The sequence below is a fragment of the Malus domestica genome, chromosome 04 (genome assembly GCF_042453785.1).
Source record: "Malus domestica chromosome 04, GDT2T_hap1".
In the NCBI taxonomy this organism is placed as follows: domain Eukaryota; kingdom Viridiplantae; phylum Streptophyta; class Magnoliopsida; order Rosales; family Rosaceae; genus Malus; species Malus domestica.
Genome location: NC_091664.1, coordinates 19,713,286 through 19,784,706, shown reverse-complemented (window position 1 = coordinate 19,784,706; position 71,421 = coordinate 19,713,286). Strand labels below are relative to the sequence as shown.

The following is a 71,421-nucleotide window of genomic DNA, read 5'->3' as shown; positions in this document are numbered from 1 at the left end:
GCATGAACAGTAACTCAAAAATGGAGGTTCGGGTTTCCCGTGATTTCGAGGGTTTCACTTCCTAAAACTAGTACCAATGAACTCAGAACGTCGAAATGATGAAGATGCATACCTTGGTTGCCTCGATCCGTCGAGTTTTTGGAGGGTTTGGGTGTGTGCCGTACACATTGGGTGTGGGTGTGTGTGAGGTTGAGGGAGAGAGACAGAGAGTGTTACGAGAGGGAGAGAAGACAGGGAGTGCGTGTGTGTGTGATTGTGTGGCCCAACACAATCCTCACCATCCATCCAAATCCCTAACCACACAAATTCAAATTCCAAAAGTTTAATCCCAAAACTTACCAAATTAATTCAAATAATGTCACACACACACGTACCTTAATGCCCGCCAAGGGTAATTACGTCAATTCACGTCCCAGATATAAAAATCCTGGGACGGGCTGTGACATATTGTGTCACGTCATCCTACATTAAAATTTGAATTCTTGTGTCATAAATTAGAGTAGTTTAAAACAAAAATTAAAAAAAAGAGTTATAAAAATCTCCACCCAGCGTTGCCTAGGCCTCACCTAGGTGCTAGGTAGCTAGCGACCGTCCCAATTAATCCCTAAACGTTTGAAAAATTAAGAAATGGCACCTAGATCTATCTAAGGGCCCGCGTAGCCCACCTAAGTCACGAATCTCACTTAAACAGAAAATAAATAACTTTCATTTTGCATTTTGTTTTTCAATAAATTATAATAAACTTGTTAAATACTTGGATAAACACTCATTATATGTTTGTTTTCCATGTTTTCAATATGTTCTAATACTTTATAATTTATATGATATTCTATTTTACAATTTATGTATCCAACAATTATTTATTTTTAAGTGTAAGTAGATATTTATTTCCATGTTAAAAAATTTAATTTAAAAAAAAAAAAAACCCTGCCTAAGCACTTAGCGTCTAGCGCTTTTTACAACTTTATTTCTCAGACTCACTGGACACTTGCACTCAATAAAACAATAATGTATCATCCAAAAAGTAACAACGAGAATCAAACAAAGGATTGTGGAAATCGATCACAACTACAAAACTTCTTAAGTACCACAAAAGTTGGGGAACCGGAGAGAGTTGGCTTAAACTTTTTCATTTGAACAGTTAAATCCTCAAGTGAATGAAAACCCCAAGAACAAGGTCTCCGCTCTAACACTGCTGAAAAAACGTGCAAAACGCAGATGCCTATACATCAATCACACTGCATACTGCATATTAATTGGACCCCGAAAATTCAAAAGAGAGTTTAACAGAGAAAACCCATCTCAAATTCTCAAAATCTCAATCATATAATGCAATCAAATTATTCATGTGTGCGTCTCTCATAGGATTATTGGACGAACCCTGGTGAGATCTCTTCACCCCCACAAACTGCATTCTTGAACTCAACAGCTGCTGGGACTGTTTGCAATGAGCAATTGCCCCCTCGATTGAGCCCTCAAGCTCTGAATTTGCACTCGTACTTCGCTTCAGCAGCTGCAAATCTGAGAACCCACTTGAGCTGAAGGAGAAAGAAGACGAGGAAGACGAAGAAACGGAGGAAGATGTAGGTGAACACAGAGATTGCAGGGCAGTTGTATGTTGAATTGCCCCAGAGAAAGATTTTCTGTGGGTGTTTGAGTTTTCCTCGGCCATTTCTTTCTCAATGCTTTTCATGAGAGTGGTTGATGATATTTGGAATCTGCCACCGTCGACTCTTCCAAATGGGGTTTTCTCAGCCACGTTCATGTACTTGTTGGAGCAAAAGTCTCTGACTTTTGAGCCACTTTCTGCTTCTGCACATGAGTTGTAGTCATCCGCACAGGTGGTTTTTCTGAACAGGGACTTCACATATGCCCTTGAAGCCTTGAGCTTTTGACCCAATGAGGACTGCTTGATCTGCTTCAGCTTTGTGGACCAAGATTTCTTTTGATGATCATTGTGCCCACCAATGAAATTCACACACATGTCAGCCGTCCATTCGGAGATGTACTCATCTGAGTTGAGTTCACTGCTGACCCTGCAGGACTCTGAGGGGGCGATATTGTAGGACTGGTCCAATGGGGTATTGGAGCTTTCCCTTTTGGTGAAGCTTTCGTCAATGGCTTCCTGTGTTTTGTTGTTGGAGGTTTGGAGGATCTTTTGGACCATTTGCAGGCGAGGTGGGAGGTGGAGCGGGAGGAGCTTACCTTTGTAGAAGAGTTCATCAGCTGGGGAATTTGTGGTTTCTTTGTCTTGACAAAGTGAGGACATCTGGAACTCAAACTCTCTGGTTTGTGGTGGAGAGCTGATGGTATAGCACAAGAAGTTGGAGGAAGAGCTCACTTCCATGTCTATGTAGTCTTCATCTGAACTATGATCACCTGGAGCTTGGCCTCTGGCCATCGCATCTGACCCTTCTCTCTCTCTCTCTAGTTTCTCTCTCTAGATTCTGTGTGTGTGAAGATGCTTAGCCTAAAGATGTTGAAAAGTTTGAATAATGCTTAAATAATTGTAATAAATAGCAAATTCTATTTCCTTTTTCTATCTTGAATGCTTTCAATAACAAGAATGCAGAAGGTAGAAACTTAAGTAAAACTAACGAAGAGTTCAAAAAAAATTTAGTTTTAATAAAAAATGATAAATAAATGTGTAGTGAATAATATCAGAGAAATGTAAAAATATGATTTTTCGTTAAAAATGAACGATACCAGAAGTGTTTTGATAAAATTTTCAAAAACTTATTAACCTTTCTTCCTAGCCCGTGGAGCCACACAAACTGACCAATATGTATTATTGTTCGTATATCTAGGGCTACAGAACATCTACCTGTAGGTTATGTGGGCTAGAATTTGTAGTTTCAATAGATTATAATCACAGTTTTATGAGAGTCTCGTGTGCGCGCGCGCGCATGTGTGTGTGCGTGTGTGTGCATATATATAGACACACTCATATGTTATGCTTATCGTTAATATAGAATGAAAACTTTGGTTTTTAAACTAAAAATCTATGAGCATTGATTTCTAAAATTGTCACATCGTGGAGCAATGGTATTTTTGGTAACTCCACTAAAACTTTTGTCCAAAGTTGTCTAAATAAAAGGGTTTAAGGGAAAAAAATTCTAACCGAGTTATCTGAAAAAACTAAATCGATACTTGAAACGTTGTGTCTAGTATTATTGATTTTATGTATTATAATATAGGTGCACGCCAAGTTTATACTTTTCGGTACAATTTTAATAGGTAAAACATGCATGGAAGTTATACCAGCATGGAAGTAATACCAAGTAGTGGTTTTTCTATATAATACAATAAGTTTCAAATGCCTATTTGTTTTGAAATGATAGAGTTCTTTTAGGAGTGCAACTTTGATCACCCCTCTAAAGCTCACATCCCAGATTATTTGCCTTTAGATTAGTTTGGTTTAATTAATTTAAAGTACGAATCTTGATTTAAACTAATCTAATTGTAATTATTGAGAGTGAGCAAAAATGCACTGTTTTTTTTATGTGATTCATGTTTAAGATTGCTATGATAAATGCACTGAAATTTATATAAAAAATACAATCCCGAACATGCCCAAGAGCCCCTTTAGAACCAATTTTGGAAGAAACGCTTTTTTGTCAAACAGTGTCAATAACATATTTTGTTCTTTTTTTTCTTTTCATATCAGTATTGGGTGTATGAAAAGACTTTCAAGGCTTGTTCGAGGGACAAGGATTGTCTGCCCTCCTTGTTCCCGTGTCTTCCTGTTTTATGCGGTCATGGTTAAGTCACGTCAACATTTTATATTGTTTTTTTATAGAGATAATAAAACAAAAATGAATAGTAATATAAAATGTTAACGTGCCTTAACCGTGACCACACAAACAGGAGGACATGGGAGGGCACGGGAACAAGGAGGGCAGACAATCCTTGTCCTTGTTCGAGACTGCTTCTCGAATGGCTAAATGCTTTTTAACAATTAATAACATTTCTAAATACATTTTACAACGAAAATGAAAAGTGATTCTAGATTAAAGAAGTGCTAAACACTCTCAAACAAGCTTGTCATTTCAAAATCAATCTCAAACATGCCCTAGATAGCTTGTTTATAATGAGCTCCAAGACTTCCAATCAAGACATATATAATGCAATGACTGTAGAGCGTGATTGGTGGATGACAATGCTTATACAAACAAAACCCCATGACTGTACGTTTTCTTGGTCTACATCCACTCCACCCTTGAAAATACCCTCAATTTGGATCTTCAAACGTTTTATTAGACTAGTTTCCCACTACCATAAGTGGTACAAGATGAAGATGTTGACAGATCAGAACACAAGAAAGCCTCCTGCTTTTATTGAGATTTCATTTGGGAGTTTCAATGTAAAGAATATCCCCCCATCTTTTGTAACAATGTTAAAGAAACTGAAAGGATAAATAGATTTTTTTGAAATGAGACTCTTTGTAGACTCTCCGTCACGTTATGTTATTTAATATAATTCTCATGTCAATATTGTAAAATATTATGCCAAAACATAAAACGATAAAAAATTCTACTTTTAAGAGAATCTCCTTAATATTTCTCAAATGAAAGTACAAGCTCTAATGCCAAAATCAAATCTCTAACAAATAACTATTAGCATGAGATATTGATATCCGAGAAAGTCAACAAACATTATTTTTTAGGTAGGATTTCACTGGCCCAACAGAGTTAACAAACCTAGTTTTCAAATTTGGGGACCTTCATTTCACTCTCTAAATCTGTACTCTTCAACCCACTCTTCAAACGTTATTTTTACTTTACTATTAAAATCTCTCTCTCTCTCTCTCTCTCTCTCTCTCTCTCTCTCTCCTCCTCTATTGAATTAATAAAATATTTGAATTTTATTTTTAGTGAAATTTAAAATTTGTAAAATCTGTTGAAAAGTAAAAGTAGTTTTAAAATTACCCTTTTAGTAACAGATATGTATTTGAAGAGTCATATTTATATATTCTGTTGAAGATGTTCTAACTCTTAAGTTTGTGCTTTCTTTTTCTCATGTTAGTTGTGCTTCCTTTTTTTGTACATGTTTATGTTCTATGACAATGACCATGTGGAATATGAGATCTAAGGAAAATAATAACTTTTTAAAACATTAATTTGATTTAGTTTACTAACTATTGTTTTTCTTCCTTTTTTTTTTAATTGAGAAACATGCTTTGGTTTGGATTTTCAGGAACAAACTTGTTTCATAAATAATGCATCTCATGTTTATATGCCAATTCATTATGTTATTTTTCTGCAACAACCACTAACACCTCTGCAAAACCTATATTTGAATTTGAAAACAAGTTTTTCATTAATTTTAATCGTTTTATTTTTTTCTGGACAAACCCAGTTTTTCATTAATAATTTATACGTGAATGTCGTTATCTGACCTAGTCAAAATGTTGGAGATTTTAACCTCGTCGTCATCTTTGTAAGTATCAACTAACACGTAATTAAGTGAAAATTTTGATGAACAAAAGCTTCTTCAAACACGTCTTTGCATGGATGCCAGCGTATGTCTTATCTTCTTTATTTGGTCTTGACCTCTCTACTTTTTAGCATTAGTATTAAGGGTACAAGTCAGTAATACAGTTAGCAATATAGTTAGTAAGTTTGTTAATATTTGATTAGAATAGTTATGATTTTTCTTATAAAAGCAGAATGTGTAATATTCATTTAGTCAGTCAATACAAATCTTATTTCTCTCTCTAAACTCTCTCTCTCTCTCTAATATCTATGTGTTCATCCTTGTGTTCATCCTTTCTTTTTGATTTTCCCTTCAATTTCCAAACATTGCAATGTAGTTAACAATTACAATACTTTATGAGTTGATAATAGTAGTTATTTTCAAAACACGATGCTCATCTAGCTGAGAAATTATTTTTTTTTCCTAAATTTTCTTCATCTTTGATCTTATTTACGTCACAAATAACCGTTTATGGTGTATAATCACTGCTAAGACTTAAATTTAGTTTTGTAGCCTTGAATGGTTTAATCGCTTATTAGATAATAATAATAAGTAACATTTTTCATACAACGAAAGTTGTAGGTAAATGGATTTCCGCACATATTCAAAGTTTCTTATTCTTCGGACGTGAGATTGATACTCTCAGCTCCTCCTATTTTAAGTTTTTGAATTTGGGTTAAGTTGGAAACAATAAATCATCTTGAGGAATTTGTGTTGATTAAATCACACATGTATTAGTTTTGTTGTTTTCTCCTGACACACATGCAATAGGAGACTCGAATCTGACCTCCCATAACCTTCCCCTGACGGGGTTCCGCATGCCATGGCCATTGAAAAGTACGCAAAGGTGAAGGCTCCCTGCCAGTAATGGTAGCCACCACGTGCCTACACCAGAGACAGACCATATTATCTCACTAACACTTGATTACTGCTTCTGAGCACGTGATTAATCACATTTGTAGCTAATGTGATTGCAAGGCTTTGCAACTCCATAGTAACTGCTTTAGCCTTCTCCAGCTCCTTGTAATGACAAAACTGGTGGACTTGCTCTTATAATTTCGATGCGTTGTGTTGTATTTTTTCCTTTTCAAGTCGAGGCCAAAGCTCAAGTCTTATCACGTACTTTGGGTGCTGAAGAGTAGGTTTAACTCCAATTCAGCGAGGACTTGCTTACATTCAGAATTTGATGTGGTAGTATTCCAAACTCATGATGCACTGTCATTTCACATAGTAAAGTTTTTAAGGAATGTGATTTTATGTTATTGGCTTCGAGTATCACCGCAGTGACATGTTAGCTTCTTTGAGCCAATGAACCAACCACTTGGTGTAAGTTCCCTTGTAATTTGCAAAAGGTATATGGTACGATTTTCAATTTTTCAAAGAAACTAATGATGCCAGTCACATGATCAGTTATTGTGAAATACATATACGTGCCCGTCAAAACTGTTGTCTTTGAAAAGGTGAAAATCAGTTTCTAAACTACATCCACACTGTTGAAAATCAGCTACTTCTTTTCACTTCCTTTTCAAGTTCATCAAACACCATATCGCAAATCTCATCCGCTGAGATTTCTTTGACAAACTTCCCAAGTTCTGGCTGTAGTTTCGCCAGTTCTTCCTTTGCTTCATGCTTTTTAAGTTCTGGAGTCTCAGTGGTCATTGGACTGGTCTTCCCAAGATCAGGGTCTAGTTTCGGCAACTCTTCCTGCAGGTCTAGTGTATTTGCCCCCTTGATGAAGAAAGAATTGGAAACTTCATCCTGTTTGAGTTCTGGAGTCCCAGTGGTCAATGGGGCAGCCTTACCAAGTTCCGGCCCTAGTTTTGTATCTTCCTTTGGGTCCAATGTCTTCTCCCCCTTAGTCAAGGAAGAATTGGTATCCTGTTTGAGTTCTCGAGTCCCAGTGGTCAATGGGGCAGCCTTACCAAGTTCCGGCCCTAGTTTTGTATCTTCCTTTGGGTCCAATGTCTTCTCCCCCTTAGTCAAGGAAGAATTGGTATCCTGTTTGAGTTCTGGAGTCCCGGTGGTCGATGGGGCAGTCTTACCAAGTTGCGGCCCTAGTTTTGTGTCTTCCTTTATGTACAGAGTCTTCTCCCCCTTAGTCAAGGAAGCATTGGTACCCTGTTTGAGTTCTGGAGTCCCGGTGGTCAATGGGGCAGTCTTACCAAGTTCCGGTCCTAGTTTTGTATCTTCCTTTGGGTCCAGTGTCTTCTCCCCCTTAGTCAAGGAAGAATTGGTATCCTGCTTGAGTTCTGGACTCCCGGTGGTCAATGGGGCAGTTTTACCAAGTTCCGGCCCTAGTTTTGTATCTTCCTTTGGGTCCAGTGCCTTCTCCCTCTTAGTCAAGGAAGAATTGGTATCCTGTTTGAGTTCTGGAGTCCCGGTGGACAATGGGGCAGTCTTACCAAGTTCCTGCCCTAGTTTTGTATCTTCCTTTGGGTCCAGTTTCTTCTCTCCCTTAATCAAAGAAGAATTGGCATCCTGTTTGAGTTCTGGAGTCCCGGTTGTCAAAGGAGAGGTAGCGGTAGGAGATGGACTTGTAATGGCCCTATCACTAGAAGGCGTCTCTGGTCTTCGCGGCGAAGCTTCAGTTTCCAATATTGGTCTGTCAATGGATTCAAATTCGTCGTTTAAATTTTTGATGGCATCAAAGAGTTCTTTGACCTTCTCATCATCTCTCCTGATTCAAGAAAACACCGTGTATCCATCGATATCAGAGGAGTGAGGTTACGAGCATAAAAGTGCACCTAATGGAAGAAGGGAAAATGACAGCACATTCGACTACCTGAAAATGCCTTCGCTTTGAACGTAGAACTGCTTTTTCATGGTATCTACTACACTTAAGGTGGTCAGAAACTGGAAAATGGCCAAAGAAGCATAGATTGAGAAATATTTTCCTTATTAACGAAAAACAAAGAACAATGAATTCCATTCCATACTGCTTAAGAATAATAAAGCACTAATTTAGACAAACAATAATATTAGCAAAAGAAGAGACGGAAGATTTATGCATACCTTGGCTTCCATGTCCACATAATCCTCTACAAGATTTTTCCTCGGGTTGCTTTCTTTTGAACTTCCATCATCTATGCCCGGTATATTTGCTCTGATGTAAATGAATAATCAGAGGCTCGAACTAACGGTGTAAAAACTGCTAAAAGAGACAGAGAATTACCCTTTACTTGAGTTCAAGCACTCCACGAGAGTCCTTATGCGAGTGATTGACGATCCCAAGTTTGCCTAATTGTGATACGAGAATGAAGTGGAAAAAAACACAATGTAATAGATAACAGGCGAATACGATGCAGTATTTAAAAACAACTATCAATGAAGAAAAGTATTATTACCTTGTAAGTAAAGAGAAGTTGGATTACCAAATTCACAAAATAGTCTCCATATCTCTCCAGTTCGCCACTTAAACATGAAAGAACCAAATATCATAATCATTGAATATGACACAACAATGCAAGTACACATATCGTTAAGTATATCGCATCAAATACTTGTTCCATTTCCAGTTTTAAATATGAATTTATCCGACATAATATGTTGGGAATTTTGGGATCAGATTAATTTGGTGATCAGTGTACATAAGAACTACATACTTGACCTGCTTCTCTTTGTGCTCTGTGTACGAAGACTGCAGAACCCAGGTATCTTCCAAAAAACTAACCCACGTATTTACAACATCAGCTTCTGCTTTACATGAATCAATAGATTTTGATAGCTCATCTTCCTATCATTAAAGAAAACAAATATAAAAAGATACTCTGTAGAGAGCTATCAAATTTTCATCCAATTTAGAGCAGTAAAAACCATACGTAATGTATGCATTCTGAACGTGAACCAGGGCATAATCAAAACCTGTTGTACCTTTGCTTTTATGTGTACAAGAATCTGATTGCTTGCTTCATCAAATTGTTCTCTTTCTTCCCTTGCATTGTGAAGGCGTGCACGAACGGCCTTCAATGCGATAATCACCTATAAAATAATGTTCAGTTGTATATGCATTCTCCAGCCAAAGATTATGAAAACCAAAAAAAAAAAAACAAAAAACACTCAACAGGATTCATTTTGTAGACTATAGAATTGGCAGGAGTGACATTTGACATTTGATAGGCTCCACTCACACGGACGATTTACCATCAGATTACATGTTACCTAAACGCCTAGAACTAACAATCAAATCAACAGAATTGGGAATGACAGCGATCTCCTAAAGTGCATATTTTCTTTGGAAGCATAAAAAGAGTGACATAAGAAACACAGGAGGAACCTTTTTCAGTTCATTTTGGAGTTCTTCTCTTTGCCTCTCAAGTTTTCCGATCTCCGCCACCAGTTCCTGAAAATTTACTAAAATTTGTGTACCTCAACAACAAAATGATCACAACCAAGCAAATTTATCCCGAATAAACAGTCCACTATATCCAAATTAAAATTTAACAGTGCACCAATAAAAAATGTCATTTATCTATTCTGTAAAATATTATTACAGATGACTAAATGATAACAGGCCTTTCTAACATAACAGTTTCTATACGTACTAGCCATGGGTATGAAAACTGAGGGTGAACTCTGCAGTTTTTATTTTATCATCAAACTAAATTGGCACATACCATTGTGTTGGATACCACAAATCCTGAGCAACTAAAACTCATTTTAGAAATTAACATAATAGAGAGGCTTCAAGAAATATAACTTATTAATTGAGCCTCAATTAACATTTGTAGCTTATTCAATCAAGACATATCTGTGCAAAAGAGTTACATAGTTGGATGCAAATAAGTCCTTTGAGGCAATATACCTTCTCAACTTGGCTTACTTCGTTAGCTTTAGCTACACGAAAGCTGAGTGCTTCTTCTTCCTGAAACCTGCTTGAAGTATTGAAGGACAAAACAAAGAAAAACATTTTACCAAAATAAAAGCCAACCAGATTAAGAAAACGCATATGGTCAAAATTTACACATTTTCCATGTCAAATAGCAATTAATCAAATATCATATTGGAGATGCATGCCCTGACATGCACCAAACAAGAATTGATCACAAAGTGCACTATCCCTTTACAATTCCACACAAAACTATCTTCACACAGGATGTGATAACTCTTTAAACTCAAATCATCGGTCAAACGCAGTCATGGTGAACACTATCTTCACAATGGAAAAGAAAGAAATAAATATATGCTAACTTTTTAAATTATTGGTATACTTGGTCCTGACGGAAATCTTCACAACGGATGTGATAACTCAAGCATCTATTTTCTTGACACATATACAGTGATACAGGGACAGAAAAATAGAGAATGGAAACCTGCATGCATACACTCGCACCCATAGACACAAGAAAAAATCTTTTAAGATAATATTTGAAACCTGTGGTCTGAAATGCGCTTTTCAGCTTGTGAGGTGGAGTTAGCAAGAGATTCTGATAATATTTTCAATTTCTCAACCTGCAAGACATAGATCACGGCAGTTAAATACTAATAAGAGAAGTCTTGACCCAAGACTAAGAATATGGGGCCTAATATCCTGAACAGGTGCAGTGCCCCTCTAGCGGCACAGTTCTTCTTGTTCAGTAACAAAAGAAAAAATGAAATCTAGAAGAATTTTAGAACTTCTGTAAGATGACTAATTGACAATTGGTTTCCTTGACCTTTTCATAATGCATCTCGGGTGAGTCCCCATTGCTCAATGATTTCTTCTTTAGTAACAGAGCCTCCAACCTGGAACATAGTTGAATTTCTACAAGCGCGTCTTTTAAATTCTGCAAAGAAATCAAAACTTTCAGTCATTTGCATTTAACTACCAAAACTCATAAAAATCATCGCAAATACAACTGCATCTAAAAATGAATGACCAGTTAGCTGCCTGAACCATGCTCGGCACAACTGCACTAAATCTGAACCCAAAAGACCCTATTCACATTCTTTTATCCTTCTTCTAAAATTAGTTGAGCACAATCCTTGGACTAAATTAACCGAAGCACAGTGCACAGCTCTAATAAAAAAGATTAACAGAAATGGTCAAGTGATGATTACAGTACTAAGATATAACAAGATAATACATACGTTTATGCTTTTTGATGTGTTAAGAAATGGGAAGTTGGGAACACATCGGATTTGAAAATATAATTACAGAAGCATAGATAAATCAAAACAATATTAAAACAAGTATGCAAACAAGAAAAGAGATGTCTTCTAAAAGTCAAAATAAAAGTTGGACATAAAATCACCTTAATTGAAGTCTGTGCATGTATGGGCTATGTATCTGCATGTGTGCGTGAAACTCCATGCAAATGTGAGTGGATTTGCATACGTATGTCGTGCATCTGCATAAATAAGAACATCAAGCTTACCTCTATTGTCGCATCTGTTGTCTTCTCAGCTGATTTTTCACAACCTTCACTAAGAGCCTTCTGGTGTGCCATCAATTTATCAAGTTCTTCCCTTAAACTGCAGGCTTCAGCATCTATTCTGAGAGCACAGAACAAGTCACCGGAAGATGTGGAGAACAAGATTAGGTGAATCAACATTCATTAAAGGAAATCAATAGAGGGTACACAAACCAAAAATAAATACTGTTATTACTTTCTTATACAAAATCAACTACAAAAGACAACCAAACTATAAGAGCTCAAACTGAAATGGTATAGAAAGACAGTTACAAAAATAATCATGCTTAACTGGTATGACGTTTCATAAATCAAATGCACACAAAGAACACACGCACGCGCTCGCACACACACAGAGATCATATATATACATATATAGTGCATAAACATTATACATATTGAGAAAGCGTACTGACTATCAACATTCAAACATGTAATTGTAACTTTGATATGCAATGCCTACTGCAGCATATAGAGAACAAACTTAACATTTCAAGGCATGAAGTGGAGCTATTATATATCAAAGAAAAAACCAGCACAACACAATACACCAAAGACCAATAATAAAACAGTCATTTACATTCCAAATATCTCTTAGTGCTTATGTCAATGCCCAAACATGCAACAATAAAAATGGAAAAACTGTGTTCCTCAACGACCACCTTGCAAGATCTGCATTTATTTTCAGCCCTGCAATTGCACTTTGAGCAAATTGGAGCAATTCTTCTCGCTTTATCTGAAAAGAGAAGTAGAAGGTAAAACAAAGAAGAGAGGAAGGGATGCAGGTGCTAAAATAAAAAAATATAGTTTGCAACATGATTGTGTGATGTTAAAAATGCTGCTGCTTTTTACTTAAGCTAAGGTATAATCTGGAAAATTAAAAACATGGTGCATCATGTAGCGAGAAAACCATGATCTGCCATACAGAAGATGGCTGTTTGAGAACATGAGAAAAAAGGGAACAATTTGTTGGAAACTTGAGCCTTCAAATGATAATAATATATCAATTCTAACAAGAAACACCTTATATCTTTAAAACTTGGATTGGATTGAGACTGAAAATCTCAAGCACAACATTAATTTATTAGATCATAAATCAAAGGACGGGAAACTTGCATCAAATTGTAGCATACTTAATGGTTCCATCGGCTAAATGAACTTCCTAGTACCATTTAGAGTACAGGCTTGGGTCCTGAGATTTCTATGGCCCCTTGCAAAAGCTGAATATAGGGACCTCTTTTAGGAGTCTGATCTCAATATTATTTAGAGGCATACAATCTAAACCCCATGTAGATGTGCATGCTGTCATGCTGAAGACATGCATGCCCCATCCTTACCAGTACTTCATCTTGATAGTATGAAAGTGCAATTGACAAATTCTGTACGCTGCTCATTACTGCATTGTGTACTTCCTTTCCTCCTGTAAGACAGAGCCTGTATATAACCAAACAAGAAAACTCACGTAATATTTAATATTCAAAAAATATTATCTGCAAAAGCTATCTTTAGAGTTTAGATAAATCATAAATATATTTTTTAGTCAACCGAATAGAATTTTTTTTACTGTCATCTGCTAAAACTGTAATTTCAAGGACCTACGTTATCCCAAACAAGTAATGACCAGAACAATGGGCCATAATAAGAAGATTCGAAGAGTGAGAAAAATCACCCATATATCTCCAAAAGTAGCGAAACTTCTTCCTCATTTGGTTCTTCAAGAATCTGAGTCATACAAAAGAGTTAACCTGCGGTTAAACTCCATGGATCAGCAAATACAAAGCCCAGCCATTGCATACAGAAGTCACTAAAACCCAAGGGAATGCTGAAAGGATGAAAATTCTAGATATCATACTTCTACAACTTTTCACACAGGTTAGAAGGAGAAGAAAGAAATCTTAATCCATCAGAAACATTTCATTCAAATTTTCAGTGTATAATTCAAAAAAAGATTCTCTCTACTTATAATGGAATTATTATGCACACCGTGATGACGCCCGATTATTATATAATCCGGTGCTCTATTCACTCGTCATATATACACTAGGGATCAGCTTTGTAGTTGGTAGCAGAAAATAAACACTTCCTTCTAATTCTATGTCAACCAAGTACGAATAGAGAAATCTCACTCATCATATATTATATTACAAGGAGAATGTTATCAAGTCTATCGAAAGCGAACATTTGTACTTGTTCAACTTACCATGGATAATGTCATGCCCTCCAGAGCTTGGCTATGAAGAAAGACATCACGAAAAGTTTTCGGTTCATCTCCAGCATCGGAGTCTACGTAATAAACCTGTCGCGAACATTAAAGCAAGAATTACAGAAGAGCAACTGAAAAACAACAACAGCGAACACAAAGTGTAGGATTTACTCACCAGGGTAGGTTTCCTCGGGGAGTCTGCTGACTCATCGGATGTAAGGTGGTCTTCAGAACCCTTTCCGTTTCTCGCATTGTAAAGGGTGGACAATCTCTCGATTTCTTTGAGTGAAACCAGCCACCTCCTCAGCAGCTGAACCCTTTCTACACCTCTACAAGAAACAGAAACTTCTTCCAATCTTTTCACAGTCTGCTTAAAACTCTGTAAATTCCTTGGACGCTGAGTAGCAAAAACCATGCCAACAAAACTTAAAAGTCGAAATACAAAAGCTCAAACCAACACCGACCAAACCAATAAATAAAGCAAATACGAAAGGGGCATTCATTTTTCTCGAAATAAATTGGGTCCGTTTGGACATGTTTCTCTAAAATGCACTTCTTTTCGAAAGCATTTTTACTAAAAGCACTTTCGATAGAAGCTTGTTGAACTGAATTTCGCACTCTCGTTTTGTCCCTTATTCTCCCCTTATTTATTCAATTTTACAATTAGAAACAAGAGGGGCGAGTGGAAAGGAGTAAAGGGGAGTGCAACAATCAATTTCCCAACCAAAATTCAATTGCTTTCTGAAAAAGCAATTACAGGTGTATGTGTAACAACCAAAAATGCTTTTGGCCATTGTGAAAAACTTCCAAACAGGCCAACCAATTAAACAGAAAATAAGACATTAATAAAGGGACTTGAATCAAAATATGATATTTTTGTCAAACGGAAAACAAGGTGAGGAAAATAGTACAATGCGGTCAGGGAGGAGGAGTCTGGCTCCGCCGGCGACGGCATTGCCCGCGTGGAGGACGACAGTGTCGGTGTAGTTGCGTACGGTGCGGGTGAGGCTGTTGGCGGCCCCTGCTTCCACTGCCAGGTTCACCGCATTTCTAATCCACGACATGTCATCCGACGCACGCTCTCTCCTTTTTGTCTCGCAATTTCCCGCCCTCCAAACAAATAATGAAATAAAAATTGAGAAATTAAAAGAATAAATTACAGATTTAATGGTGAAATTGGGCTGATTTTTGTTGATTTTGGGTTGATGAACGCCGGAAGAGGAAGACGAAGAGGAAGGAGTCGAGCGATTTCTTTTGGGTGCAACTGCAAAACGAAATGAACGGTTTTTTCTGGTTTTAGTTGGGACTGCTTTGTTTGCGCGGTTTTCTTTTCCCTTTCGTTTCGATTCCTTTTTGGCCTTTTTCGACTACGAATTTACTAAACTGCCCTCCTTCTTTGGGAGTATGGGGGGGCCTGGAGGAATTCTCGGAAGAAAACGCGTAAATTTTTTAAGCCTTCACGACGTCGTCCCGGCTTAAAATTTCATTCTCTCTTTTTTTGGTCACTTTTTATTCATTAGTAATTTCAATTTGTACTTGATAATAAGAAACATACTTATAAGAAATTCAAAATTTAGTTTAGAGATCAAATTTTTAATTTTTTTTAAATACAAGCAGTCCGGGGAGAGGGAGGGATAGAAGGGTTTGAACCGGACGAGAGGAAAACTCAAATTACTAGGGCAAATCCATCACTTGTAATACTCATGTTTTTTTTTAGTTCATGAATTAATATTCAACGATTTCTAATCCAGGGACCAAAATCCCAAAAGCCAAAGTACCAATGCTCCAATTTTTGTGGCTTTCCTATCTTTGTTTCAATTTGTGGGAGTTTCGTGAAGATTTTTCCGACAAGACAATATTCCAAATTACTTTAAACACCAAAAAGAGAGGTTTCAACTTCGTTTTTTTATTAATACATTAGATATTATCTATGCTAAGGGATAAGAAAGTGTACTAAACCTCACAATGGATTAACCATAATAATTTGGTTCAAATTTGTTTTTAGCGAGATCCGCAATACAAAGTGGCAAGAGAGGTTTCAACTTAAGTACAAGGAAGGGATAATCTATGCTAGCTTAGTGGCCTAAGAAAAAGTAATTCACTAATATAAAAGCAGAAGGGCAAAATGGGAGGGGCAAGTGTGACAAGAACTTTTATTCTTTAAGAGAGCTTTCTTTTCTTTCCTATCAAAATTCGGAAATTCTAGTACAATGTCAATGGCTTGGATATTACACTGATAATACAACTGACCAAAAAAGAGTAATCACCAGTTCTATTATGTGCATAGAATGGAGATGATCAGCAACAATGTGGAGTATTGTTCTCTCTACTTCATCTATAGCTAGTCCTCGAAGCCACCAACACCGCCGTGTTTGCCCAGAGGGGAGTTGCTTTTCTGCAAGTGACATCCATCAGTCAATTTCCGGCAATGGCACTTTCCAGTAGTTCCACGAGTTGAAGTCTTCCTGCACATATGTCGAAAACCAGGTTCATCCATCATCAGCGATGAAGACAAAATTGAGTTAGATACTATGGATTATGTTCGGAGGAAAGGATGCAAAAGAGTATTTACCTGCTCAACCAGTGAAGTTGGAGGAAACATGTCGTTGACAAGAGTGTGCAAAGATGTGTACGTCTTCACGTCAACGGGATGATGGCTGATGGCCACCTCACCCTGCCAGTTAATCACCACGGTTTAGCCACATGAGAGACATGCAATGCTCTCTTTCGTTTGTAAAAACCATCACCGGAAGATAAATATGAAATATACCTTGGGATTGATTATGAATATTTTGCCCTTTGGAATCCCAATTTTCCTGTAGCTGAGCTCATCCGTGTCTCTATTTCCAAATCCTGCATAGAATGGATTGTAATCGGCGGGGAAGAGTTTTTTAATGTCCTGCAATATATGATTTAGCAATTAGCATGCATCGCAACCGTTAGAAGAAAGGGATCCAACCCAAAGTGTTTGAATTTGAACTCGAGCTTAACTTTATCTGCTACTTACCTCTAAACAGGCAATTTTGAATTCATGTGGTGCTCTTCTTACAACTGCCATCAGCAAATAGGAAAAAACAAACTGATGAGCACTAAAACTATATAATCTCAAAAACTTAAAGAAGGCAGAATTCAAAATCGTAAGCAACTAAATGAGCTATTTAGTATATGGCAGTGGTGGTATGATGTATAACGGAGACAAACTAATATCTTATTTGTCAAAGGTCAATGAACTAACAAATGATCAAGTCAGTACCGTCAAAGCCAAGTGAATGACACATCAAAAGGTTCTCATGATTGCATATCCAAATCTATAGAGAATGTGAGTCTCATCCAGTGTTTAAAATATCGGTATCAGTGGAAATATTGATAGAAAAATTTGTGAAAATATCGATCGTATATCAATATTGATATCAATTGTCTTTGATGGAAATGATGGAAATTTGCTCAAAAACATGGAAATTTAAAATTATTTTTTAGGGAATGTCATATGAAGTCACAACACACATATGAATCAAGAATTAATGATTAGATATTGTGTAAACAATAGGTTAGTGATATGTGAGAAGAAAAACTTCCTTCTAATGACAAGCAATAAGATAAAGCATTTCACTAGAAAGAATAAATTACATATAACTTAATTGAAATTTTCGTCATGAAAGCAATACAAGTTTTATTGAAGTAAACTAATACCATAAAGAAAGAATTTTAAAAAATAAAGAATACATAGACTCATGGATATTTCCTACAAACTTTTTGCAAATGTCTGCAAACACTAGATATTTCTTGAAAATATCAAAAATATCGAGGAAATTGACTGATTTCAGGAAATATCGCGGATATGACTTCACCCCCTCTTTCCATATCGTTCCCTGAATTTTTGGATATTTCCGTGGAAATATCGAGCATATCAAGGATATTTCAAACATTGGTCTCATCGGATATCAATAGTGAACTGGAAAGCAAGAATAGTTGCTTGTTTAACAACAGCACCACACATAACAATGTCATGGCCAAAATACGCTGATTTGATCCAAATCAACCTACCACCATCTAAAAAATCTATTTTGTCATAAACACTACAAAAACTTCCAATGTTTGCCTTTCTCCATTGTTAGTTTCCTTTTGGGTTTAATTTTCACATAGATTTAATTCATTAGAAAAGCGGTAACATCTACAGTTACAGAGTGGGCATAAACAACATCAAAACAAAGTTAGTTATGCAAGCAGAACATAAATTACAGAGATGACCTCACCTTCACGAAACAATGAAGGAAATAATCCATCAGGTGAGATAACAACAGGTCCATTGGGTAAAGCTTTTCCATCCTGCAAGTACAGGAGAGTAACCAAATTGATTATGCAATTCTATCAACAAAGCCTCGACAATCTCAATCTTACAAGTCTAATATCTGCCTTTAATCACATAAAGGAGGTAAAGAACAAAATTTTGGTGTTGGATTAGAAAGAAAGGGAGACCAAAAACCAGGCTATTATTAGATTACCTGTTTTAGGTTGAGTAAAAAGCTTCTCGTAAGATATGCCTGTACGATTGCACGTGCACTCAAAAACAGTAGCTGATATCCATTTTCCTGTATTAAAAGCCGGAATCAATATTAGATACCCGTCCACAAAAGAAAAGCAAATCAGTCCATGACAATGTAAAAATAAAATTATAAAAATTAATTGCAATGTTCCTACAATGACCTTAATGAACCTTGACTGAGAATCAAGCTGATAACCTTAATTGATAAGTTATGCAATCAAGAGATGTACCTTAATCGCAGAGAAAAGCCTAGACACACCAGTATGCGTCCAATCCTTTCCAACTAATGGCATGAACTGACCTAACACATCCGACCTGGTAAAATGCATCAAGGTGAAAAATTTTATCATTCAACTAAGCATTAATATTATCATGATGGTAAAATATCTTGTCATTTATGTATCTTTGAAATGTTTTATTTTTTTTATAGCTTTGCAGATTTCATGTGCTGTCGATAGTCCAAAGGACTAATTTGTACGACTGTCCAGCACTAAACTACATCTTCTGTGGCAATGGAAAGTTGCAGAAGCAATCCTATTTAGCAATCCAAACCATATTACATGACAGCAGCCTTACTTGGTAATAGTTCCGTCAACATCAGAAATTACAATTCTGGCATTCCATTTCCACAAGTATATATGTGCATCAACCTGGTAAAGATAAACATGGGTTAGCAGCTAAATGGTAGAAATATATAACTCTATCTGGCTATAGCTCAAAATATAGTTGAAACACCAGATGATTGGCAAACCTGTTGTGTCCCCCAAACCCTTGTAGAGAAACTGAAAGTTATCATATTTTGACCTTCTTTGAGATTTAAAGATGCTATCTGCTCGGTGGTGGGAACATTTGTCCTTACAAATTGCTTCTGAGGGGACTCAGGAACCGTTTCAACTTGTGAGTTCTGCAGACCAGATTCAGAATCAACAAATTCATCCTCATTTGATGAATTACTGTCGGTGTGCTCAAGTGTTTTGACCCTCCTAAATGGAATGGGCCAGAGCCTCCATCTGCGTCCAGAAGGAGTCGAGGGCGTTCCAGGATCCTCATTCCTTGGTTTTTCTGAGCCATCTTGTTCGACAGGAATTGCCTCCTCTGGCTCAACAGATAAATCTAGATTAAAAGCAGCCATTCCAAGAACAGCAGGAGCTGCTTTTTCCCACGAAAAGTATCTTTCCCTATATCTGACAATCAGATTTTCATTTTTCAAAATTGATGTTGCAGAAGTTATAAAATCCTCTGCAGATATACGATGTGCAGCAAAGGTTTCAGCAGCAGCTTTCACCCCCATACCCGGACGAAGTCCATTCCCACAGAGAGAAATCTCAAACCCTGGAAATTGTACAATAAACAGAAATTAGATTATGGAAAAATAGGGAGATTTAAATAACAATTGGAGCCAGTAAGAGGTGCTTACTTATGCTTGAATGGACTTGTATTTCTTCACTTGACGATTCTGGTGGGGGTTCTATTAGCTCATTTTGTGTTTCTTCGCTTGAAGATTCTGTTGGGGGTTCTATTAGCTCACTTTTACTGCATTCATCTACACTTTCAGGTCTTTGTTGATTAATTTCTGTCCCATCAACCACTGCTGATGTAACACACTGTCCATCCTTCCAGTCTGGATCATTACTGACAGAATGTACAGAAATGCTGTCAATACTCATTTGTTCTGCAGAACACACAATCTTCTCAATTGATTCATTTCCAACTTCCAAATGTGGATGCATATTGTTGTCGGGTGAAACAAAACCAGGAGATGCAGATATCTCATCATTATTTCTCAAGTCAACAGTAGCATCTTCAGTTCTATCAACCACCAGAAGAGTCTCATGAGATGTTTCTGGTGAACTTTGAACCTCCAATGAGGACCCCATATTTTCAACATCTTTCACTTCATGTTTGGCCTTTTCTTCTAGCTCCAAACAGCACTTGAAAGCATCTTCCTTGTTAGCAGATGTGTCTTCTGAATTGCTATGCATCTGAAGATCTCTTTCCTGTGTTGAAGTCTTTTGTGTTTCTTGAGCTTGACATACGCACTCCCCTTCTCTTTCATCAACTTCCAACTGATGTCCAATAACATTATCATCCTTCTGGACGCCGCTGACATTCCCAGAAGCAACACTAGCTGTAGATGCATTCAGCTTACTGATATAATCAGCAGCCCAAGCAGTTTCACCTGAACTAAACTCCTCGGTGCCTTCGCAGAAGTCCGTCTCTTCACCTGGACCCAGATTGAATCGAGGTGTGTCTAATTCCACATTCTCTGCGGTCTGTTCTGATGCTGAGATGGGAGCTGTCAATACATGACCATCTACACTCACCAATATAACTTCCGAGTTTAAATTCTGTGATTCCACAATACGCTCACTGTCTAGATTATCGTATCGACTAGACCCATACCCCGATAACTCAACAGAGCCCTCTAGAGAAGATTGCTCATCTTGAAATTCATAGAACCTCCGATCAACATCAGATTCTGCCCTCTCCATCCGTTTTGCGCCAAATGAATTGTGTTCCTCTCTCATTTCAACCACCACCGAATCAGAGACACTGTGCTCAAGTCTACGAATGTCATGACTTTGGCCATCACCATCGAAAGTATTATCCCCTTGCGTAGCTTCTGAATTTTCAAAATCCTTGTCAACCCCATTTATCTCACTTACTTTACCCGATTCAACCTCCTTTATAAAATAAGCCTCACCCGAGTTATCAAGATACATATGGAAATTGGCATCTGTGCCATTTACATTGATGTGGACCATCTTCTCCGCACCTTTGAGAACACCCTGAAATTTACCAAACCGGACATACCAAGGCGTGCTCCTAAACGTCCCATCCTGCTGCTGAACCACAATGACATCAACAGCCCCGCCAAACGGATGAAAAGGGGTGGCAACAGAGTAAACACCTTGGGAAATTAGGCTCCCAACTTTGCCAACCACATTCATCGGGTCAAACCTACTATCAACCACTCAAATTTTTGTGAAACCCCAATTATCATCTAACCTCAAATCTCTAAATTCTTTAATACATGCATCCAAAACTCCGGTTCCGTGATCATGATTCTGATCCTTTTCCGGTATCTGCATAACATGCAACGAATAAAACTCAAACAAAGTGGTTTCCTAATTGGAAGAATCCACATAAAAAGAAGCAACCAATGTCATCTAAAAGTCATTGGAAACCCTAACACCCTGTTTGGTTGCCAAGAAAAACCGTGGGAAAATTAATTCTACATTCCCCATCAGAAGATTCGAAACCTTTCGATACAATCCGTACAAATTGAGCTCTAAGATGCTCAAAAGTCTCTAATTTGATTCCCTGCGATTTCTAATTTTCTCGGCAACCAAACAAACCAATAACCCAATGCATACAAAAATTAAACAATTCAATCAAATACCCAAAATTAAGAAACTTAAATAACCCACATTGAAAAATCATTAAGTGTATAAAATCAGCAAAATAACAAGAACATTGTGATTAAATCAAACTTACGGGTTCGTATTGCAAAATTCATGAAAAATTAGAGCAATCAGATAGCTCAAACACTCGAAACAATTCTCTATGGCACCGTTCTCCTTCAATTTTGAATTTTTCCTTCTGGGTTTCTGTCCCGACGGCGAATTGGGAAATCCAACCTCCGTAGTTTGAACACTTATGGGCTTCGACGTCTGGATTTCCGTCGGGAGGATTCGTCTGGATGAACAGAAAAAAGCCAGAGATAGAAATCTCCGCGGCGAAGCATTAAATAGGTACTCCTGGGAGTAAAATACCGAACGAGTCCTGTGGGGTCGAGGAAATTTCGTGTGGAGTTGCCGGCTGTGATGTGTAAATATCTGGGTTTGGATAAGGGTATTTTGATGATTTTGGGTTGGCATTACTTCATTACTGAGATCAGATGTCGTGTCGCCACTCGCCATGTTTGAACAGGGAGAAAGGGAAAGAGGGGGTCGGACCGAGAGCACATCTTCTGTTGTGGCTTGACCCGTTATTATTTGACATAAAGTTAGTAAAATTAAATTTTTAAATATGTGAATCAATAATTCAGATCACAAAGAAGCTTAACTCATTTTGAGTGTAAAATATTTAATCTTGGTCAAACCGCTCCTTTAAGGTAGAGAAAATTTTCATTGTGTCGGAATTAAGGGTATATAAAATGTTATAATACAATTAGTTGAAAATTCTTTTTCAAAGTTTCAATCAAATGTATTATCAAACTTGATATACCGTTCCATATTTTCGGTGCACTAAAACAATCCCTTCTTAGAGTCATATAAGTCTTTGTCTCCAAGTTAACAAAATTTTAATACGTTTCTTATCAGATTGTCTATCGTTCCCCTCTAAACCTCAATTTTTTATTCAATTTATGTCTTATTGTGTTTGGGTTGAGGTGTTACTTAATAAATTATATTTTGCCTCTTTTTTAGTTTGAATGCAATAATAACCTCAAACGTTCTTTTAAAACATTTTAAATTCATACATAGAGTTATGATTTGGGTACAATGTCATACAATAATTAGAAAATTTGTTAAGTTAACTACTAAATGATGATATGGCAAATGCAGGCCGATATTTTTGCTGATGTGGCAATCAATTGCGCCATGTAGATAAAAATAAATTATATTTTAAATATTTTGATTATTTCATAGAAATCAAAATGAAATTAAATAAAAAAAATAAACCTAAGTAAAAAATAAATAAACCAAAAACTCATCTTCCCTGTCCAAAGCACCATCTCTTCCACCCTTTGTTGTTGTCTGGTTTTCCAACACCTCTCCCAACCGATTTTGGTCATAAATTCTCATATTTCCATATGAGGGGCCAAATGGCAGCATCAACGACTGGTTCTGATAACTGGTTCGGAAGGCGAGAACACCGTGGTGATGAATCTCTACACTGCTTCATCTGGTCGATGCTGGAATTCATGTATTTGGAGTTGATCTAAGGAAGCGCTAGACATAATTAGTGGCAGACTCGTAGTCCTGGGCTTTGAGGGCCTACTTGACGTCGTTGATTGGCGATAGAGCGTTGGACTTGACACATTGGGCGAGGTTGGGCTTGCTGACCTTGGCGTCGGTTGGCGAGGTCGCTAGTGAAGGTGACGTTAGAGAGGACGTGGTTGAAGTCAGCCTTGACATCGTAGGTGAAGGTGGCGTTGGTGAAGCATTATAGGTTCTAAAGGAACCGGATCCCCTCCAGACCCTAAGGAACTGAGTCTAATGATCAAATGATTTCGGCTATTGAAATTTGATTCAACAGCTACAATTATTATAACTTTTAGAGGGGCCCCTTGTTTATAGTCATTGGATCAAATTTCAATGACCCGGATCATTTGATCCTTAGGTTCAAATTTTTTGGATCCGAAGGGAATCCGATTCCGGTTCTAAAGGTCCCTGGAGAAGAGGGTAGGCCCATCTTTTTCCTTTTTTAAATTATTTTTCTTCAATAATTAATTAATTTTATTTGCCACGTCATAAAAAATGTGGACCTTATATTTGTCATGTCACCATCTAAAGGCTAACTTAACATATTTTTAACAATTGTATGACATTGCAACTAAATCATTTTAGAGTTTAAAAAATCCCATTTTTTCTTCTTTTTTCTTTGCTTATTCACACTTGATTCAATTCACTACAATTAAACAGCAGTAATATAATATAATATAATTACTAACCATAATTTAAGTAGAATATATAATTCTAAAACGAAATTAGAGCGTGTTTGTACCATACTTGACCAATCCCGAAACTACTGAGCACCGGTCAACGTTATACCATTAAGGATCCAGAAGAATTTCCCTCCAACCAGGAGGCCAATCACAGCGCGACCCGTGTCGACATCAAAAGCCAATCATAGCGCGACACATGTCAACATCAGAAGTCAATCACAACACAACACGTGTCAATGTCAAAACAAAGCTATAAACTCTCTTCTATAAAAGGAGATCATTTTCCCACAATATTTCCTAATGTCATGTGTACTAAATCATTCACTAGTACTTACTAAAGGAGAGCTTGAACCTATGTACTTGTGTAAACCCTTTACCATTAATGAGAACTCCTCTACTCCGTAGACGTAGCCAACCTAGGTGAATCACGTACATCTTGTGTTTGCTTCCCTATCGCTATCCATTTGCATACTTATCCATACTAGTGACCGGAGCAATCTAGCGAAGGTCACAAACTTAACACTTTCTGTTGTACCAAAGTCCTCACTGATTTTGTGCATTAACATTTGGCGCCGTCTATGGGAACAACACTTATTCCCACTCTCTTCAGCTTTGTTAAGCTGGTTTCCACCATTCGTACACTCTATTTTGACCAGGCATCCCTTTCCAACATTGGGAGCAAAGGAAGCCACAGCACACAGAATGACACCCCTCTTGCACCTGGTGTGAAGCAACGAAAGAATGAACAAAAGAAGTTTGCTCTTTAGGATAAAGTCGATGGGCTGGAGGCTCAGAACAACAAGATAGTGATGAAGAATGAGATCCTCCAAGAGCACTATGAAAAGGTTTTCGAGATGCTCCACGAGGTTAGATATACTAAAACACACGAGCTCATCACCTTGTGGAAGTCATCCATCAACTGGGTGCCCCCCAACACGGAAGGTCATTTGCCCTCGACATGGGTATTCCTGTTGAGGAGCGAGCTACTCATCGAAATGGCGACCAACATGAGACTTCTTTCAACCCAGCTGTTTCGATCCGAAGCAGGAGAAGTGGAGGAAGGCACCTCCTTACAGAAGGAGTGGAAGGATTGAAAGCCATCTTTCGCGACTGTCGAGACTTCCTAAAGCAACGTCGAGATAATCATATCCATGTAAGCTTGAAAATTAATGACCTAAGGGTTTCTGAAAGACTCGGTCCCCTCCCATGTCCCAGACCAGCTACCAATTGAGGGAAGGGGCAACAAGTCCTAGAGAAACGCGAAGGTATAGGGGACTTAGAGATGTTCCGACAAACATACCTTGGAAGTCAGTATGGCGAGTCCAAAGAAAAATCACATGCTCTTGATCAAACCTTCCTACTTCCAAGAGGAGATAGAGATTTACGAAAGAAAGTTCCAGTGGTACATAACTCCACTCAGGACCCTTTTGTCCTACAGCTCCTTAAGAAAGTAAACAAGTTGAAGGCCGAACGACAAGCTGAGATACCTGATTGGAACCAACCTAGGCTTAGCCCTCTTACAAGAAGGATCCTCGACACCCGCCTCCAAGTAAAGACAAAGCAGAAGCTTGGCTTGCAACTCTATACTGAAAATGAAAACCCGATTAAACACCTTAACCTCTTTGAGTCCACCATGGCATACCGGATGCAACTCTAAACTGGTATTGTCGTCTTCCACCTGAGACGATAGACTCATTTGAGGAATTGAGGAAACTGTTTGTTTCTCAACACATTTTCCAGATCGATCGCTTGCACTATGCGGATGACTTGTATATTATTCGTCAGAAGCCAAACGAGTCATTATGTATGTATACTGGCCGCTTCAGCCGTGAGTATTTCCGTTGTGCCGAGGCAGATGACAAGACTGCCCTCAAAGCCTTCACGGCAGGCCTACGTGATTGTTTCTTCAAGTACATGATCAAGGTCAACACTTGGAAGACTTACTCTGAGGTGATGGCACAAGCTTACAACCATGCATCCGCTGAGGCAATGACATATCAAGGGAAACCGCATACAGCCACCCCTTATCAGCAAGTAGGGAGTGGAAGCTAGAACCAACCAAATGAGAAGACCTCGACCTTCCAAACGGCAGCGGTGCCTCATCCTGCCTTACTTAATACTTCACCAAGTCAACAGATATAGAAATCTCAGGGCAAAAGGAAAGATTTCCATCATCACCAGTCCCATTTTAGTAAAATGAGTAAAGGACACTATCGCGATAACCAAGGGTATTTCCACGATAATGCCCGCCCCCAGGTAGTCAACACAGTGGGCCAAACACGTGTCAGGACAGGCCCTACCCTGAGGTATGAGACGTACACGCCTTTGAAAGCCATATGTGTGGCCATTTACCCTAATATAGCACACCTGATACCGAAGCCACTGCCGAGGCAGTCAGGTCCCACGAAGAACACGGGCACGTTTTGCTGCTACCATAAACATAACAGCCATGACGGCGAGAATATCACCCTTCGTGATCATATTGAAGCTTTGGCGCGTGAAGGAAAATTGATCGATTCCTCCTTCACCCTTCAAGGGATAACTATAACCAACGCCAAGTGAATGTGATATATTCCATAAGCGGCGGCACACCCATATCTGAATCTTCCAATAAGGCCATGAAAAACAGCAAACGAGCTTTAAGGCATGGCCACCAAGTGTTTCACGTGGAAGACATCAGGGGAGGCAAATATCACAAGCCTAACTGGGATCTAATATGTTTCTACCCTGAGGAAGAAAGGGGTATCATCTACCCTCACAATAACCCACTGATCGTAGAGGCTCACATAGCCAACTTTGAAGTAAGACAAATCTTGGTAGACACGGGGGCTTCAATCAATATCATGTTTGCTGAAGCTTTCAAGGCACTTAATGTAGCTGAACATTTGCTCGATCGCTCGATTTCTCCTTTGATAAGCTTCTCCGGTGATATCGTGCAACCTATAGGGAGAATACACTTACCTTTCACCATTGGTACAAGCCCTTACACAGCTACCATTACCACTAACTTTTTGGTAGTTGATTGCCTAACGGTATACAATGTCATCTTTGGACGCACAGGCATCAATGATCTCAAGGTCATGGTATCCACACAAATGTTGTTGATGAAATTTCCAACCCCCTATGGCAATGGTTACATCAGAGGAGATCAACTTAGTGCACGGTCATGTTACAACACTTCGGTCAAGCAACAACACCTGCATGTGCCCAAGGAAACCTTTTCTATACATAACCAAGTCATAAAGACCAGCCCGGACGAAGCCAACTTAGATCTTCACGGTGGCAACAGTCAACCCGACGATCCTCGAGATGAATCTTTCACCCAGCAAGCACAACCTGCTGAAGAGCTGGATAAGGTTTCCATATCAAAAGATTATCCATATCACATGGTGAAGATTGGCACCACCTTGTCACCACTCATTTGGTTGGCATTGATCTCTTTTTTACAAGAGAACACTGAGGTCTTCGCCTGGTCATACGAGGACATGCTAGGCATCTCTCCCGATATCATATGTCATCGCTTGAGTATTGACCCCAAGACCAAGCCGGTGAGATAGAAGCGAAGATCTTATGATGCTGAACGGTACAAAGTAATGAAGGCAGAAGTTGAAAAACTCAAAGGCATAGGCTTCGTCCGCAAAGTCAATTACCCAACATGGGTAGCAAATGTGGTATTTGTTAAGAAAAATCCGACCAAAGAAAGCCTCTTGCTCCAAAAGGTCTTGTGGATAATGCGTGTCGACTACACCGACCTAAACAAAGGATGCCCGAATGATAGCTTTCATTTTCCTCTCATTGACAGACTTATAGACTCTACGGCAGGGTGTGAACTCATGAGCTTCATCGATGTTTACTCAGGATACAACCAAATCCTCATGAACCCTCCGGATTAAGAACACACAGCCTTCACTACTGACAGGGGACTATATTGCTATAAAATCATGCCTTTCGGCCTAAAGAATGCAGGAGTGACTTATCAGAGACTAGTCAATTCAATGTTCGCTGAACAGATTGGGAAGAGCATGGAAGTTTACGTTGATAATATGCTAGTCAAGAGCAAACATGATGACCAACACATCGCTAACCTATCTGAAACTTTCACCATTCTGAAAAGGTATCGAATAAAGTTGAACCCCAACAAATGTGCCTTCGGCGTAGGCACTAGCAAATTCTTAGGTTTTATGATAAGTCAACAAGGCATTGAGGCTAATCCCGAGAAGATCAAAGCAATCATTGACATAAAGGAACCGGTAACTTCAAAAGACATCCAGAGCCTTACTGGCAAGGTGGCAGCCTTAACTAGGTTCATCTCTAAGGCCACAGACAGACGTTCTCATTTCTTCAAAGCACTTAAGGGAAGTAAGAAGTACATTACATGGACTGATGAATGTGCCGAGGCATTCAAGAACCTAAAAAACTACATGAGTAAAGCCCATCTGCTCTCCAAACCAGAAGTTGGTGACACTCTCATTATCTATATGTCGGTATCGGCTTCAGCAGTAAGTTATGTTCTCATTCGAAATGATGGTAATGTCGAACGGCCTGTCTACTACACTAGCAATGCCTTACAAGATGCAGAGACACGATACTCCAACATTGAGAAATTGGCTCTAACATTGGTCATGTTTGCTCGAAAACTTCGCCCTTACTTCCAAGCACACTCCATCATCGTGCTTACCAATCATCCTCTTCAACAGATACTCCAAAGTCCTGACACTTCGAGGCGAATGATAAAATGGGTGATAGCATTGGGTGAGTTTGACATCTCCTACCAACCAAAGCCAGCTGAGAAGGGCCAAGCAGTGGAAGACTTCATCGCCGACTTTACATATCTTGTTGACATTGTTTCTACGCCTAAAGAAGTGGTTTCATTACCTTTGGAAGCTCAGAAAATAGAACCAATAGCCCCAGCATAGAGTCTACATGTTGATGGCTCGTCCAACCAACAGGGTTATGGAGCAGGACTAGTCCTTACGACCCCTGACAAAGTGGCGATGGAGTATGCTCTTTGTTTCAAATTCAAGACGTCGAACAACGAGGCCGAATATGAAGCCCTCCTAGCAGGCTTACGTTTGGCCAAACACCTTGGGGTTAAACGAATTGATATCTTCAGTGACTCCCAATTGGTGGTTAACCAGGTCACCAACAACTTTGACGCTAAGGATAGCTCCATGTCAGCATATCTAGCACAAACACAATTGTTGCTCAAGCACTTCCACTACCAGATCACCCAAATTCCTCAAACGGCAAACAATCATGCAGATGCTTTGGCTCGCCTCGCCTCAACGGAAAACAAGATTGGGAGAAAAATTCAGGTCGAATTGTTGGCAGCACCAAACACTATGGCTGCAGAAGTGTGCAACTTACAACAAGGGGATAGTTGGATTACCCCGATTTATAGATTCCTTGCTCATGGCACCCTTCCAAATGACAAAGTTCAAGCTAAGCAGATTCGATACAAGGCTACCCGTTATTTGATCATTAATGACCAACTCTACAAGCAGGGTTTTAGCCTACCATACCTAAGATGCCTTATGCCCGCAGAGGCGGAAATTATCCTTTGGAAAATACATGAAGGAGTCTGCTGAGATCATGCTGGATTTCGATCCCTAGCACACAAGGTTTTTCGCCAAGGATATTACTGGCCAACACTCCACCAAGATGCCATCAGAATATCTCGCTCATGTGATAAGTGTCAACGCTACGTAACTATTCCTCACTCCCCTCCCAAGCCGCTCACTTATATGATCAGCCCTTGGCTCTTTACCGAATGAAGACTTGATTTGATCGCCCAATGTTTGCAGGGAAGGGTAAGGTCCGCTATGCAATCGTTGCAGTTAACTACTTCACAAAATGGGCTGAAGTAGAACCCTTGGCAACCATTACTGAGGCAAAAATAGAAGACTTCGTATGGAAAAACATGTTTTGTAGATTTGGCATTCCCAATGTGATAGTCACTGACAACGGGCGACAGTTCGACAACAATAAGTTCAGGATATTCTGCTCTAAGTTCAACATTAACTTATATTTTGCCTCCCCAGCTCATCCCTAATCTAATGGACAAGTCGAAGCCATCAACAAAATAATCAAGCGAGCTTTGAAAACCAGCTTAGACAAGGCTAAAAGTTGTTGGCCAGAATTTGTACCAAAAGTTCTTTGGTCATACCGTACTTTGTATCGGACATCAATAAGAGAAACCCCATTCTCACTTGCTTTTGGTACATAGGCAGTTGTCTCAGTTGAGCTTGAGCAAGCAACGTTCTGAGTCCAGAGCTACGTGCAAAGTGAAAAGGACAAACAATTTACCCTCAACTTAGATCTAGTCGAGGAACACAGAAACCGGGCTCACTTGAGGAATGTCGCCTACAAGCAGCGCATCTCCAACTACTATGACTCAAGGGTCAAACCTCGTTCTTTCAAAGTGGGGGACTGGGTATTGAAGAAAAGATTACTCTGCGACAGAGTCCCGAGTGAAGGAAAACTTAATCCAAACTGGGATAGACCGTTTGAAGTTGTTGGCATCAGTCGCCCTGGCTTCTACAAGCTTAGAAGCTCTGATGGCAAGACCCTTGACCATCCATGGAACGCTGATCACTTGAAGTACTATTACAAATAAACTCACATTGTACAAGTGTTAAGCTTCAGCCGTTCGACATCCTATGTAACGAAGACTATTTGGCATGAATTCAAGAAAGAGGTGATTTAGACAACTCAGTCCTAATCCTCTTACATTCCTAGCAATGAAACACTCGGGTTCAAAGCTTCAACATGAATGTTTCCAACATGAAATAAAGTCTAAGTATATGTTAACAAGACTATACAAATAAAAGAACAGCTTCACAGTATATTCGTTCAATCATATATTCCAACACATTCATACATAAGTCAACTGTGCTTCGAAAGGGTTCAACATAGTTTGTGTCATTTGACACTTGCTACAATGTGCCTCGACACCTTGCCCTTATTCTCACCAACCAGGTGATGAAATGTCAAGAAGGAACTCATCTTCATGCCACCAACCAGGTGATGAAATGTACAACCCGTACTCTCCTTCATGCCACTAACCAGGTGATGAAATGTATAACCTGTACTCTCCTTCATGCTACCAACCAGGAGATGAAATGTACAACTCGTACTCTAATATCATTTGGCAACTTGCCCCTCATGCCACCAACCAGGTGAACAAGGAACTCATCTTCATACCACCAACCAGGTGATGAAATGTACAACCCGTACTCTCCTTCATGCCACCAACCAGGTGATGAAATGTACAACCCGTACTCTAATATCAGTTGGAAAATTGCCATTCATGCCACCAACTAGGTAAAGAATGAACTCATCTTCGTGCCACGAACCAGATGATGAAATATGATGAAAGGTGATGAAGGAACTCACCTTCGTACCATCAACCAAGTGATGAAAGCAATTCACCATTCATTCCACTTACCAGAAGACAAGTGGTACAACTAGTACATGTGAACTCCTAACATTCACAAATAATCAAAACCCTTAAAGCTTGACAACTCAACTAGCTGAGCACTTATGCCTAACAAGAGTTATCATCACCAACAAAGTCTTATTGCAAGCCAACAATAACTTCAGTGCATGGCATACGAAAATCAAGTTATTTAGCCCTCTTGCATCTGCTTCAGACATTTCTCCTCTGTAACAATGCAAACACTACAACTTGTAGAAAGCTTCACACACTCTTGATCAAGACAGTGTGAAGCAAAACCAATTTATGGTGTTAACAAGAGCTTCATTAATGGAGGGTAACCACAATTCTCAAAAGTTTCACACATTCTTGATCAAGACAGTGTGAAGCAAAACCAATTTATGGTGCCAACAAAAGCTTCATCAAAGGAGTTCAACCACAATTCTCAAAAGCTTCACACACTCTTGATCAAGACAGTGTGAAGCAAAACCAATTTATAGTGCCAAGAAAAGCTTCATCAATTGAGGGCAACCCCAATTCTCAAAAGCTTCACACACTCTTGATCAAGATAGTGTGAAGCAAAACCAATTTATGGTGCCAACAAGAGCTTCATCGAAGAAGTTCAACCATAATTCTCAAAAGCTTCACACACTCTTGATCAAGACAGTGTGAAGCAAAACCAATTTATGGTGCCAACAAGAGCTTCATCAAAGGAGTTCAACCATAATTCTCAAAAGCTTCACACACTCTTGATCAAAACAGTATGAAGCAAAACCAATTTGTGGTGCCAACAAAAGCTTCATCAATGAAGGGCAACTACAACTCGTAGAAAGCTTCACACACTCTTGATCAAGACTGTTCGAAGCAAATTCAATTTATATGGCTCATCCAAACCTTTGACTATTATAAGGTGTGGCTTGCATCAAAATCTCTTGCTCAACAGTGTGGAAGCAAAATTTGTATATGTTGTCTCTCCCACATTTTCAAATTTCTAGTTTCCCAAAAAACAAAAAAAATTGGGAAATTCAACAAAGTTTCATCAATGGAAGACAACTACAAATTCTCAAAAGCTTCACATTATGTTGATCAAGATAATGTGAGGCAAAATCAATTCATGGTACCCAACAAAGCTTCACCACAAAAGCTTCACCAACAAAAGCTTCACCAATGGATGACAACTACAAATTCTCAAAGCAAAATCAATTCATGGTACCCAACAAAAGCTTCAACTCCAAAGCTTCACCTACAAAAGCTTCAACACAAAAGCCTCACCCACAATAGCTTCACCTACAAAAGCTTCACCCATAAAAGTTTCACCAACAAAAGCTTCACCCACAAAAGCTTCACCCACCACAAAAGCTTCACCTACAAAAGCTTCACTCATAAAAGCTTCACCCACCACAAAAACTTTACCTATAAAAGCTTCACCCATAAAAGCTTCACCCATAAAAGCTTCACCAACAAAAGCTTCACCCACCACAAAAACTTTACCTATAAAAGCTTCACCTATAAAAGCTTCACCAACAAAAGCTTCACCCATAAAAGCTTCACCAACAAAAGCTTCACCCACCACAAAAACTTCACCTACAAAAGCTTCACCCATAAAAGCTTCACCACAAAAACTTCACCCACCACAAAAGCTTCACCAACAAAAGCTTCACCCACCACAAAAGCTTCACCCATTAAAGCTTCATCAACAAAAGCTTCACCCATAAAAGCTTCACCAACAAAAGCTTCACCCACCACAAAAGCTTAAACTCTAAAGCTTCACCTACAAAAGCTTCACCTACAAAGCTTCAACACAAAAGTTTCACCCATAAAAGCTTCTCCCACAATAGTTTCACCTACAAAAGCTTCACCCATAAAAGCTTCACCAACAAAAGCTTCATCCACAAAAGCTTCACCACCACAAAAGCTTCACCAACAAAAGCTTCACCAACAAAAGCTTCACCCACAAAAGCTTCACCCACCATAAAAGCTTCACCCACAAAAGCTTTACCACCACAAAAGCTTCACCTACAAAAGCTTCACCCACAAAAGCTTCACCCACCATAAAAGCTTCACCCACAAAAGCTTCACCACCACAAAAGCTTCACCTACAAAAGCTTCACCCATAAAAACTTCACCAACAAAAGCTTCACCCACAAAAGCTTCACCCACAAAAGCTTCACCAACAAAAGCTTCACCCACAAAAGCTTCACCCACCACAAAAGCTTCACCTACAAAAGCTTCACCCATAAAAACTTCACCAACAAAAGCTTTACCCATCACAAAAACTTCACCCACAAAAGCTTCACCTACAAAACTTCAACACAAAAAATTCACCGACAAAAGCTTCACATTATCTTGATCAAGATAGTGTGAAGCAAAATCAATTCATGGTACCCAACAAAGCTTCATCCTCAAAGCTTCAACACAAAAGCTTCACCTACAAAGCTTAATATATATATTTCTTTTTTTTTGGAAATTCAAAAATTCGAAAATAAAAAAAATTAGAAAAGAAAAAAAAATTGCCTAGGCCTCCTCTTCTTTGGGCCTAACAACTTTCATAACAAATATATATGAAGGAGGAGTTTTGGGCTACCACTTAGAAAGGAAATGCCTCATTCATCAACTCCCTCGACCGGAGACTTGAGGGACTCCTACCATATGCTACTGCACCTTGATACTCGGAAGTCTCACAACCACTCAGTGACTTGGATTTTTCAAGTCTTCAACCGAGAAGTTTTCCTCACTCGGAAAATTAAGGGAGTACTACTTCAACATACATGCTTCACTCACAAAGCTTCAACAAAAGAAAAAATTCAAAGAACTTAGTGAAGAAGGCCTTGGTGTATTTAACACAATACGTTGAAATGAAGCAAAGCTTGTTTATTGATATCTCTGATAAGTTACAAATATGTACATATACATGAATCAAAATAAACAAACAAGAGAGAACATTCACAAAGGTTGCTCAAGAGAAGTCTCAGCAGTCGGCAGAGCCCCAGAAAGATGAGGCACCGGAAGGTGATTATTCGGAGCCTCAGTACTAGGCAGAACCCCAAAAGGAGGAGGCAATGAAAGTTGATCATTTGGAGCTTCATTCCGCGGTACAGCCCCAGAAGACGAAGGCAATAAATGCCTTTGGAATAAACCCACAAACCCCTGATGATCAAACAAAATTTGACCATCAGATTCCTGCAGCTGGTCGAGCTTCATCTTCATGTTTATAGCATAGTCATGTGTGAGCTTCCTCTTCCTGTTTGAGACTTATCACTTCAGCCGCCAATGATTCAACTTGGCCGGTTCGAGCAAATAGGCGTTGGGCCATATTAGACACAGAACATGCACACTGAACACTGAGAGCCAAAGAATCCTTAACAGCCAACTCATCAGACCGTTTGGAAAGTAGTCTGTTATCTTTGGGAATGAGAAGGTTTCTGGCCACCACCGCAGCGATCATATCATTCTTCATCATAGAGTCCCTAACAGAAAGAGGACCAGTAGGGGATAAGAAAAATGGGTGCCATATGTTGTCTTAAGAAGGCATAGCTACCTCTTCACCAAAGTTCAAGTCAAAACGATGGTCGGATAGGCCAGACATTCTCAGAAATGATGAAGGAGAAATGAGGTGCAATAAATCTCTGAAGTACAAAAATAATGGAAAAATTCATTCGAGCAATAACTCTATGAACGTACTTCTTGCACATAATTGGTGCCCCTATAAAAGAAAGGGCAACATGGCCGTTGGTTTAAAAATTGAAGAGGCACCACTCTCCGGATTTCGAGAAGCAGATTTTCCTGAGTAAAATATGTCGACAATTCCCACACGCAACATCAGCTCCTCGAGTACCACAGATAACTTTGCCAAAGATCTCTGACAAAGTTTAGACACATAAATTTTGAAAGTCCAGCTACCCTACTATTACCCACAAGGGTAAAGGAACAACACCACTGCTTGATAACTGGAAAGTCCATATGTGTGTCAACCTCCGTGCTCCGTGGCAAGGCAGACTGGCAAAAATGCCCAACCTTTACTCACATTTGAGAAAACACTCCCAACAAGATTGCTTGCTCAAAAATCGAAGAGGCACCGCCCTTCGAATCTCGAGAACCAGACTCCCAACAGGATTACTTGCTCAAAAATTGGAGATGCACCGCTCTCCAAATCTCAAGTGCCAGACTCCCAACAAGATTGCTTTCTCAAAAAATTGAAGAGGCACCGTTCTCCGAATCTTGAGAGCCAGATCCCCGACAGGATTGCTTGTTCGAAAATCGAAGAGGCACCGCTCTCCGAACTTCGAGAACCAAATTTCCTTGGATAAAACTTATCTGCAATCTTTACACGTAACATCAGCTTTCCAGATACCACAGACCACTTTTTCAAAGTGCTCTGACAAAGTTAAAACACGTGAATCTTGCAGCTCTCACTACATTGTTATGACCGAGAAGGGTAAAGGAACAGCGTTACCACTCGCTTTTGGGACAATTCCAATATATATGTCGACCTTTATCCTCCACAGCCAGGCATACCTGCAAATAAAAAAAATGCTTAACTTTTCTTCACATTCGAGAGGGCACTCTTAGCAGAGTTTCTCGAAATACTCAGCTTCTTTTCCCCCCGATAATACCTCTGCAAACAAGCCACATCAGAGCAAGAGTATCTCATATCATCAAGGTTAAAAGTAAGAGTATCCCATATCATGCTTTTTCGTTGTCTTTTCTTTTGGCCTTGTTTTTACCCGCAAGACAAGGAGAAAGAGAGCAATCAATCAGCACTTGGAATCAAGCTTCCAGTCAAGAACTGACTGCCTGGAACCCCTTGCCTGATTACTTAGCTGGCATTGCTCTCGAGTACTCATCTTCAACATCTTATGCTTCCAGAGAAGATACCACATCTGCCTGAGGAACAAATAGGGAAAGTGAGAAGGATACAAGGAAGCATGTGGAGACAAGCGTAACAGAACACGAGCCGATACATCCACTACTTTGTCAATAGCAAAAGTATCTCATATCATCAAGGTCGAACATACTCTATATTTAATGGACTTGTTTTAACCCTCAAATTCTTGAGTCGGCCTTTTACTTTGGAGGAAACCAAAAAACCCTCCAGCCCAGTTCAAGAATTAGCCTGTGGAAAGTTACTTCTTCAAAAGCAAAAGTATCTCATATCATATCTTCTTATTTTTCTTCTCTTTATCCTTCTTGCTATCTGCAAGATGGGGAGAATAAGAACAATCAGCCGGAACTTGAAATCAAACTTCTGATCTGGGACTAAATGCTTGGAACTCTGATTGTTTACCTTGTTTGTCACCTCTTTCGGTAAATCTCCTAGCTCGGCGACTTGGGGGACTCCTACTACATGGTTTGTATCGTGTTTGACCAAGCCTGAAACTACAAGTAAGCTTCAAGTCAAAGTGATACATTACCTTGTGCATCTCCACCGGTTAAAGATACCACCCCTGGATGGAGGAAAAGTACTTCTAGAGAAGATGTCACATCTACCTATGAGACAGATAAGGCAAGTGAAGATGATACCACACTTCGGTACTTAGAAGTTTCGTGATTACTCAGCGGCTTGGATCTTACAAATGCCCAACCGAGGAGCTTCCCTCACTCGGGAACTTAGGGGAGCACTGTTTGTATCATACTTGACCAATCTCGAAACTACTGAGCACCAGCCAATGTTATACCGTCAAGGACCCAGAAGAGTTTCCCTCCAACCAAGAGGCCAATCATGGCGCGATACGTGTCAACATCAGAAGCCAATCATAGCGTGACACATGTCAACATCAGAAGCCAATCACAACACGACACGTGTCAATGTCAAAACAAAGCTAGAAACTCTCTTCTATAAAAGGAGATCATTCTCCCACAATATTTCCTAATGTCATTTGTACTAAATCATTCACTAGTACTCACTAAAAGAGAGCTTGAACCTATGTATTTGTGTAAACCCTTCACAATTAATGAGAACTTCTCTACTCCGTGGACGTAGCCAACCTGGGTGAACCGCGTACATCTTATGTTTGCTTCCTTGTCGCTATCCATTTGCATACTTATCCATACTAGTGACCGGAGCAATCTAGCGAAAGTCACAAACTTAACACTTTCTGTTGTACCAAAGTCCTCACTGATTTTGTGCATCAACAGAATGCATGTTCAATGGTGAATGGTTCAAGCAATCAGGCTGAAAAAATATCGACATTTAGACCGTATTTTAGAAGAATTTGGATTGTGATGATGTATCTTATGAACGAGTTTGTAAATAACCTTCAATTCCTTAACGTAAAGTCAGGAGCGTGCTTGATAACATGTTATGGCCTATGAGAGAGAGGGTGCGGCATCAGAGGGAGAGAGATGAGGAATTTATGTTATGCTTATTTTCCATCATTTTTGCCTTTATTTATAGTAAACTGATGAGTATTTCTTACCTTGCAAATAATACAATCACAAAGGAATAAGATCTTCTAGTATTCTAAATACAATCTACTAATAATTTACACAACAACACATGTAATTAATATCAAAACATTTTCAAATTTATTTATTTTTTAGCTAAACACTCAAAACAATCACGACAATATAATGGCAATGCTATACGATTTTCAAATTGGTTGATTTTTTTTAGAGAAATGATCTAAATAAAGTAACCTCGTAAATGGAAATTTTATCTAAGCACCTCAATGTTTGATGAGAAAAATTAGCAACAACGTAGAAAAAGAAAGAAAAAAAAAGCATAGGTAAAAATATAGCTAGCAATCCTCTCATACATGGCCTATATAATAATAATAATAATAATAGAGTGCAACTAGACCCATCCCAATGTCTTATTTCCCCACCCACCACTAAAAGTTAAAAAATTAAAACCCTATTTCCCCACCCACTATTATTCCTAAAATCACCGGCTTAAAAAACTCTAAAGCTAAAATCTTGAGCTTCATTTTACATATTTGACACAAAGTTGTTATAGCTTGAAACTGATAGACTTGTATCCTAACAAACAATCTCTCTCTCAAATTTGCATCTCAATTCCCCCATCTGAGCTGAATGGGGTTCTGAGGACATACATCACAACTACTGAAAAAGGACTAATCAATTAAGGATTTCCAATTAGTGCATATATCCAAAAGCGATTTTTTTTGAAATTGAAATTGAATATTAAAATTAATCTTAAATCAAGTTATAAATCCAAACCAATTGTTTGCTAACTAGCTTAGATTTGTATGAAATATAGATTGTGGGAAAACCCAGCAAAAGAGCGCTTGCTATCTTACTGTAAACTAAAACAGACAAAATCCACAACCCACAACCACCACTCAGCCTACCATAATCATCCTCATTGTTGCCACAACCAGCAAAAACCTAAATCCAGAAATTAACGAATCGAGTGACTAACAAGCATAAAAAAGAAATTAGAAAGAAAAACAAATTGGATGGGAAATAGAAAATGAGGATAATACTGTGAGGGAGATGAGGAAAAAAGGAGCTAGAGAGAGCAAAGTTGTTATTTGGAACAGTAAAAATCAAAGTGTTGCCCTTGGTTAGGCTTCTAAGTCCTTATACGTCATTTTCTCAATGGGGTAAACTTGTGAATAAGATCTTTATTAAGAAGGGGGTGAGGAAATAAGACACAAGGGTGGAGATATCAGCACTCTAATAATATTACCCTTCTAATCTATCAATTAAACCACTTAAGAGCATCTCCAAAGAAAAAGTCAAAAGGTTCACATCAATAATAACAGTAAAAAAAAGAAGATAACTTTACCGTTTTCCAATCGAAATGTCAATTCTTACATGGCATGACATGGATTGATGACACACCCTGATCCGGAGGATCCAGGTGTGCTGGCCGTCACGTGGGCGTGACGTAACCATAAGCACGACACGGAAGCGTAACAACAACATAAATCAACAGAAATTCAAACCAAACTCAACATAACCACCTACGGACATAACCGGACGAGTTACAAGTAAACACATAAGTTCAGAGCATAGGTTAACTGCAGTCAAGTAGGACTAAAATAAGAATACATCACCCTCAGGTGAGTCCTACATGTCCCAAATCTGTCAGAAAGCCGGAAAGGACCTCGTGAGCCAACCACCGCTAAACTAGAACCTGGAGGGGCGCAAAACAAAATGAGTGGGTCAGTAAAACAAATTAGTTTTGCAAAACATTTCATTAAAACAGTTATATCCCCTCGCCGTAAAAACCTGTATAAACCTGTATACTTTCCCAGAAATATATAACCATATAAAATCTCAACATTTAAATCTCAAATCTTTAACATTTTCAAGAAAACATGCCATGCCATAAATCAAAATATAAATCAGGTGAAATAAGGAATCAATCGGAGACCCTGCAGTTGGTCCTATACGATTAATTCAATAGCTCAAATCCCACTAAGCCGGAGTCACCACAGTGACCTATACGGCCCTACTCTGCACATCACTCGGAACTACGTAAGGTAGTCTATACGATGAAAGGTGTAAAAATACGCTCTAGTGCTTCTCTCATCATATCATCAGCGCGCATATCTAAGGTCACCCACCAGTCGGAACCCCTCTAATGGTCTGTACGACTGGCATGTCGGAACCCTCACATGGTCTGTACGACATCCACTTACTTGGATCCAAGGCGAGCGTGCGGTGTGGTGAATAAAATAAGCACTAACACCTAGGGTGCAGGTTATGAGCTCAAAACATCTCAACAACAATTCAATGAATAAATGAACTCACCTGACTTACCTGTGCCTCCACAGCACCATGCAACATGTATGCATCATATATCAATCATATAACTCGTATGAAATTCACATTTTCCAAATAATTCTATGCATGGCATTTTCAAAACATAATTTCTCATAAAAGCATTTTTCTGGGAAAAACAATAGTATATAGGTAATACGAAAACAAAACTGCCCACTCACTGATAAGTCGACGGGTCGTAACCCCTGTGGCGTCCCTGGATGCGGTCGTCCTCGGGATACGTCTCACCTATATGCGAAACAACTATAAAAACATTAATTTTAAGCATATCACCAATAATTCGAAATAACTTCTCATACGATGCTCAATTTTGGTATATGAATATACCACATCGACCTACTCGACGTCACGAGCATCGGGAAATTTTTAGAAAAATTTTTGGAAGCCCCACGCGCCCCCACGCGCCACACGTGGCACGGGTCCACGCGCTGGCCACGCGCAGCACGTGCAGCGCACGTGTCATCTTCCTCGCAGGGTCTCGCCGGACTGGTTCTCCGGTGGCCGGACTCCGGCCGAACTCCGGCCGATTTTCAAACTCACTGTTCTCCTTCGTTTTTCACCCATTTTCTTCGTATTTTATACCAAATTGAAGCCCTAAGAGTGTACTATCACGTTGGACTAGTTTTAGGGCCTAAAAACTACGAAATCTCACCTTGCAAAAACCAAGGGTTCGGCCAAACTTGAAACCTACGATCCCGGCGTCCAAAATTCTCCAACGAACGTCCCCGAGCTTCCTTAGGACCTCCTAAAGCTCACCACAAGCTTGAAATCTCCTGAAACACAACATTTTACGTTCGCATGAACAGTACCTCAAAAATGGAGGTTTGGGATCTACGTGAAATCGAAGGTTTCACTTCCTAAAACTAGTACCAATGAACTCAGGACGTCAAAACGATGAAGATACATACCTTATTTGCCCCGATCCGTCAAGTTTTGAAGGGTTTTGGTGGTGGTCCGTACGATATGGGTGTGTGAGGGTGTGAGTTTGTGAGGGAGAGACAGAGACAGGGAAAGCACGGGGGAAGAGAGGGAGAGATGAAGATCAGGTGTGGTCTAAAATAATCCACACCCTCCACTTCATCCTAACCAAACATACCACAAATCAATTTCCAATAAAATCCCATCCAACCAATGCTATTTTCAAAATAACGTTACGTACCTACGTACCTTAATGTCCAATAAGGGCAATTCTGTCATTTCACATTCCCGTCAAAAGTACCTCCGGGACGGGCTGTGACAATCTCCCCTCCTTATAGAATTTCGTCCCCGAAATTCCCATAACCAAATCATAATTCAATACTCGTAGAATAATCTTGGGTACATCTCTCTCATCCGGTCTTCCGTCTCCCAAGTAGCTTCCTCTGCAGAATGGTTCCTCCACAACACCTTGACTAAACTCACCGTCTTGTTCCTTAGAACTTTATCCTTCCAATCCAATATAGTGACCGGTTCCTCATCATAAGTCAAATCCGGATTAATCTCTAACGGTTGAGGAGGAATCACATGAGAAGGATCAGAAACATAATGCCGAAGCATAGAGACATGGAACACATTATGGACCTTAGATAACTCCGGAGGCAGTTCCAACCGGTAGGCAACTTCACCAACTCTTTCAATGATCACATAAGGTCCAATATATCTCGGACTTAGCTTTCCTCTTTTCCCAAATCGTACCACACCTCTCCAAGGCGACAATTTCAAGAATACCCAATCACCCACATCATACACTCGATCAGTAGTATGCCGATCCGCTAAACTCTTCTGTCGATCCTGGGCTGCTTTCAGGTTTGACTTAATTACCTGAACATTTTGAGTCGTCTCATCTACGATCTCAGGGCCTTCTAATATCCGTTCGCCAACCTCAGACCAACATAATGGCGTTCGACACGCCCTACCATAAAGTGCCTCGAATGGGGACATACCAATGCTCGAGTGAAAACTATTATTATAAGCAAACTCCATTAAGTCCAGACGATCATGCCAAGAATCACCAAATTGCAGTACTGAAGATCTCAACATATCCTCCAACGTCTGAATGGTCCTCTCTGATTGCCCATCAGTTTGAGGATGATAAGCTGTGCTATACAATAATTGAGTACCCAGAGCTTCCTGAAAAGCCACCCAAAATTTAGAAGTAAACCTCGGGTCTCGATCGGAGATAATATTTACTGGGACTCCATGATACTTGACAATCTTCGAAATAAACAACTTAGCCAATTTATTCAGAGGGTATTTCTCCCTCACAGGAATGAAATGCGCAGACTTGGTGAGTCGATCCACAATCACCCAAATACCATCAAATCCACTTCGCGTACGAGGAAGTTTATACACGAAATCCATTGTTATATTTTCCCATTTCCACTGGGGAACGGGAAGTGGTTGCATTCGCCCAAAGGGCTTCTTCCTTTCTGCTTTCACTTGTTGGCAAATAATACACCTACTCACATATTCTGCAATTTCTCTTTTCATACCCGGCCAATAATAAAATGGTCGAATGGTATGATACATTTTTGTTCCTCCCGGATGCATTGCATAAGCTGAACAATGTGCTTCGTCCAGAATTTCCTTCTTCAATTCCTCATTATTCGGAACATACATTCTGTCTTCTTGCATGAGCATACCATCTGATTCCCGAATTCTGAGGTCTTTCTTTTTCCCTTCACTTCTTAACTGAACCAACTCCTGAACTTCCTCATTCACCATCTGAGCTGCAAGTATACGGTCCACCAAAACTGGCCTGACTTGAAAACTAGCAAGAAAAGCTCCATCTCGGTCTTCAATTTCCAACCTTACCCCCGTTGTCCTCAATTCAGCAAGAAGAGGAACACGACTAGCATATAAGGCATTAAGCCTACCTTGAGGTTTCCTACTCAGTGCATCCGCTACTACATTAGCACGACCTGGATGGTATTCAATAGAACAATCATAATCACTTAGCAATTCCATCCACCTTCGCTGACGAAGATTAAGATCATGCTGGGTGAATAAGTACTGAAGACTCTTATGATCAGTGAAGATCTTACACTTCTCACCATACAAATAATGTCTCCAAATTTTCAAAGCAAAAACAATTGCTGCCAATTCAAGATCGTGAGTAGGATAATTCCTTTCATGATTTTTCAACTGCCTAGAAGCATAGGCAATCACCTTATTATGCTGCATCAAAACACATCCCAAACCATTTAATGAAGCATCACTATATATCTCAAAATTACCGCTATCGTCAGGAAGTACCAACACCGGTGCATGAGTGAGGCAATACTTTAATTGCTGAAAACTCCGCTCACAATTCTCATCCCACTCAAATTTAACATCCTTCCTGGTCAACTTTGTCAACGGTAAAGCAATCATAGAGAAATCCTGAACGAACCGTCGATAATAACCTGCTAAGCCAAGAAAACTTCGTACCTCCGTGACGGTTCGAGGTTGCTCCCAATTCTCCACTGCTGCAATCTTTTGAGGATCAACTTGAATACCTTGAGCTGATACAACATGCCCCAAAAATGCCACTTCAGTCAACCAAAACTGACATTTACTGAACTTGGCATACAACTGATGCTCCCTTAATTTCCTTAACACCAAATTAAGGTGTCGGATATGATCTGCTTGGGACTTAGAGTATACCAGAATATCGTCAATAAAAACAATAACGAATTTATCAAGATATTTCTGGAATACCTCATTCATTAATCTCATAAAAGCTGCAGGTGCATTAGTCAACCCAAATGGCATAACCAAAAATTCATAATGCCCGTACCGAGTCCGGAAAGCCGTCTTAGGTACATCATCTTCCTTAATCTTCAATTGATAATACCCAGATCTCAAATCAATCTTAGAAAATACACATGCACCTTTCAGCTGATCAAACAAATCATCAATGCGAGGCAATGGATAACGGTTTTTAATCGTTACCCGGTTCAATTGTCTATAATCAATACACAATCGAAGAGTTCCATCCTTCTTCTTCACAAATAATACTGGGGCACCCCAAGGTGAAGAACTAGGTTGAATAAAACCTTTATCAAGTAATTCTTGCAACTGGATTTTTAATTCTCTCAACTCAGCAGGAGCCATTCTATAAGGAGTCAGAGATATAGGGTCCGTACCTGGAAGCAAATCAATAGAGAATTCCACCTCTCTGTCTGGCGGCAATCCCGGCAAATCATCAGGGAAAACATCCGGATAATGTCTGACCACACCAACTTCTTCTATACTAGTAGGAGCAACATCATTTAATACCACATGTGCCAAATATCCCTGACAACCCTTCGATAATAATTTCCTCGCCCTCATGGCAGAAATAACTCCATGTCTCACCCCACTTCTCTCGCCCACAAAAGTAACCTCGGGTAATTCAGGACGATAAAAAGTAACTGATTTACCATAACAATCAATATGGGCACGATTATGGTGTAACCAATCGGCCCCTAAAATTACATCAAAATCCACAATATCTAACGGAATAAGATCAGCGGATATAATCACGCCCTCAACCATCACTGGACACCCCAGATACACACTATCCACATAACATTTATCTCCTCTAGGCATGGCAAACTCTAAATCAAATCCTAGAGGTGAAGGGTGAGGTTGGGTTATTTGAGCAAACGTATGAGAAATCACAGAGTGCGTAGCACCACAATCAATCAAAACCTTAGCAAAATGACCAAGAACATTTAACGTACCCATTATCAAGTCTGGATGGTTCTGAGCCTCCTGCAGGGACATATGATTAACTCGCCCCTGAGCTTGCTGACGTCCACCTCGGCCTCTATTGCCCTGATTACCTCGTCCCTGAGGATTACGTCCCTGGCCTGGCTGACTAGGCTGCCTGGATGATCCTGCACCACCAGTAGCAATTTCCCCCTGACGGGGCTGACCTCCCTGATGCCACTGCGATCCACCAGTTGGCATAGAGGAATAAGAAGAATAACCTCCAAAATCCTGAGAATACCCTGCCTGAGGATATGGCTCCTGAGAATACTGATAAGGTCCGGAAGCATACGGAGCAGCATCCCCCTGATAGTGGTAGGCACCACCACGACTCGACTGGCCATAACCACCCGGTCCAAAACTCTGCTGAACTGGTGCTGGAGGTGGCATATTAGTCTGCTGTGGTCTCTGCTGACCCTGGGGGCACTGAGAAGCCCGATGTCCCATCTGCCCACACGTAAAACAAGCACCAGAACCTCTCCTACACTCACCATGGTGACGGGAGTTACAGCGGCGGCACCATGGAGCGCCAGATCCACCAGCGTCCCTCTGACCCTGAAATCTGGGTCCACCAGAAAATCTTCCACCACCTCTCCTCGGGCCAGTAAAACTATATCCCCCACTAGAAGAACTCGAACTCGCTCCACTCTTCTTAAAACTCTGTGTCTGTCGAGGTCCAGGAATAGAAATACCCTTACCCTTATCATTCTTCTTCTGACCCTCATTCTTGTCCTCGTCATCCTCACTGTCAGGAAGATTATCAGAGTCCTCCATCCTAACCAAAATCTCGAAATACTCATGATAATCAGCGCAGGGAAGTGCATTGGCAAAGGTACGCCACTTCTTCTTAGATCCCAACTTGAAACGTCGAAGCATCTCTCCCTGATTACCAGCTGTATCAGTGTCATAACGAGACAAATCAGTAAACTTTCTATAATATTCATGTGCCGACATATTTCTCTGTTTCAACCTGGTGAATTCCTGCTTCTTACGGTCAATATACTCAGGAGGAACGAATCTCTTCATAAAATGCTCTTTGAATACTTTCCAGTCGGCTGCCGTCTCAGGTGACATATACCTAGTCTGATTTATCCACCATGCTGCTGGTTCACGACCCAGAAACCAAGTGGTGGTCTCCACCCACCTATTAGCAGGGAGATTCCCCTGACTCTGCATCACCTGGAAGGTTTTCTCAATATGATCTAGCCATTTCTCTGCCCCCTCATGACTTTCATTACCCATAAACCGATCTAACTTCAAGTTGTACATGGTCTCCAGAGGTGTCCTCGGAGGAGGGGGAGGACGAATCACATTCTGTAAAGCCTGGGCCATCGCTTCCCCTAACTGAGTAATATCCAGGAAATTAGGTTCAGAAGTACGGCGGGACTCCCTACGCTCTCTACGAGGCGGCATGATTCTGACAGAAAACATCAAAAGATCGTTAAGACATTAACAATTTACAGGACTGCAACCTAAGCTCTGATACCAAACTGACACACCCTGATCCGGAGGATCCAGGTGTGCTGGCCGTCACGTGGGCGTGACGTAACCATAAGCACGACACGGAAGCGTAACAACAACATAAATCAACAGAAATTCAAACCAAACTCAACATAACCACCTACGGACATAACCGGACGAGTTACAAGTAAACACATAAGTTCAGAGCATAGGTTAACTGCAGTCAAGTAGGACTAAAATAAGAATACATCACCCTCAGGTGAGTCCTACATGTCCCAAATCTGTCAGAAAGCCGGAAAGGACCTCGTGAGCCAACCACCGCTAAACTAGAACCTGGAGGGGCGCAAAACAAAATGAGTGGGTCAGTAAAACAAATTAGTTTTGCAAAACATTTCATTAAAACAGTTATATCCCCTCGCCGTAAAAACCTGTATAAACCTGTATACTTTCCCAGAAATATATAACCATATAAAATCTCAACATTTAAATCTCAAATCTTTAACATTTTCAAGAAAACATGCCATGCCATAAATCAAAATATAAATCAGGTGAAATAAGGAATCAATCGGAGACCCTGCAGTTGGTCCTATACGATTAATTCAATAGCTCAAATCCCACTAAGCCGGAGTCACCACAGTGACCTATACGGCCCTACTCTGCACATCACTCGGAACTACGTAAGGTAGTCTATACGATGAAAGGTGTAAAAATACGCTCTAGTGCTTCTCTCATCATATCATCAGCGCGCATATCTAAGGTCACCCACCAGTCGGAACCCCTCTAATGGTCTGTACGACTGGCATGTCGGAACCCTCACATGGTCTGTACGACATCCACTTACTTGGATCCAAGGCGAGCGTGCGGTGTGGTGAATAAAATAAGCACTAACACCTAGGGTGCAGGTTATGAGCTCAAAACATCTCAACAACAATTCAATGAATAAATGAACTCACCTGACTTACCTGTGCCTCCACAGCACCATGCAACATGTATGCATCATATATCAATCATATAACTCGTATGAAATTCACATTTTCCAAATAATTCTATGCATGGCATTTTCAAAACATAATTTCTCATAAAAGCATTTTTCTGGGAAAAACAATAGTATATAGGTAATACGAAAACAAAACTGCCCACTCACTGATAAGTCGACGGGTCGTAACCCCCGTGGCGTCCCTGGATGCGGTCGTCCTCGGGATACGTCTCACCTATATGCGAAACAACTATAAAAACATTAATTTTAAGCATATCACCAATAATTCGAAATAACTTCTCATACGATGCTCAATTTTGGTATATGAATATACCACATCGACCTACTCGACGTCACGAGCGTCGGGAAATTTTTAGAAAAATTTTTGGAAGCCCCACGCGCCCCCACGCGCCACACGTGGCACGGGTCCACGCGCTGGCCACGCGCAGCACGTGCAGCGCACGTGTCATCTTCCTCGCAGGGTCTCGCCGGACTGGTTCTCCGGTGGCCGGACTCCGGCCGAACTCCGGCCGATTTTCAAACTCACTGTTCTCCTTCGTTTTTCACCCATTTTCTTCGTATTTTATACCAAATTGAAGCCCTAAGAGTGTACTATCACGTTGGACTAGTTTTAGGGCCTAAAAACTACGAAATCTCACCTTGCAAAAACCAAGGGTTCGGCCAAACTTGAAACCTACGATCCCGGCGTCCAAAATTCTCCAACGAACGTCCCCGAGCTTCCTTAGGACCTCCTAAAGCTCACCACAAGCTTGAAATCTCCTGAAACACAACATTTTACGTTCGCATGAACAGTACCTCAAAAATGGAGGTTTGGGATCTACGTGAAATCGAAGGTTTCACTTCCTAAAACTAGTACCAATGAACTCAGGACGTCAAAACGATGAAGATACATACCTTATTTGCCCCGATCCGTCAAGTTTTGAAGGGTTTTGGTGGTGGTCCGTACGATATGGGTGTGTGAGGGTGTGAGTTTGTGAGGGAGAGACAGAGACAGGGAAAGCACGGGGGAAGAGAGGGAGAGAGGAAGATCAGGTGTGGTCCAAAATAATCCACACCCTCCACTTCATCCTAACCAAACATACCACAAATCAATTTCCAATAAAATCCCATCCAACCAATGCTATTTTCAAAATAACGTTACGTACCTACGTACCTTAATGTCCAATAAGGGCAATTCTGTCATTTCACATTCCCGTCAAAAGTACCTCCGGGACGGGCTGTGACAATTGACATCAAATGTGGTTGGTGACAAATTTGACAGTAACTTCAAATATGTTTTTAGTGATTAGTAAATGTTTTTTACCATTATTATTATTATTATTATTATTATTATTTGTTCTAATAATACTTATTACAATTATAAAAAAATAAATAATAGTTTAAATTTAGAATATCGGATGGAGAACAAAATTAAAAAAATATAAAAAAAAAAAGATCAAAGTGCCACATAGGTCTTCAAATTTAAATTAATATTTAAAATTTGACATCTTCTTTAGAAATGATCTAAACCTATTATTTATAAATTTCTAGCTCAATAGTCAATAGTCAATAGTATGTGACAATTGACTCAAAAAAAATGTGACAATTATTCACGTTGTTGATGTGAAACTATTCTTTCAATCTCAAAAAAAAAAAAAAAAGTGAAACTATTCTATCTGTTAATTCACACAACACTAATCAAGTTTATAGCTAAATACCATGTCAAAATCCATCTTAATTGTATTGAAGGGATGGGGACAGATTCGATTAATTACAATAATCACATCCATCATTGATTAAGAAAATGCAACTAGTAATAATCGCTAATCATGTTGCCAATATTTTTTTTTGTTGGAAAAAACAAAATAATTTAGTAAAATATGAAATTGCAAGTCAACGATGGCAATGTGGGTGTTTCATGTTGGAATAAGGGCATTTCCGAGACAAGAAAAAACTGCGGATTGGGAACGCTGGACTAGACAGGGTCAGCCTGTCGTAATGACTCTGAGTTATGAGATATGACTTGGAGTTGGGACATCCGAATATGCGTCCACGTGTTGCACATGCGCATATCAATATTTCTCCACAAACCCACTAGACAAGACCATATATGGGTCTGACGGCCCACTAAGCCCATAAGAGCATTTCCATCTTTAAAAAGCTCCCTGGCAATAGGTAATATAATCCTCAGGTAAACAGTAACTACTTTTACTAAATAGTAATTATTTAAGTGCATTGCCACCCTGAACTGAATAGTGCAAGGATTTGTTAAAAGTATTTGAAAATGGTAAAATGTGGTGTAAGGTGGAAGAACACGGTTAGATATTTATAGAAAAAAATTATAATTTTTTATATTTATATTTTATATTTGTATTTTATTTAATTTAATTTTTTTTATAATTTTTAATAGTGGCTGACGTCACCGTAATGTCAACCTTGCATCACTACCCTTGGGGGTTGGGCCATTCGATTACTCACTGGGTGAGCAATTGGGCTCCCCCATAGCCCAGTTGATTGAAACGGGTTGGAGTTGTTTTTTTTTGGTTTGGGAGGGGGGGATTAAGGTGCAGTTTGGGATTGAGGTGATTAAAAAAAAAACTGGTATGAAAAAAAGCTGGGAACTTTTTTGTGTTTGGTAAACATTCAGCTTTAGTTTTTTTTCACAATTTTGGGTGAAAGAAAAGCCAAAAACAAGAAGCTGCAAAACCCAGCTTTGAAAAACCAGTTTTTTTTCACATTAGTTTTACATAAAAGTTTACCAAACATTATAATGCTGTTTTTTTTTTCAAAAGCATTTTTACAAAAAAGTTTACTAAACACTCTACAACTTTATTTCACAGCCACTTATTTTCACAGCACAGCAGAAGCAGCTTTTTTTCAAAGCATAGCAATACCAAACCAGCCCTAAATCAACTATCCCTTAAGAGATTGGAAAGGGGTGGAAGTGCTCTAAACCATTAGACCTCATTTCAGCCCAATGGAGTGGAAAATAATTGTAAAACTGTAATAATTAAATATCTATTGCAGTCCTAGTTAGGTTAGGAATGTAGTTGTGTAAATCTTATTAGAATTCTACAGTATCTTTTAGATAGTGTCCTAATTTAGTTGTAATACCTAAAGGGTAAGAAACTTACCTTCTTACTAATATAAATAAAGACACAATAGAGTAAGACAACACACATCTCTAATTACACCAAACTCTCTCTATCTCCTTACCATTGCACCTTTCTCCCTCCCTATAATTCTTCAGTTAAATAGGTCTACAAAAGTATTGAACTTGTCATCAATGTAGTTGAACTTGAGGTTTCTCACTATAAGTGTAAATAAATATAACCGACCAAAATGCTCCCAATAATAAATCCGCACCATCCCCATCCCGCTTCGTTTGTCCCTAAAACCCAAACCATCTCTCTTGATCCTCATCGAGAGGCGAGAGAAAAATGATGAAATTGCTCCTTGTTACCCTCGTCTTCATCACCTTGGTGGATGCCTTGGTGAGTACACATTTCATGCATTCATTTTGTGTATAGCCTCTATCAATAATTGATATGTGCCCATAAACTTAATCCCCTTAAATAAATAAATAAGTTTGTAGACATGCGAATAAATTTATGGGCATGCCTCAATTAATAATAAAGATCACATAGAGGCCGCACATAAAATGGATAGCCTGAAAAATTCATTCATGTGCCTAACGCATGACAATTTTGATGGGCATTGGGATTGAATGCTTAATTTTGACCTATTTTAAAAATTTTGGAACTCAAATTGGTTGAAAATTGAAAGGTTATGACCTAATTTGACTCAAATAGGTTGTGTTTATTTAAAACACTTGCCACGCAATGTATATTTTTATGTGCTATAATATGTATGAGCAACATAGTTGTTATATTGTGCTTGTATTAAAAAAAGAAAAAGAAAAGAAAAAAGGAGGATCATCTAGTGATTTCGTCACTGTAGTTCATCATTCTAGAAGTCAGAAAGACTCATAAATGCATTTTAGCTTCTCTCTAGCCACCATTAAAAAAAAATGTACACTTATTATAAATTGAGTTGAATTATAATATGACGAGGCGTTGTTTTTTTTTTTTTTTTTGAGTACATTGATATACTTTTTTTACACTAAGAGGAGAAGAGTTCGGCTAAGCCACATAATGGGCAACCTAATTTGGCATCGAATTCGCCATCTACGAGATTTGAATTTAAGACTTCTCACTTTTAAGTAAAAAAAAAAATCATTAGACCGTAGAACTGATATGACGCTGTTTTTTTAGTATACGGAAAAATTGATCTAATTTGACACATGTCTATAAATACGGAGGTGGATTGTCTGCCCTCCCATTTATATACTCTCCCCATCCCCTCATGTTTTGTGTGGTCACGGTTAAACTACGTCAAAATTTTATATTATTTTTTTATAAAAATAATCAAACAAAAAGTAATAAGAATATAAAATATTGACGTGGCTTAACCGTGACCATACAAGAATGGGGGATGATAAGAGCACCTCCAGCAGGGGAGGTTGCTTGGGGGCCAGTGGATCAAACAGTAGCAAATTGTTGGGGGGATGACCTCCAGCGTAGGGAAGCCCGAGCGACAGGCGAGGCCCGAGGAGCAGGCCCGTCGAGGATTGCCAGCCCAAGAGCCCAAGGGCTGCGTCAGGCACGTGTGTTTCACGCACGCGTGGGCGCGAGTCGTTCGACAAAAAAACAAGGTTGGGGCTCGCAAATTCAGTTTTGAAAAGTTACCGTTGGGGAAGCCACGTGGCTTCCCCATGTCCGTTCGATTGAAACGGTCCTATTTTATGGATCGTTGGATTTCCAACTGTAAAAAACATTTAAAAATCTCATTTAATTTCATCAGTTTGATCTAAGATCAACGGTCCACGTTATTAGGCTTTGTAAATTGAAAAAAAAAAGAAAAAACAGTTTAAAAATCTAAAATGTTACCGTTGTGACACGTGGCACAATCTGGAGTGTTGGAATTAAAAAATTTTTAAATCCAACGACATAGATTAATTAGGTGAATAAAAATTAAAAAAATATGTAAACAAATTCTTAAAAATCCGAAAACAAAATTATGAAAAATTATAAAAAATTTTGATTTTACTTTTCTATAAATACCTTCTCATTATCTTCTACCCTACACCACAATTTCATATTTTCTCAACTACTTTCAACCACATTCCTATCTTTCTCTCAAAGTTTCAATCCAATTTTTTTCCAACAAAATGACTACTCAACCAGGTACAAATTGGACGCTTCTTGAAGATGTTGCGTTGTGTACTAGTTGGGTTCAAGTTACTCATGATTCGATTACGGGTAATGAGATGTAGTTGCGAGAAATATGGAGTCTTATTCATACCAATTATCTTGAGAAAATGGGTGGGCAAAGAACTAAAGAATTGATGTCCAGTCGTTGGAAATTACTTAGTCAATCGTTTAGTACGTGGAGAGACGCCTTGGCACAAGCTAGTGGTAATCTTCGAAGTGGGGAAAATTTAGCGGATCAGGTAACAATATATTATTTATTTGTTTGTATTATTTGTTAGCTACTTTCATTATATTTATTTGTTTGTATTATTTATTTGTTACCTACTTTCATTATAATTATTTGTTAGCTACTTTCATTATAATTATTTGTTTGTATTATTTATTTGTTACCTACTTTCATTATAATTATTTGGTTGTATTATTTATTTGTTACCTACTTTCATTATAATTATTTGTTAGCTACTTTCATTATATTTATTTGTTTGTTTTATTTGTTACCTACTTTTATTATAATTATTTGTTTGTATTATTTATTTGTTACATACTTTCATTATAATTATTTGTTTGTATTATTTATTTGTTACCTATTCTCATTATAATTATTTATTCTCCCGCATTGTATAGCAACTTCAAGCACAAGCTTGGTATGGTGCCAAAACCAAAAGCAAAAACAAAACATTCACCCGGTTTGAATGTTGGAATATTGTCAAAGATTGTCCTAAATTTAGAGTTGTGCATGTCGGTCCAGAAATTTTCATGAACAACACCTCTCTACACTCTACACCTGAGCATGCCTCGCATGATCATGATGAAGATGATTATGAAGAAGTGCCTGAAACGCCCCCCCCCCCGGTTGAACAAGCGTCGGGGTCGACCTGTTTTCCAATTAGGCCTCAAGGTAAGAAGGCTTCAAAGAGAAAAGGTAATGCTTCCAAGAATGATTATGCAAAGTATATGGAAGATCTTGCCCGCCAAGGTGAATTGAATTTGGCCCGAGAAATGGCTAAATTTGAGGCTGATAAGGCTAGAGAGGATGCAAAAGCTGCAACTTTTGAGAAAAAATTTGAAGCTGATGAGAGGGAAAGAGAACTACTTCGGCAAGAAAGGGAACATAGAAGAGAAGAAAGAATGGCTGAACGAGATCGTGACATTATGAAGGAGCCTTTAAAAGGGAAGTCTCTAGACTCTAAATGTTTTTGGAAGTCGGAGAAAGCGGACGTGGTGCAAAGGAGGCGTGCAAGAGAAGCGAGAGCAAGAGGAGATGGTCCTAGCACCACAAGAGAAGATCATCCTAGCACGACAAGAGAAGATCATCCTAGCACCACAAATTGGTTAGGTGATGGTTATCATCCATTCACGAACCCATAATTTTCCAATCAATTCGGGTTGTAATTTCTTATTCATTGAATAGAGTACTTTATGTTGTTTCCAATTTATTGAATTTAGTACTTTATTTAAACTAAAAGTATATTTATTTCATTTGGTAATTTATTGAATTTAGTACTTTATGTTGTTTCCAATTTATTGAATTTAGTACTTTATTCAAAACACATTTAAACACACCAAATAAAATAACATCAACACACCAAAAAAAACACACCAAATAAAATAAAATTACATTTGAACTCACTAAATGAACTAAAAAAACACACCACATAAAATAAAATAAACACACCAAATAAAAACAAACACCAAATAAAATTACATTTCAACTCACTAAATGAACTAAAAAAAGACACCACATAAAAAAAAATAAACACACCAAATAAAAACAAACACTAATGAACTTAAGTATCTTCAGCACCCCTCAATTCCCACTGGTGCTCTATCAAGTCAAGTTGGTGGGCATTGTGCATGTATGACCTTTGAAGTGCAGTATATCGTTGAATGATCCTTTCATTGTAACGTCCATCCCTTTCTAATGGCTCATGTTGCACGGGCTTATCGGTGGCGTCATGAGCACAATATATACGTGTTCTTGAATTGTTCATCGTGTCTGGCTCATATTCATTAACGGCTTCATAATCGTACTCATCTTCCACAATCATGTTATGAAGAATGATGCACATCATCATGATGGATCGAAGCGACTCTACATCAAACAATCTGGCAGCACCCCTGATGATCGCCCAACGAGCTTGGAGGATACTGAAACAACGCTCCACATCATTCCTGCAGCCATCTTGACATCTTGCAAAGTGTTTTTCCTTTGCACTTCGCGGACGTGGCACTGTTTTGACAAATGTTGACCACCTTGGGTAAATGCCATCAGCTAGGTAGTATGGCCTGTCGTACATACGTCCGTTGACCTCATACGTGACTTTTGGTGCATTTCCTTGCAGGACATCGTTGAACACTGGGGATTGGGCAAGGACGTTTAGGTCATTTTGAACTCCCGGAACCCTGAAAAAGGCGTGCCAAAACCATGTATCAAAAGGTTCCACCGCTTCCAAAATGATACTTTTTGATCCTTTTCTGTCCCCATAAGCGCTTTGCCATGCACTTGGACAGTTTTTCCAAGTCCAGTGCATACAATCAATGTTTCTAATCATCCCTGGAAAACCTCGCATCTCGCCTTTCTTCAGAAGCCTTTGCAAGTCCATATGAGTAGGTCTCCGGAGGTACTCTGCGGTGTAGATATATTCGATTGCCGAACAAAACCTCATCAGGGACTCAAGAATGGTTGATTTTCCCATCCTCGTTATCTCGTCCACTTAGTCTGCAGCTGCTCCATATGCAAGCATCCGCAAGGCAGCAGTAATTTTTTGCTGAGGCAGGAGACCCATAGCACCAAAAACATCCGGCTTTTGCACAAAGTAAGAATCATGGTTGCAAACAGCGCCCATGATTTTGTTGAACAAATGTCGTTCTATTCTAAAACGACGTCGGAAGTATGTATCAGGGAATGCACTGTTATGGACAAAATAATCGTCCAAGAGTTCTTGACTTCGTCGTTGCCTGTTTCTATCAATGTTTACAGCACGGTTGGGCCTGCAGCTATGAGCCACATCTTGGATGACTCGACGGGATTGTGAGGCTCCTACCATTCTTGATTCGTCATCTCTCCGTCTATGCTTGTCATCCTCTTCCATCTCATTTTGGGCCTAATCCCCAACATTGAACATTCCTTCTGATTGGTTAAACAATTCTTCCTTTTCTTGCTCGATTTCCCACATCATCTTTGAAGAAGAATAAGAAGACATTGTAAGAAGGAAGCAAAAACTATGAATAATGATAGGGATTTTGGTGAAGAATGAAGAAAAAACTATGAATAATGATAGGGATTTTGGCGAAGAAAGAAGCAAAAACTATGAATAATGATAGAGATCTTGAGAAAATTGGTGTGAGATTTATGAGGATGGATGGTGAATTATATCGAGGATTTAGAAAGGATTAGGTTGTAGATAATGCCACGTGGCATGCTGTCATTCGTTAAAAATCTGGTGGAAATCTATCCTCAAAGATTGTAATCGGATTGTGACATGTGGCACGACGTGATTGGTTAAAAATCTTATTAGAAATCCATCACCAATAATCTTCTTTTCAGATAATGACACGTGCCTTGACACAACGATTAAAAATCTTATCGAAAATCCATCACCAATAATTGTCTTTGCGGATAATGATACGTGGCGCAACGAGAACAATTAAATATCTTATCCGAAATAACAAATAAAATTCTTTTGATTTATTTTATAAATACAAAAATACAAAATTTTTATTGCTATTGGCTTTTCGGATAATGACACGTGGCGCAACGAGAACGATTAAAAATCTTATCCGAAATTACAAATAAAATTATTAGGGTTATGTATTATTTTATAAATAAAAAAATACTAATATTTTATTGCCAATTGCCAGGGCTATTCAATGCAAAGGTGGAGATGCAAAAAACAATTGCCAGGGGAATGCACTGTTCATTAAGGGTAATTACTGTTCACTAGGTGGATTAAATAGTGAATAGCCTAGGGGGAGGGCTCTTACACTGGAATTGCTCTAAGAGTATAGAAATGAGAGGGTAGACAATTCACCTCCTATAAATACAAGAAACAAAACGATAGTTTCCCAAATTCCTCCGACACACAAGAACAAGAAATGGGCCTGCCGGCCAACTGGACTTCATTTCGGCCCATAAAAAAGGGGCATTACGGTCAAACCGATAGAAATCTTAAAATCCACTCCATTCCATCTTCAAATCCTTCGTCCCCAAAATCCAAGCTTTGCCCCGATCTCCCCCAATTCCCCCCAGAGGCCAAACCCTGACCTTCGCCGAGAGCAAAATGACGAATCTACCCCTCGTCCCTCTCGTCATCGCCGTCCTGGTGGCGGCCCTGGTTTCCCCGTCCGCCGCGGAGATTAGGACCCTCACGATCTCCTCCGACAACCGCCCCATGATTCTCTTCGAGAAGTTCGGGTTCACCCACACGGGTCACGTGAGCATCCGGGTCTCGCACGTGTCCGTCACCTCCAAGCACCCCGATATCGATCCCTCCCGCTTCGGCTTCTTCCTCCTCTCCGAGGAGTCCCTCCTCCAGGTCCTCGTCGAGATCCAGCAGAACCCCCAGCTCTGCGTCTTGGACTCCCGCTACATCACCCACCTCTTCAATTTCAAGGAGCTCTCACCGCCGCCGCAAGCTTCCTTCAACCACTCCTACCCGGTCTCCGCCCCCAACGAATACAGCCTCTTCTTCGCCAATTGCGTGCCGGAGACCACCGTATCCATGATCGTGCGGACGGAGGTCTACAATCTTGACCTGGATGGTTCCCACGACTACCTTTCGGCCGGGTTGACGAACCTGCCGTCGCTGTTTTCGGTCTTTTTTCTCGCGTATTTGGTGTTTGTGGGCTTCTGGGTCTACCTCTGCTACACCAACAAGAGATCCGTGCACCGCATCCATCTTCTGATGGGCGGATTGCTTTTGATGAAGGCGTTGAATCTGATTTGCGCGGCGGAGGACAAGCACTATGTGAAGGTCACCGGCACCGCGCACGGCTGGGATGTGTTGTTCTACATCTTCCAGTTCCTCCGTGTCATTTTGTTGTTTACCGTGATCGTTTTGATCGGGACCGGGTGGTCGTTCTTGAAGCCTTTTTTGCAGGAGAAGGAGAAGAAGGTGTTGATGATTGTGATCCCTCTGCAGGTCTTGGCCAACGTAGCGTCGATTGTGATCGGCGAGACGGGACCATTTATCAAGGACTGGGTCACCTGGAACCAGATTTTCTTGTTGGTTGATATCATTTGCTGCTGCGCTATCATCTTCCCCATTGTTTGGTCCATCAGGTCTCTGAGAGAAACCTCGAAAACCGACGGAAAAGCCGCCAGGAACTTGGCAAAGCTGACCCTTTTCAGGCAATTTTACGTTGTCGTTATTGGGTACTTGTACTTCACGCGAATCGTTGTTTTTGCGCTCAAGACCATTGCCGCGTATAAGTACCAGTGGGTGAGCAATGCGGCTGAGGAGACTGTGAGCCTTGCGTTTTACATTGTGATGTTCTATATGTTCAGGCCGGTGGAGAGGAATGAGTACTTTATTCTCGATGAGGAGGAAGAAGAGGCGGCAGAGGTGGCTCTTAGGGACGAGGAGTTCGAGCTTTAAAATTGGGTATTGTTCAATTTTTGCTACCCATCTGTATTTGACTGTGCTACTGCTGATGCTACCCACTCAATGTTTTGCATCCCGCTTATCGGATTTATTGATAGAATTGATGATGGTTCAGGTCTGCTGCTACTTCTGTTGCCTCTTCTGTTTTCCTTTCAACTGTATTATTGCTCTTTTACCTGTTATAAGAAGTTTGATGCTTTAAGATACCGTGCCTTGTAGAATTTGTTTGATAGGATTTTCAGTTTAAAAATGCTATAATGATTTCGTTATATAATGCTGATTTTGATTTCGGATTACAATGTATTGTATTGATTCTGCTGGTAGTGTCTGTTTCGATTTGATTTCTTATGTTATTCAATTCGATCTGTACCACTTTACCTGTAGTGACTCACTTCATTCTTAATAGGGTTGTTAATGGATGTTTCAAACATAATCTTTATAATGGTCTCCGCAAGATGGTGCTGAGCTAAGTTTTTTCATTGCATATCCTAATAATTTCATTCATAATATGATTTTGGTTACGGTTTCTGCACGATAGTGATCCGGTTCAAAGGTTCCATGTGTATAGAAGCTTGAAACTGTTGGATTTTCTATGTGACCTTGATACAAACTAGGAAACTTTATAATTAGAGTACTTAAATTAAAACTGTGAATACTTAGCATAGTCCGAAACTACTAGAAATGGTCAATCTTACTGTCTGTTCTAGCAAATTGGGACATTAGCAATTATGTTGATCCCGTATAAAACTAAATCAATCTGAAAACTAATTTAGCAGCAACAAACTTAAAGAAGAATACAAATTAAAACTGGTGATGGTTGATCGTTGTGGAGCTTAAAACTTCTTTGGAGATCCATGGGTCATTATTCATAGTCCTTGACCAGCCTGTGTTGTGTCCCTTTTCTCTGGAATATGTTCTTGTGCTCTTTGGTTCTGTGTCTACTCCCATTAGGCCCTTCTGATTACGGTAAATGGCTTCTGTTCACCGGAACTGCCTAGTGTTCCTGTATATAGTTTAGAATCAAGGTTAAGATGCATGTGCGCATGCTTTGTTATTGCATCATAAGCACCTAATCAAACAAGGGTGTTTGCTGGTGTTAAGTTGCTGATGTAGTTGAAAGTTGAAACTTTCCGTTGAAGGGACCAGGGTCTAACCAGAGTTAGTTGTGTTAGGAGAGATGTCCTAAGAAAGCATCAATGCCGGTTCAGAAAATGAAGACGGGTATATATGGAGAGTTGGTGAAGAAAATGAGAGGCCGGAGTGATTGATAGTTTAAGGAGAGAGGACGCGTGGACGAGTGTGGACGAGAAGGCGGGAAAGGAGAGGAAGCAAATATTTCTTGATTGAATTAGGGCTGGTTTGGTATTGTTGTGCTTTGAAAAAAAACTGTGAGAATAAGCGGCTGTGAAAAAATCAGCAGAGTGTTTGGTAAACTTTTTTGGAAAAGTGCTTTTGAAAAAAAAAGCAGTCTGATATTGGGTATTTTCATTAAAAGAGCACTGTAGCTCCATGTGCTTTGAAAAAAAAGCTAGTTTTCCAAAGCTACAAATAGCAGCTTCAGCTTTTTCCTTTGATTTCAGCTTATTCTCACAGCAGCTTCCAAAATAAGTTTTTTTTTTTTCAGTTTACCAAACACCTAAAACCCTCACAGCTTTTTTTCATATGTGCTTTTTTTTTAAGCACCTCACTCCCAAACCACCCCTTACTCTTCTCCCAGATTTCGATTGATTTTCTCAGTTTGTTTCTTTCTCTTGTCAATATTTATTTATTTGGTTCATCACCAAGAAAGCAAGATTACTACAGCTTAACTAACATGTGTAATAAGTGTATATGCTCATAACTACAGGTTCCACTAAAAATTATATTGATGGCTATGATAAGAATCTATAACGCGCTAGAGCGCTCTTGTTGACAATCCTTTAACAACATTACCGAGGGTTTGCAGGAACACGTTGTATCGACTTGTTTTCTTTGTTCATGGATACTTGTTTTGTTGAATCTTCAAAGTTAGATTTTGAATTTTTAGAAGAGTTTTTGTATTTAAAAACCAGCTCCTCTACACGCATACACAAACTGATATTCTTTTAGGAAATTAAAAAATTAAAAATTCTATCGTTTTTCTTTCCTCCAACAAAGAGCAATATAATAATTCATACTTTTCTTTACGCACTTCAACAAAGTACAAGTTTACGAGTTTTTTTGTAGTCCTTGTGACATGACACTTTTAATGTCACCTTTATGATGAAAAAATTGTTTGCCAAGTTCTTGTGGTGAAGCTGCGTTGGCAATTGAGGTCCAAATTTAAACTTCTGTTAGTCTTCCGTCAAATAAACTCACGCCAATCTCACGTGGAGAAGCTAAAATTCTTCTTTTCAAACTAAATCCAGATACTAGGGTTTAACTGAAATTGGACCGGGAGCTATTAGTTTTGAACCCTTGTGTGGCTGTTAGTTTTGGTGTTGGACCTGGAGCTATTAGTTCTCAATTTCTTGTTCAAAGCTTAAAACATTTCCTGTCTATGTGTGCCTATTAGTTATGAACCCTAATATCTAACAATAAATGTTTGGGAAAGTTTATTTGAACCCCTATAACCTATCTATACACCCAACTTACTTTCTACACCTATATCATTTTTAATTAAACTATCAATATCTCTTTAAACTTAAATTTACTACCTAAACTACCATCGCAAACCCAATTCAATGTGCAAATTTATTTTTACACCCATTATTTTTACATTAGAAGCTACCTGAATCAGGGCTGGTTTGGTATTGCTGTGTTTTGAAAAAAAGCTGCTGTGAGAATAAGCGGCTGTGCTGTGAGAATAAGCGGCTGTGAAATAAATCAGCAGAGTGTTTGGTAAACTTTTTTGTAAAAGTGATTTTGGAAAAAAAGCAGTCTGATAGTGGGTCTTTTCATTAAAGGAGCACTGTAGCTCCGTGTGCTTTGAAAAAAAGCCAGTTTTCCAAAGCTGCAAATAGCAGCTTCAGCTTTTTCCTTTGATTTCAGCTTATTCTCACAGTAGCTTCCAAAATGAGTCATTTTTTTTCAGTTTACCAAACACCTAAAACCCTCATAGCTTTTTTTCATGGGTGCTTTTTTTAAGCACCTCACTCCCAAACCACCCCTCAGTCTCATGAAGATCCATGTTAATTAAATCTATTAATCTAATTAAACACAGTGCCATGAGACTATGAGAGTCAAACTAAATTAACTAAACCCTGACTAGTTTAACAGCATGCATATTTTGCAGGCTGGCTTGTAGTACTGGGAATAATACCAAATTATCGAATCGACATGTTTGATTCCCCTTGAGCCACCCTTTTGTCAGAGAAACCCTACTCTTACAATATGTAGGGTTTTGATCTCATATATAAGAGGTAGCAGTACTAGTGAAAGCATATGCCAACTCTCTTCTCCTCCTGCTCCACCTTTTCTTATGGTTGACCTTGATAAGCTGTTGCTTGTTGTTTTGGCAGCAGTAGTAGCAGAAGTAGAAGTAGGTTTCCTACAGGTGAGTAGTGTTGGAGATATGGTCGTGGTGAGGTTAGTGGTGGCCGTAGTCATGATGCTGATAAAAAAGTTGGAGGATCCATAATTTCAAAATCACATTCTTACATTAAAAAAAAATCGGTTTTTATTTTTATGAATGCATCTTAAGATTTTTTCCACAATAGAACGTCGAAGAAAGATTAGTGAGGATTAGTCTTTGATTATTTTGGGGGTGGGAGGGGGGTTATTGATAAATTTTACTTTTATAATTAATCTCATCTTGTACATGATGGTAATTATGCAATAGGATAATAAAAACATTTCATATTTAAAGTTTAAGTTGGATGTAGAGAGAGGTTAAATGGGTTTAAATAAAACTTCTCTAAATGTTTTTGGTTTCTTGATTTGGTTTTAAAAAGACAAATCCATGTGAGACATTTTTGTTTTAGGGGGACTAACGGAAGTTTAGATTTGAACTTTAATTCCTAACGAAGCTCATTGCGAGCTTGTTCACCACTAGGGTAACATTTTATTTTATTTTATTTTTTAAAGGGAGACAACTTGGTGACAAGCCACGATTATCGACCCCTTCCGGGGGCCGGGAAAACTGGCAGAGGCATTTCAGCCTCTTCCTGGCCATAAGTCTGGCTTCCACACCGGTAGCGGGTTTCGAACCTGAAACCTCCAGTTTTTAGTTTTAAGGAAGTCTCATAATCCATTTTTTACCATTGGGCCACTAGCTCGTGGTTACCACCAGGGTAACATTGAAAGTAACCAAGGGGACCACAAAAAAAAAAAAAAAACAATTTGGATAAAACTTTTTGGTGCTCCGAAGTATGGTTATTTCGGATGGAGTATGATTCTCTCCCCTCTTTTTTTCCCTCCCCTTCTCTCAGAAGGGGATGAAAAGAGGAGATGAGAGAATCCTAATCCATTCCGGACGGTTTTTGTATTGTCTGGAAGTCGTCAAACAAGGTATGAAACTTTACCTTTTTATTTTTTTATTTTTAAATATTTTTATTTAATTTTAAGCAATACGGGGCTGAACGAAAAGGACTTGGAGCAACGGTTGAAAGGCAGTACCGAACATATACTTAAGGTAGGCTTTTAAAGAGGAGAGATTTTTTTTCTTTCTCAAAAATGAAGATTAATTGCGGGATCCATTTCACGTTAAATTTCAACGATTTGAACCGTTTATTTTGTAAGTCTCGATTCATAGATCGTCTTTGCAAAAATTTAATTCAATTCGAAACTATTTGCCTATTTAATTATCATGATGAAATTTCATTGTTTCTAATAAAACAAAGTGTTTGTCAATTTTATTAAACTCAATTAGATATATCAAATATTTTCAATTTGGCTAATATTTTGCAAGTATGATCTATGAGGTGCAACTTGAAAGATAAACGGTTCAGAGCTGAAGTTCGATAAGGTTTAAGCCTCACAACTAATTCCATTTTTTTTTTAAATGGGGACCCCTCCACTTAAAAGTTGTTTCGTTTCAAATATCGTAATTTTGTTGAATAACAAAAGTCGGAATTGTTTATGACGACCATCCTTATGCTGAGTATGTTGAAGTACGTTCGTATGCAGGCGGTTTAACAAAACAAGAAAATAACTTGTTGGTGGATATGTCTAAGAGTTTGGTGGGTCGAAAGAGATATTGTACAATATTAAACGACGCGAACTCGATATACAGTGCTTCTTGTGAAAAGAAGAACGAATGGCCACGTAGAATTCAAACCAACGTGAATGCTTTTAGGTGGAATAATTTTGTGGTTGATCAAATAGTACGTCTTATTTCAACAATATAATTAATATAGGGGTTGATCTTATATGATAGGTGAAGGTAGCATTATTGTTATGAAGATTTTTAGCTTGTAATATTTCCTATATAAAGGGATCAATATGTAATGGTGCGTCACACCAATTCTCATGCATCTATGTGTGAGAGGGCCAGAGAGAAGAGAGAAAAACGGTGAGTTATAGTTGATTATATAGTTTTTTATCTATATTAAGAGGGTAGAGGAGTAGGTTAAGCCTCACAATGAGCTAATAATAATGTGGTTCAAATTTTCCTTTGGCGATAATCGAACTTAATACCTCTTACTTACAAGTGAAGACGAATACCTCTAGACCGTAGTACTAAATGACAGTGAGATTATATAAATTAAGTGAGAGTTATTTTTGTAATTCTATTATTTTAGATAAAAAAGAAACTACTGTTGTTGTCCCAAAAACGTAAGCACACTTGTTGAATTTCTTCAATATTGTGTCTTATTTACTTTATATGCTACTACACATATACTGTCTATTTTACAACGACGCTAAACATAAAAATAGAGTGTTGAGAAAGCAAGAAGTGAAAAGCATTTGTTGCTGTGTAGATTATCTGAGTAGAAATAGTTTGAGTGGATTGGTTTGGTATTGCTGTATTTTGAAAAAAAACTGCTTCTGCTGTGCTGTGAGAATAAGCTCATTTTTGCCGTTTCATGTTTTCAATTTTTTTTCACCTAAAACTATGAAAATAAGATGTTTTTAAGTGTTTACCAAACACCTCTTTGAGCTAAGTTTTTTTTTACACCCACTTTTTATAAAAGCACCTTAGTATCAAACCAGTACTAGGACTCGTGACTTGAATAATGTGAGCGATTTGTTTTGGACTCATCTTGACAATGTAAAATTATAGGTAGTTTTAGGGAGATCAACTATTTAGATTAAATTTTAGCAGACTAACTATTTAGACCAAATTTTATAAATTATATGACATGGTTATTGATGATTGAATTATTACTTAAATATTGATTAACGTGTTTATTTCTTATTATCAACATATCACATAATTTAAAATTTTAGTCTAAAATTATTGTGCATTTCATCACGTTCTGGTAATGGATTCCACGTAGAATATCTGAACATGCATTTATTGCTATGTTGAAAAAAACCAGCAAGTTAACCATTAACCCCTCTTTGCAATGAACTCATGAGTCATGGCTACTATGGTCCCCTACGATTTCACATTCATTCCTTCAAAGTGAAGAGAGAGATAGAAGAATAGAGTACTCATTTAAGAACTTAAAAGAAATCTTTGTGACCTCAAAAGAATATTGCCTCCAATAGTAGAGTTCTTATAGTAGAATCCCTAAATTTAAAGTTTTTAGGATTTCATGTGATAATTTGATTAGGTGCACATTTTTTATTTATTTATGTTAATCTTTTTTTAATTAACTAAAAGTATTAAAATCTTCAATTAAGATTGTGGGTCTTGTTTTCGACTCAAGATGCAAATTTTTTTGTTTATGTTAACCTTTTTTAATTAATTAAAAGCATTAAAAGCTTCAATCAAGATTGTGGGTTCCGTTTTCCACTCAAGGTTGTCGGTATACAGTCTTTATATGTGAAGACACATACTATGTATCTGGTGAGTCCCTATACTTAAGGGACTCATTTTCCTATCCATTGGAGATTCATTTTGTCCCTGTATTTGTTTTATTCCTATTTTATACGGTGGTTGTCCCTATTTAAAGACTCCACTGGAGATACTCACTTAAAACTCATGTGACATTCATCATTGACCTTATTTTTTTATTTTTTTAAGAAACGATGATTTTTATACTATGGGGGTGAGTAGTAGGCTAAGCCTTACAATAGACTTGCCATAATAATGTGATTCAAATTCGTTTTTGACAAAAATTGAACCTAAGACCTATGTTTAATTAATAAAAATATATCATTAATTAGGTCCAAAATAAAAATAGACTTTTGATAAATAAATAAATATTAAAATTTTATTGCTTTTTTGCTAAATAACCTAAAAAATGCTATAGTTGAAGGCAGAGACAAATAACTAAGGAAGATAAAATTATTGTTTGAGTTATATCAAATTTAATGATGGTTTTATAAGTTATGTGCGTTCGATGGAGTGGGAGGAATTTCTTTTATTTTACCCTTTGAGTAAGATACACGAATTATGAAATAATAACTAGAAAGATTATGAATGCGATTCTTAACTATCAATGTTCTTTGACTGAAATTTTGTTTATTTTTTATTTTTTTTATTAAAGTTCCTAACATTAATGTAATAATGTATTTATATGTAAGTTATTATATTTTTATTTTAAAATTGAATTTAGTTATTTATATTAATGAGATTTTAAATAAAACTCATAAGTTGTGGGATTAAAAATATAAAGGATAAATTATACTTCCGAGTACATTGTGTGTGTGTGTGTATAAACATGGGTACATTCATCAAAATTAACCAAAAAATATTTTTTAATAGGATTAACCAAAAAATAATGTACAAACACATGGGTATATTTTTCAAAACCACACCAATATATATATATTAGGCTTAATAACTTTATTAAATTTGACATAGATACATTCTCAAAACAACGAAATAGAATGTACCCATAAAAGTTTAAAAAATGGATTAGAAAAAAGTTGGATGGATTTTGTATAAAAAATGTGTACAATTAATATTAAAGATGGTACATTTTACATGTAACAAATTGGTATATTTAAGAATGGGTACACTTAAGATTAAAAAAGTTGAAAAATTATATGAATGGGTAAACCTAAAACTAGAAAATTGAAATATTTTTATAAAAAAAATTAATGAGAACAAACTTATTCTATTTTTTTTTTGTTTGAAAATATTTTGAATTGAAATTAGGAGCTTAATAAGGGTGTGGGTATTAAAACCTATAAAACTAGGGACCAAATACTAATTTTTCTTAATAACTAATAGACACCACGAGAATAATATAATATGTGGTCTACTAGCCTAGTGGTGAATTCAAAAAATATTATTTGGGGGGGGGGGGTTTAACAAGAATACTGCACGCATGACATTTTTTTGACGGAATAATATGGAAATTGTCATTTCATAGAGCCTTGGTAGGCCCAAGGTCATTTGCCAAGTTATATGCATGTTGACAGATGCTAATAACTTTCAAGCGAGTATGTTGATTGATGTCAATAGCTTTTGAGCGAGCATGCTGACAAGGCATGCCAACATATGCAATCATATACAGAGTGAGCCTATCGAAAGATGCCAATAACAACGCATACAAAGGCATAAGCTAGTAGCTACCCTACCCAGTGCACATAGACGCAATTCGTCGAGCAGTTGTAGGGCAATTTTCAAGGCATCTCATATTTTTTTACGAAGAACAAATCATTAAAGAAAAATCCACGAATACAACCATTTCTAGAACTATCAAATAAAAGTGCAGAAGAGGCAAAACGAGGGGTACAATTAGGGATGGGCAAAATACCCATGGGTTTGGGTAACCGCGGGTACCCACCCATTTAAAGTTTACGGTTACGGTTATGGATAATCGTTTAGATGAACAAACGGTTATGGGTATAACCGTTTATCCGTAAAATTTAAATGGGCGGTTATGGGTATTACCAGCGGTTATAATGGGTATCCATTGGTTATGGGTATTACCCGCGGTTATAACGGGTATCCATTTACTCATTTAATTTAATATATGTAAAATTTATAATATTTTTAACAGTTATAACGCGTTTTTGTATTTGTTGCTAAAAGTTTGAAGCACAAGAAGCCAACAATGAGAAAGATCAAAGAGTTGACTTGAAGCTTATGATCTATCTTGCGGTTAACAGAAAGTACTGGTATTACTTTGTAATCATATGGATTATAATTAAAGACTTGCTTGGGTGTAGTAGAAAAATATCGTTCGTAAACTATTATTTCAAGTATTAGAATTGTATGATGACCTAAATGATTAAAATAGAGAAATGCATGCTAAAATGTACCTATAACGGTGTTTAATTGTCATAAAACGAAAATTATTCTTTTTGTAATTTTCAAGTTGTTAAAAAAAAAACATGTAGATAGGTGAAAAAAGGGATAAAAAATGATAAACGGGTTCAAAACGGGTAAACGGGTAAATGATTATGGTTAAATGGGTAAACGGTTATGGGTAAATGGGTACACGGTTATGGTTATGGCTAACCATTTAAAAACGGTTATGGGTATGAGTATAACCGTTTATGCAATTACCCAACGGGTAAACGGTTATGTGGGTATGAACATAAACGGTTATGAGTAAATAACCGCGGTTACCCGCCTGTTATAACTATTGCCCATCCCTAGGTACAATAATACCAAATATGACAATTTGAGACCAAGAGACCCTGGTGGGCAAAAACATTAACCACAAAATTAGTCTCACTGAACAAGTAACATCCCACATCGCCCATGGGAGTGGATTCTGTAAGCCTTATATGTATATTCCTATCTCTACCTAGTACGAGGCTTTTTGGGAGCTCTATGGCTTCGAGTTCCGTAGGAACTCCGAAGTTAAGCGAGTTTGCACAAGAGCAATCCCATGATGGGTGACCCATTAGGAAGTTATCGTGTGAGTTTCCAGAAACAAAACCGTGAGGGCGTGGTGAAGTCGAGTCCGGATGTGGTGGGGGCCCAAGCCGGGATGTGACAATATATATATTCCTATCTCAACCTAGTATGAGGCCTTTTGGGAGCTCACTGGCTTCGAGTTCCATCGGAACTTCGAAATTAAGCAAGTTCGCGCGAGAGCACTCCCAGGATGGGTGACCCATTGGGAAGTTGCTCGTGAGTTTCCAAAAATAAAATCGTGAGAGCGTGGTTGGGGTCCAAAGCTAACAATATCGTGCTACGATAAAGTCGAGCCTGAGATGTGGTGGGGGCTTGGACCGGGATGTGATAGAACATGTGGTTCAACTTGATGCTACTGAACTTGGAAGCTAGCCACCTGATATCTTCAATGATTGGAACAAGATTCTAGAGGATCGAGCATATACCTTGTGTTGCATTAATGACAAGTTTAAAGTCGCCTTCCACCATAACATTCAAAATATACCTTTACTTAGGCCATCTCTAACCGAAGGAGGGCCAGAGAGCTAAAACAAGCCTTCTGACCTTTCAAGAAATTAATATTTTAATGAACAGTGTATGGTCATATTTCTTACCATCTCTAACCGATGGCCAAAGGGTCATATGGCCAAATATAGTCATGTGACAAAAAAACCATCTCCAACCTAGGGTCAAACATAATTTATTATTTAAATTTAAAAACTACAATAACTGGTAGTATCTCTTTAAATGAGTACATGAGGCTCTATAGGATGATACGTTACCGTGCCACAAACAAATACCTACAGCAGGATCTTATTGCACATCTTTGGGCCAAAAGAAGCATGGAGTAAACGTTTAAGTTTTATGTTGTTAAATGTTTTTTAAAATGTTGTTTAAGTTTCATGTTGTTAAATGTTTTTTTTATGTTGTTTAACATTGTTTCATGTTACTTAATTTAATTTAATGTTGTTTAATGGCTTATGAATTATAGGAAGAAAAAAACAGTAGAATTTTAAATTTTGTAAAAAAAATAATAAAAATTCAAATATAACGGCTAGCTGACGTCACCCTGATGTCAGTAACTAACCGTTGCATTCAAATTGTGGCATGGCTGGGTTGAGCTAGCCGGTTGGTCCTTTGGCCTTTTTTTGTCCCGTGGGGCCCACGAGCCTTTTGACCCAGCCCTTGGTTGGAGACGATTTTTAGACTATTTTCAGCTTTCTGACCCTCTAGACCCTTCGGTTGTAGATGGCCTTAGAGCATACAATAGCCCTTCCCTTAAACACGTAGATATAACTACATGTAATGAAACATACAAAAGAGATGCGAATACAATAACGAATAAGTAGAACTCCCTAAACATACTTTTACTTTATTAATTCATTAATAATGGTTTACCAAAAAAAATAAAAATCATTAATAATGGAGTTTCTTTACGTCACATAGTTTAATTGAGATCTTTTTATTTCAGAATTCATCTGTTAAGAAGATCTTTGTCATTGCTTTAACGTCAATTAAAGTAGGCAAAACAAGAAAATAGTATTTGCATGAATATCTTCTTTCCAATCTTCATGGATAGATAAGAACATGGTGTTTGTGTCCCTAACCTCCAAACAGAGAATAAATATGAGTTCTGTAGTAGCAAAACTGGGGCCTCTTCTCCTTCCATTCGACTATCTTTAATTATCCGGAAAATTGACGAAAAAATATATATATTTCAAATATATTTCAGCCATGTTGTAAATAAAAATACATATTGTATCAGATTCCTACTGCATACATATTTGATCCATCAGGGCTTTTTTTTTTAACTTTATACACCCACTTGCTGCCTATAACAGATCTATTTGTTGGAGGTAATTGCCACTCAGCTTTAGTGAAAGCCATCCTGAAATTCTTAGGTTCTTCAACACTTAATATCCGCTATAAAAGAAAAACCACCAGAGACTGAATCCACAGGTTGTAATGATGTTAACTCAGGTATTTCAGCAAGAAAAGCTGCATAATTCTTCCTTGATATTGCTCCTGTTTGTAGTCTTGTTTGAATACCATCAGGTCAAGTATTTGGATTAACAACCACATGAGATTCAGTATCAGATGATGATGATGTTGAAGAGAAAGGTAAGATTACCTGTAACTGTATTACTTTAGCTCTTGTTGCAAAAGTTGCACAAATAACATAACAAATTATTAAAAATCATAGTAATCCGATCAATATCTCTTAACCATCACTAGCACAAAAAAAAAAAAAAAAAAAATCATTAAAGTAAGAACACAAGCGAGTGGTGGATTACCATGATGATCAAGGGCTTCTCTTTAACCCATTACGTCCTGGGTTCAAACTATTTTCCCTCTCTTAGTGTAAATTAACAATCTTAGTTTTAGTTGATTTTTTTTTGCAGAGATGGTTTTTACAAATTTCTTTATAATATGAATGATTTTGATTATAAGCACAAAACTTTGTGAATATGTCATGAGCATTTTGAGGAGGAACTACTCCTCAATCCTTGAGGTGGCAAGCTCATAAATTTTTGTCACGATCAATCTGATCTAGCAATATTTCTTTGGGTAATGCTAAGGAGACTAAATGTGGAGACTGAATTTTGTAAAATGATTGACATGGAAGTTGATGATTGGATTATTACTTAAGTATTGATTAATGTGCTTATTTCTTATTGATGACACATAATTTAGTTTGCAAATTTAGTTTACCTAGCATTACTCTATTTTTTTTTTTCTTGTATGTGAGAGGTATTAGGTTCAACTTCCGGAAATAACAAGTTTCATATCAAATTATGGCTTACTTATTGTGTGTCATAACCTAAATTTCCAACTCTAAATATCTTTGTATATACATAAAAAATGATTATTACAAGTTTCTAAGTCTTAGTTTCTCTAAACTTTTCCAGATGTTGATGAGGACCATATAGAAATCAAGTATTTGCTGCAGGCGTATTGATTAAGGTCCTGCTTAGAATGCAAGTTTCATCAACAAAAAAGCCAATGTGTTTGGTGGCTGTTATCATTATATCTTTCTTTTTTTCCCATGGCCCCCCAACTTAT

At 38.5% G+C, this 71,421-nt stretch overlaps 6 protein-coding genes and 1 long non-coding RNA gene across 12 annotated transcripts; 2 read left to right on the top strand and 5 right to left on the bottom strand.

Moving 5' to 3' along the window:
- Positions 1-1,318: 1,318 nt before the first annotated feature.
- LOC103433359 (probable membrane-associated kinase regulator 4) lies at positions 1,319-2,401 on the bottom strand. The gene has a single exon (XM_008371608.3). It carries the CDS (start codon positions 2,399-2,401, stop codon positions 1,319-1,321), a length of 1,083 nt encoding a protein of 360 aa, XP_008369830.1.
- A 4,395-nt stretch (positions 2,402-6,796) lies between these two features.
- On the bottom strand, positions 6,797-15,391 carry LOC103408404 (intracellular protein transport protein USO1-like). Of its 5 annotated transcripts, none has more exons than XM_029101146.2 (18): positions 14,979-15,391; positions 14,243-14,464; positions 14,065-14,160; positions 13,534-13,586; positions 13,202-13,298; positions 12,527-12,600; positions 11,829-11,946; positions 11,127-11,237; positions 10,847-10,923; positions 10,277-10,346; positions 9,749-9,814; positions 9,346-9,453; positions 9,078-9,208; positions 8,820-8,886; positions 8,648-8,712; positions 8,488-8,578; positions 8,258-8,328; positions 6,797-8,152 (listed from the first exon to the last, which is right to left on the bottom strand). In XM_029101146.2, exons 1-18 carry the CDS (start codon positions 15,129-15,131, stop codon positions 6,976-6,978), a joined length of 2,847 nt encoding a protein of 948 aa, XP_028956979.2. In that variant the 5' UTR covers positions 15,132-15,391; the 3' UTR covers positions 6,797-6,975. The 5 variants fall into 5 exon arrangements, with proteins under 5 accessions (XP_028956979.2, XP_028956980.2, XP_070676701.1 ...); XM_029101147.2 differs by having other exon boundaries at positions 10,277-10,343; positions 14,979-15,373; XM_070820600.1 differs by having other exon boundaries at positions 13,534-13,609; positions 14,979-15,330.
- An 802-nt stretch (positions 15,392-16,193) lies between these two features.
- Positions 16,194-22,403, bottom strand: LOC103408363 (phosphatidate phosphatase PAH1-like). The gene is made up of 11 exons (XM_008347213.4): positions 22,109-22,403; positions 20,028-21,696; positions 19,362-19,942; positions 19,187-19,260; positions 18,841-18,925; positions 18,570-18,656; positions 18,321-18,393; positions 17,075-17,118; positions 16,838-16,966; positions 16,640-16,741; positions 16,194-16,532 (listed from the first exon to the last, which is right to left on the bottom strand). The coding sequence occupies exons 2-11, from the start codon at positions 21,559-21,561 to the stop codon at positions 16,479-16,481; spliced, it is 2,763 nt and encodes a 920-aa protein (XP_008345435.3). The 5' UTR covers positions 21,562-21,696; positions 22,109-22,403; the 3' UTR covers positions 16,194-16,478.
- Positions 22,404-39,437: 17,034 nt separating this feature from the next.
- On the bottom strand, positions 39,438-45,406 carry LOC139195174 (uncharacterized). 2 transcript variants are annotated; one of them, XR_011579807.1, is made up of 4 exons: positions 41,376-41,491; positions 40,795-41,240; positions 40,629-40,695; positions 39,438-39,817 (listed from the first exon to the last, which is right to left on the bottom strand). XR_011579807.1 is itself a non-coding variant. In XM_070820339.1 (3 exons), exons 1-3 carry the CDS (start codon positions 45,379-45,381, stop codon positions 39,811-39,813), a joined length of 303 nt encoding a protein of 100 aa, XP_070676440.1. In that variant the 5' UTR covers positions 45,382-45,406; the 3' UTR covers positions 39,438-39,810. The 2 variants fall into 2 exon arrangements, 1 of the variants encoding a protein (XP_070676440.1); XM_070820339.1 differs by lacking the exons at positions 40,795-41,240; positions 41,376-41,491 and adding an exon at positions 45,153-45,406.
- Positions 45,407-46,764: 1,358 nt separating this feature from the next.
- On the bottom strand, positions 46,765-48,966 carry LOC114824566 (uncharacterized). Its single transcript, XR_003772854.2, has 5 exons — positions 48,792-48,966; positions 48,533-48,706; positions 48,277-48,397; positions 47,786-47,852; positions 46,765-46,974 (listed from the first exon to the last, which is right to left on the bottom strand). It is a non-coding gene; the product is annotated as an uncharacterized lncRNA (long non-coding RNA).
- A 4,923-nt stretch (positions 48,967-53,889) lies between these two features.
- Positions 53,890-54,258, top strand: LOC139195044 (uncharacterized). Its single transcript, XM_070820224.1, has one exon. The coding sequence runs from the start codon at positions 53,890-53,892 to the stop codon at positions 54,256-54,258; it is 369 nt and encodes a 122-aa protein (XP_070676325.1).
- Positions 54,259-56,974: 2,716 nt separating this feature from the next.
- LOC103408403 (protein CANDIDATE G-PROTEIN COUPLED RECEPTOR 7-like) lies at positions 56,975-58,792 on the top strand. The gene has a single exon (XM_008347259.4). It carries the CDS (start codon positions 57,171-57,173, stop codon positions 58,485-58,487), a length of 1,317 nt encoding a protein of 438 aa, XP_008345481.3. The 5' UTR covers positions 56,975-57,170; the 3' UTR covers positions 58,488-58,792.
- Positions 58,793-71,421: the final 12,629 nt, after the last annotated feature.

Bases quoted from the DNA above. Each gene is read 5' to 3' on its own strand.
- LOC103408363 (XM_008347213.4), bottom strand. From the start codon at position 21,561: ATGAATGTGGTTGGCAAAGTTGGGAGCCTAATTTCCCAAGGTGTTTAC. The intron at 18,657-18,840 runs GTACATCTCTTG...CTTTTAATACAG, and splicing joins GGCTTTTCTCTGCGATTAAG to GAAAATGGATATCAGCTACT. The intron at 17,119-18,320 runs GTGAGGTCATCT...TGCTGATGGCAG, and splicing joins TCCTTCATTGTTTCGTGAAG to TTGTAAGAAGAGCACCACAT.
- LOC139195044 (XM_070820224.1), top strand. From the start codon at position 53,890: ATGGCTAAATTTGAGGCTGATAAGGCTAGAGAGGATGCAAAAGCTGCA.
- LOC103408403 (XM_008347259.4), top strand. From the start codon at position 57,171: ATGACGAATCTACCCCTCGTCCCTCTCGTCATCGCCGTCCTGGTGGCG.
- LOC139195174 (XM_070820339.1), bottom strand. From the start codon at position 45,381: ATGCCAACTGGTGGATCGCAGTGGCATCAGGGAGGTCAGCCCCGTCAG. The intron at 40,696-45,152 runs GTACGTTAAATG...TTTCGCATATAG, and splicing joins CCATCCAGACTTGATAATGG to GTGAGACGTATCCCGAGGAC.
- LOC103433359 (XM_008371608.3), bottom strand. From the start codon at position 2,401: ATGGCCAGAGGCCAAGCTCCAGGTGATCATAGTTCAGATGAAGACTAC.
- LOC103408404 (XM_029101146.2), bottom strand. From the start codon at position 15,131: ATGTCGTGGATTAGAAATGCGGTGAACCTGGCAGTGGAAGCAGGGGCC. The intron at 12,601-13,201 runs GTAAGGATGGGG...TTCTCTTTTCAG, and splicing joins ACTATCAAGATGAAGTACTG to ATAAAGCGAGAAGAATTGCT. The intron at 10,924-11,126 runs GTCAAGGAAACC...TATGTCTTGCAG, and splicing joins CCGAGATGCATTATGAAAAG to GTTGAGAAATTGAAAATATT.